The 72,089-nt window shown below is 40.5% G+C and overlaps 2 protein-coding genes across 2 annotated transcripts; one reads left to right on the top strand and one right to left on the bottom strand.

Moving 5' to 3' along the window:
* Positions 1 to 13,250: 13,250 nt before the first annotated feature.
* Positions 13,251 to 34,296, bottom strand: LOC143684470 (HLA class II histocompatibility antigen, DP beta 1 chain-like). Its single transcript, XM_077161462.1, has 7 exons — positions 34,260 to 34,296; positions 29,065 to 29,250; positions 16,456 to 16,719; positions 14,807 to 15,088; positions 14,167 to 14,277; positions 13,782 to 13,805; positions 13,251 to 13,476 (listed from the first exon to the last, which is right to left on the bottom strand). The coding sequence occupies exons 1-6, from the start codon at positions 34,279 to 34,281 to the stop codon at positions 13,786 to 13,788; spliced, it is 885 nt and encodes a 294-aa protein (XP_077017577.1). The 5' UTR covers positions 34,282 to 34,296; the 3' UTR covers positions 13,251 to 13,476; positions 13,782 to 13,785.
* Positions 31,952 to 36,165, top strand: LOC143684471 (HLA class II histocompatibility antigen, DP alpha 1 chain). The gene is made up of 4 exons (XM_077161463.1): positions 31,952 to 32,137; positions 34,939 to 35,184; positions 35,522 to 35,803; positions 36,011 to 36,165. The coding sequence occupies exons 1-4, from the start codon at positions 32,056 to 32,058 to the stop codon at positions 36,163 to 36,165; spliced, it is 765 nt and encodes a 254-aa protein (XP_077017578.1). The 5' UTR covers positions 31,952 to 32,055.
* Positions 36,166 to 72,089: the final 35,924 nt, after the last annotated feature.

Below are 72,089 nucleotides of genomic sequence, written 5' to 3'. Positions count from 1 at the left end.
CAGAAGAGACCAGGGCAGCCCCTCTGCTTTGGCACAGAGCTCTTCTCTAAACTCACTGTGAGGATACATCCTGAAGGAAAGTAATTGCACAGGTCAATCTGCAAAGACTGAGAAAGGTGTTGTTTATTTTTTCCTTTCTTTCTTTTTTGTTAAGTTTTGTTTTGATAGCTCCTGGCACTTGAGGAAAGCTCTGTCATAACTCTAGCTGGAGACAAGTTTAAGGACAGACATTGCAGAGTTTTAATTCCGGTGATTATGTTAAAAAATGAAAATATCCAGCTTTCAACAAAAGGCTGCAGAACATACAAAGAAACAGGGAGTGATGGCTCAGGCAAAGGAGAAGATTGAAGCATAAGAAACCATCAGTGAGGAGAATCAGACCTGGGACAACCAGGTAAGGACTTAGAGAAATGGTTCTAAATACGCTCAAAGAGCTAAAGGGAAACATGGACAAAGAACTAAAGGAAATAAGGAAAATGATAGGGGAACACAAAGAGACTATCACAGAGAGATGGAAATCATGAAAGGGAACCAAACAGAGCTGAAAAGATCACAGTAACAGAAATAAAAATTCCCTAGAGAGATTCAATAGCAAATTGAAGCTGGCAGATGAATCCGTGAACTTGAAAGGACAATTGAAATCACTCAGTCCGAGCAGCAGGAAAACCAAAGGACCACGAAGAAAAGTGAACAGAACCCGGGGAATTTGTGGGACACCATGTAGCATTCTAGTAAACACATTGTGGGAACCCCAGAAGGAGAAGAAAGCTGGTGAGGGTCCTGCAATATGGTGACTGTGATTACTCCCATTGAATGGTAGGTTTGGGAGAGGTTGGTTTTGAAAAGCTAAGTTGTAGATATGTTCCCACAATTAAAAAAAAATAAGAAAGCACACCTAAAGAGACAATGACAATTAAACACAATACATGATACTAGATAGGATCTAACAACGGAGGAGAAAAGGCTCAAAGAATGTTGTTGAGACTAAGTGAATATTCTTAGGATATGTACATGGCAATATTAATGGTTCAAGGAGCATGATGTATACCACATACACTCAATATTCAGAAAATGGATCAATAGATATATGAATGGATGGATGGTTAGAAGGATACTGTAGATGTGGCAAAAGCTAAATTTGGTGGAACTGGGTCTCTGGGAGGGGGGGTGGTAAGAGTATGCTGGAGTTCTCCATATGGAGTTTGTACTGTTGTTGTAATTGTCCTGTAAAATTGAAAGTAAATTTGAAAGTATTTCAAAATAAAAAAGGTAATAAAAATTAAATACTTCTGGCTTCAAAAGACACCATGAAGAAACTGAAAAGATGACCCACAGAATGGGATAAAATATTTGCAAATTGTATGGCTGGTAAGGGACTTACAATTAGCATATACATATATAAAAACTATTTTAATTCAACAATAAAAAGACAACCCAATTTTCAAAATGGACAAAAGCTCTGAATAGAGGTTTCTCCAAAGACAATACACAAAATGCCTACAATCACATGAAAGGATGCTCAACATCATTAGCCAACAGAGAAATGCAAACTTAAACCACAACATCATTAGCCAATAGAGAAATGCAAACTTTGCACCCATTAGGATGACTAAAATAAAAAAAGACAGATTGAAGAAACTAGAACCCTCATTCACTGCTGGTAGGAATGTAAAATGAGGCTGCCACTTTGGAAAACAGTCTGGTAGTTCCTCAGAAGGTTAAATATAGAGTTGCTACATGATTCAGAAATTCCACTCCCAGGTACATGCCCAAGAGAAATAACACATGTCCACACAAAAACTTGTATAAAATGTTCATAGCAGCATTATTCATAGCAGCCCAAATGTGGAAACAATGCAAATGTCCAACAACTAACTGATGAATGGATAAATAAAATGAGATATATCCATACAATGGAATATTATTCAACATTAAAAGGAATGAAGTTCCGATGGCCTTGAACACTTAATGCTAAGTGAAAGACGCCAGGCACAAAAGACCACATGTTATATGATTCCATTTACTTGAAATGTCCAGAATAAGCAAATCTGTAGGGACAAAAAGTAGATTAGTGGTTACCTAGGGTGGGGAGAGGTGGGAAGAGGGGTGGGAGCCGGTTGGGGGGAAATGAGGAGTGAGTGCCAGTGGATATGTGGTTTCTTTTGGGGGTGCCAAAAATGTTCTAAACCTGATTTTGGTGATTATACAACTTTGAACATACTAAAAAAAATACTTTAATTGTACAGTTTAAAAGGGTGAATCCTATAGTATGTGGATTATTTCTCAATAAAGCTGGCTATTAAAAATAAAGACCTAAGAATAGTTATTACCTCATAAGGTCATTGTGAGGATTAAATGAGATAAATATCGGTGGAGGAAATAAAGTGAGTGAGGACCTACATTAATCAGTCCTGGAGAGTGGGGTTGCCGCTGGTGGGGGAGGGTTGGGGACACTTCATCTTTCTACTTTAGTTTTTTAACCTAAGTTTAGAAATTTTTCTCTTACAATGGTTTAGTTTTATAACTCAAAATTTAAAAAATGAGTACTACTTTTATTCTTGTTTTTACTGAGTTTTCAGTACCGTAGTTTGCGTCCTCAGAAAAGTGCCTGCTCCTGAGGATTCCACGTCAACCTTCTATTCTCGGCCTGTCTTTGACCTTCTGAATTGGTTTACGTGCATCTCCTTCCAGACTCCCTGAGCTGTGCTTACCTTTCTCCCCCTCCACCCGCATCTGCATGTTTCTGTTAGTCACAGATCTTAAAGCTCCCAGGCGGATAGCAGATGCTTTCCGTCCAGCTCCGAGAACCACCCCCCACCCCCACCCCCCGCCCCAGACCCCAGAAGCAGTGTCTCCCTGCTCACCCTCGCCCGGTCTACTCTGAGCTCCCCTACCCCACTGTTTTCCTCCTTCCCTTTGGGGAAACCTTTCCTGAAACTGCTTTTCAGTCCCTGGCTTTTGGAAATTGAGCTCCCGCTCCTGCAGGAGGCCAGGGACCGCCCCGAGGCGGCCGGAACTCTGCATCCTGGGCGGCGGAAGGCTGGCAGGTCCTCAGGCCGCTGACGTCCCGGGGCCCGCCGGCGGAAGCCCTGAGCCAATCCCACAAAAGCGGTGCCAGCCTCGCGGTTCGCGGTGACTTTCTCGCTCAGTTGAGAAAAGTATTTTCCTAGACAGGAGGCAGCTCGGGGCGGGGGTGGGGGAAAGCGGAAAGCGCCCTGGCTTTTGAAGTCCGCAGCGTGCGGAGCGTGAGGCTGTCTGCAGGCTGACTAAGGCTGCGCCTGGGCTCACACGCCGAGGACGTCAGCCTGAGACGGATTGATTACTCTTTGGATACAGCTGTAAGTCTTCTTGGGCTCCACTGACCCCGGCACAGGCAGAAACAGGCTTGTTTGAGAGCGTCTCTGGAGCCTGTGCCTTCCCCAGGAGAGGGGCGGGGTCCAGCTCAGGTGGAATCACTCCCTTAAGGAAAGCAAAATATTTTCCCCACAGTTGTATCATTTTGCATCCCACCAGCAACGTATGGAGTTCCAGGTACTGTGCGTCCTTGTCAGCACTTGGCAGTGCTGCCAGTATTTTTTATTTTAGCCATTCTAATGGTTTTGTAATGATATCTTATGGTTTTAATTCATACTTTCTTAAATATTGAGTATATTTTCTTTTTAATGCATTTTTATTGAGATTTTCACACAGTATGCAATCCATCTAAATGATTTTATTTTTATGTGCTTATTTGCCTTCCTTACATCTTTGGTGAAGTTTCTATTTCGATCTTTTGCTCATTTTTAAATTGCATTGTTTGTTTTCTTGCTGTTGAGTTTTGAGAGTTCTTTATACATTCTGGATACGTATTCTTTTTTTGGATTTGCAAGTATTTTCTCCCGCTGTGTAGCCTGTCTATTCATTCTCTTAGTAGGATCTTTCCCATAGTAGACCTTTCAAATTTTGGTGAAGTTTTTTTTTTTTTCTTATTTATTTTAATTGTAATATGACTGATATAAAGCAAAGTGTACATCACTTAAGTGAATTTGCACACATGCATTCACCCATTGTTCTAGTTTGCTAGCTGCCAGAATGCAATATACCAGAAACAGAATGGCTTTTAACAAGGGGATTTAATAAGTTGCGAGTTCATAGTTCTAAGGCCGAGAAAATGTCCCAGTTAAAACAAGTCTATAGAAATGTCCAATCAAAGGTATCCAGGGAAAGATACCTTGGTTCAAGAAGGCCGATGAAGTCCAGGGTCTCTCTCTCATCCGAGAAGGCACATGGCGAACACAGTCATGGTTTCTGTCTCATATGGAAAGGCTCAAGGCGAGCACAGCGTCATCTGCTAGCTTTCTCTCCTGGCTTCCTGCTTCATAAAACTTCCTGAGAGGCATTTTCCTTCTTCATCTCCAAAGCGCTGGCTGATGGACTCTGCTTTGTGGTGCTGCAGCATTCTCTGCTCTCTCTGAATCACTCTCTTTCTCCAAAATATTTCCTCTTTTATAGGACTCTAGAAACTAATCAAGACCCACCCAAATGGGTGGAGACATGCCTCTACCTAATCCAGTTTAACAACCACTCTTGATTAAATCACATCTCCAGGAAGATGATCGAATTACAGTTTCAAACATACAATACTAAATAGGGGTTAGAAGAAATGGCAGCCTTTACAAAATGCGATTAGGATTAAAACATGGCTTTTCTAGGGTACATACATCATTTCAAACCAGCACACCCATTTAACCACCATCAAGATCAAGATAGCATCAACCCAGAAAGTTCCCTTGTGCCCTTTGCCAGTCGATACGCAGCAACTACCCTCACCTCTCCCGATAGCCACCATCCTGACTTCTATACTATAGATCATTTTTTCCTGCAAGGTTTCCAATGACTGTGCTTCAAGTTTGGTGACCTATCTGACTTTGTCTTGGGAACTGGAAGTCTCCTAAAATCCCACCTTGGGGAGAGAGCCCAGTGCTCCTCATCAGATGACATGCAGAGGTTGATGAACACAGCCAAGCTTCATGGGTACCACCAAGCCAAGCCTCACACTAGGGCACAAAATGTTGGTGGAAAATGGCAGCAAAGAGGCCAAGATACACTAAAGTCCAGTGAAGTGGGAAGGGTACAGTCCCGCAAATCAGAAAAAAGAAGAAGAAGAAGAAGAAGAAAAACCAGCATGTGCTTTGCCACATTCTCTCTTCCTTCTATTTTGGTGACTGGAAAGGTTCCAGATAGTGGCTGGCTGTCAGCCTGGGCCCTGAGGTGAAGACAAATGATGGCTTGAAGCAGAGTTTTGGCTGGCCCACTAGGGCAATAAACAAACCTATTGTCCTAGTTTACTAGCTGCTGGAATGCAATATACCAGAAATGGAATGGCTTTTAAAAATAGGAATTTATTAAATTGCAAGTTTACAGTTCTAATGTTGTGAAAATGTCCAAATTAAAGACAGTCTATAAAAATATCCAAATTAAGGCACCAACAAGAGGTTACCTTCACTCAAGAAAGGCCAGTGAAGTTCAGGGTTTCTCAACTGGAAAGGCACATGGTGAACATGGTGAGGTCTGCTAGCTTTCTCTCCCTGCTTCTTGTTTCATGACGCTTCCTCAGGGGCATATTCCTTCTTCACCTCCAAAGGTCTCTGGCTCCTTGGGCTCTTGTGGTTCTTGTGGCTTTCTTGCTCTCTAAAATGCTTCCTCTTTTTTTTTTTTTAAAGAGAGAGAGAGGAAGGGAAGGAAAGACAGAGAGAAGGAAGGAAGGATGGAAGGAAGGAAGGGAGGAAGAAAGGGAAACATCTTTAAACATTTTCTTGTTTTATTGTATTTTGTTTGTTTGTTTGTTTTTTACATGGGCTGGGGCCGGGAATCGAACCGAGGTCCTCCGGCATGGCAGGCAAGCACTTTGCCCGCTGAGCCACCGCGGCCCGCCCCTGCTTCCTCTTTTAAAGGATTCCAGTAAACTAATCAAGACCCACCTGGAAAGGGTGGAGTCACAACTCCACGGAAGCCGTCTAATCAAAAGTTACCATCTACAATTGGATGGGTCACATCTCCATGGGAACAATAAAAAAGCTCCCAGTCAGCAATACTGAATGAGGATTAAAGGACATGGCTTTTCTGGGATCCACCACAGATTCAAACTGGCACACCTATGTTGCATGAAGTCTTTGAGATCTGGGGTTGTTTGTTACCCTATTACCTACCCCTCCTGGCTTAATAGACTTATTGCCAGTATTATATGAAACACAATGTATGGAATTTCTTGTTACATAATGTTTGGTTTCCTTCTAATGTGTATTGAATTGTGCATCCTAGTTTGGACATGTTCTTGGTCTTGGTCTGTGTTCCAGTGGGAATGAACCATAAATAAGATCTCTTCAAGGTATTATGTTAGTTAAGGTGTGGTTCAACTAAATCAGGTTGGGCTTTCATCTGGATTGCTGGAGTCCTTTATAAACAGAGCTAAAATCTGATGAAGAGAGAAGCCATGGGGAGCAGCCAGAAGCTGGAAGTCAACGGAACCCAAAAGAGAGAAGGGAAGGTGCCACCATGTGCATTGCCAGGTAATGGAAAAGTCAAGGACCAAGGATCTCTGGCAGCCGGACCCAGAAAGACACAGCCTTCTGGGAGAAAGCACCACTTTGCTGATGCCTCAATTTTAGATATCTCCTGGCCTGGAAACCATGAGCCAATAAATTCTCATTGTTTAAGTCAACCCATTGCTTTAGCAGCTAGGAAACCAAACATCTTCCTTTAAAAATCTCCTTCTTGTGTATCAGATTCTGGCCTGAGAAGATTGGTGCTGTTTGTATGTCTGGGTAACATCTGTCCATCACCCATTGCAAAAGAAGTTTTCAGAAAACTTGTAACTGATCAACCTGTTACAAACTTGTGACTAAATATTTCATATAATGGGAGGATAGACAGTGCTGGGTTATCCACATATGAGATGGGAGACCTTCCTGATTGTTGAGGGCAAAGTTGCGTGAAGAAGCCTGATATCCCTATGAATCACATTGCCCAACAGGTCCAGAAGAAACTCTGCCAAATTTGATTATATACTACGTACAAATGAAAGCAATGAGAGGTAATCAAGTTGAAAACCGCAAAGCTAAAGTTGAACTACTTGGGAGCTGTGATCCACAAAAACAACGTATTTTTGAAGATCCCTATTATGGGAATGACTCCAAGTTTGAGACTGTTGGACCAGCGGTGTGCTAGGTGCTGGAAAGCATTTTTGAAGGAGTCAAAGTAAAGCTGCATCCATTCATTGCTGAAGGCCACCAATGATAAGCATCTTTACATTGATGTTCTAGGTTTTACAGTTGGTGTGTTAAAAGTAATGTTTCATAGCTCAAGGTGACAATTGATTTTTCAATTGATTTGCTGGTTTTTGCCTTAAAAAATAATTATAGATGGAAATCAATATTGTAATTGGCATAAGAATTGATAAAAATCCTTGATTCAGACAGTTTATGGGGGACATTAAATGTTCTTAAACAAATTGGACCTCTTATCTTGCCCCAGTGACAAAAATAGTGGAACAAACAAAATAGTAGAACCACAAAATGTTTTTTGTGCATCTTGTAAAGCAGTCATTTCTTTCCAAGAGTTTCCAGTTAGCATTAGAATATCCTTAATTATGATCTTAATAAATAATGAAATAAAATATCACTTTAAGGCCCAATCAATAACCGAACTCATTGAGACTGTTAAATAATCTTCCTCTTCAGTAAGTTGGTATGGATACTTGATGGACAAATGTCCTCTATTCACCTATATTATTGGTCATCTTTTTACCCCAGGGCTTTTTATTGAATTACATACCCCTAGTCACAATCTCAATTGGAAGCATTCTAATTTACAGCACCACTGGTGCACACTTGTATGTTAAAATGATAAGAGAGAATGATTTATGAAATTAATCACTAGCAGCTTTGATTATTCTTAATTTTTATTTATCTAGTTTATTTCATGTGAGCTTTTTTTACTCCCATTTGGGCTACTTTACCTCTGAAAATTTAATTATATCCAAAAGCACATTGTGTACAATTTTATCTTATGCTCACTTTAACAGATGTGTCTGTTTTCATATGCACATACAACCCAAATGTCAAATATATATTGCTTAGACAGAAAAACTTAGTTTAAAAAGCTGGAAGAAGAGAATTCTTTTATGTTGAAGCCCTTAAATAATTTGTTATGTGTTCTTTTATTGGTGTTTCATTTTTAGGAGAATATAGGTAATTTCTGAGTGCTTTGAGTAATCGTAATTTAAATTTATTTGGACATATATCAGAAAATATTATTTTCAAAATAAACAGGGGAGTATAAAAATATCACTAAGATATGTATCTATTTATATCTATTTATCTATCTCCTTATTTCTCTCTGAGAAGTAGAATGCTCTTACAGCCCCGAAACCTTGATGAAAGGTAAAAAACTAGAAAATCATCACATAAAAGAAAGACGGAGAGGAGAGGATACAAAGCAACAATAGGAATGGAAATATGACATAATAAGAGAAAAAAGTGACAGAGAAAGGAGGACAAAATACATGAACAGCAGGAAAAAGGGCCAGAGGATACTTGAGATACAGACAGAGAATATTCTAGGAAAAACCGAGTGCTGAGGAAATTGGAAACTGTATCTCTGTGAGGTGTTCACCGCAACCCCACTCAGAGATCATCAGTTAATCTCTTTGCTTTGTACATGTGCTATACTATACAATAAAAAAATAAAAAATAAAAAACTGTACTACCGTATTTTTAAAATGTTCTTTAATATACTTTATTTTTGTTCATTTTTCTAACATCTTATTTTCTATTTGCTAAACCAATTTCTGCTATTATAAAAGTTGTACATTCCAATTATATTCATAAACTGGCTTATCTTAACGCTCTTAATCATGTTTATGTACTCTATTGATTAAAAAAATAGATGGTTTCCCCCACATCCCCCCAAAATACAAATACTTTAGGCGTCTTATGTTCATTTGTTTTTTTCCCCATTATGACCACCCATTCATCTCTGTTATGTTGAAATCATCTATATTTTTAGATTTGTTTTTATACACTATTTTCATTAAAAAAATTTAATCCTTGCTTTTTAAGATAACAATGAACTGCTAAATTACTTGATCTTTTTTCTTTTCCATATATCTTGCAGTATTCTGTGTAGCATTGAAAGTATTTTCAAGTAGTTGTTTGCGTAGCAAAGCACTGGGCCTGAAATGCTTGAGAATATGTCGCACTTAATAGCCGTTTATGTGATACATGCATTTATAGATACATATACAGGTTTGGATTCAAGGTTATTTTCCTTCAATTTTATGAAAATAATATTCCATTTACTTGTGACATTAAGTGTTGTTGTTGACAAGAATGATTATCTTATTTTTGTTCTTCTTTAGGTCTGTTTCTTTCTTTTATAGGTGAAGTGTTCTTTCTGAAAGTGTTCAGAATTTTCTCTTTGTCTTTGAAATTGTTACTGTTTCTTTATAATATATTTAGGTGTGTGTGTTTAAAAACTGTCACTCTACATGCTATTTCAGCCTGAATTATTTCATCCTCCTTTAGATATTAGAAGCCTATTATTTTTTCAGACATTTCATCCCTCTCCACTGTTTGCCACACTTTCCTGGTCTCTAATCATTAGGTTATCAAGATTTCTATTTCTATGCATCTCTTAGCTTTTCTTTGATATTTTCTTTAATCTTCATACTACCCTTGGGAGAGTTCCTCAGTCTTCTTAGTTATTATTCTTCAATTGCAAAATTCTCACTAATTATCTCATCTATTATGTTTTTCATTTCAACCATTCTTAAAATTCAATATTTCTGCTTGATTCGTTCCTTGCTTTTGCTTCAAATTACCAATATTCTCATTTGCCTCTATTTTAAAACTCTTTCATTGTATAAAAGACCTATATACAATGCACAAAACAAAGAATTTACAGTCAATGACTTATCAACGACAAATGCCCATGGAACTACTGCCTAGTTTAAGAAATAGAAGCCAGCACTCCAGAAGCCCTCTTTAGTCTGGCAGCTGGTTTGTACAACTTTTAAGGGCTAGAAGTTCCCTTTATCCATAGGCCTAGCAGAGTTCTGGTAGATAGTATGTCCTCATCAAAATCTCTCTCTGGTAAGTGTTTTATTATTTATTCATATATATTTATTGGCTACTTTGCATATCCACGAATTCTACCTCATTTGAACAGGTACAAGGTGTGATTTGTTTTGACCAATGAAATGTGAGAAGTGACATGTGTTTTTCCAACAGGATCTTTAAGAGCCAGTGTAGATTGCCCCTCATTCAGCAGGGCAGATTATGGGAGCAGGAGTCAGACGATGCTTCGGGCATCTTGGTTCCTGAGTGGCTGTGATTTGCAGAACTCCCTCATGCAGCACAAACAAAATCTAAATTTGGGGGTTGTTACATCAGCATAGCTTACCCCATTCTTACTATAAAAAAGGCATAGAAAGAGAGGTGTTGAAAGAAACTTTCAAGAAGCAGAAGGAGAGGAGAATTCAGAGAATATTATAATAGAAGTCAAAGGAGCAGAAATTTCAGCAAGGAGGAAGTAGTTAACAGAGTCATATGTTCACCAGGTGTCAAGTAAGAGAAGTATCTACTGAGCCTGGAATTAAAAGGTTACTGGAGCCCTACTGGAGTGTGCTAAAGTTCTACCTCTTGGAACCTTCGTCATACATTGTTGGGCCTTACTATCTCAGAGGCCCAGAGCAGGTGGGAAGGTACAGAATTGGATGACATCCCGTAAGGTGTCCCTTGACTTCTCACTGCCTCTCATTGGGCAACAACATTTGCTGGGAAGACCACCTTCTTCCTAGATGACTACAAGGGACAGAAAATGAAGGGAACAGGTAAAGGGATGGAGGATGCAGTGCTAAAACTGGAGTTTAAGACCACCATGTTTGTCCTGTACGTGACAACTTTTCTGTGGCAGAAGAGGACATAGGGGACAACCCAGCTTCAGGTCTCTTTCAAAGCTCAAGTACTGGCTTTCCTTGGAAACTTTGTGCTCTTCAATGCCAATATCTGAAGAACCCAACCATCTCTTTAGTTCCTGCCTGTCTTTATGATCCTACCGCACCTAGCACCCAGAAAAAGGCCTGATGCATAGAAAGTACTCAATCAATACCCGAAAGCAACCCCACACTGGCTGGTCTCCATGCCCTGGTCTCTTCTTGGCTCCCCCTGTAAGTTCATCCTTCCTGAGAAATCCAGGAGACTAATCAATACCTGTGTATGTCAGATATGACATGTCTGATACCTTCATTCTTCAACTCTAAGGCCTATTCCAGATCTCCTTAGACCCTCAGTCCCCTAGCCTGTAAGCTCGGACATGTAATGTGGGCACAGGGACTGGAGTTTCTGACCCCACCGGGAGATAGGGCCTAGGGAATGTTCACTCTTCCCTGGGAATTTCCTTAGCCTGTCACAGAGGGAAGAGGGGGAGAAGCATGGTTGGAGAAGGCTTTGGTTGGATATGGTTTCAAATACTTGGTGCTTGGACTCTCTCAGAGAGGGATTTATCTATTCTGGATCTGGGGATTTAACATTGGTCTAGATTTAAAGGCTTTTCATAATGTCCATGATTCCTCTCCTTTGAATGGCTGGATTCTGATCATATTACTATGCCACTAAATAGGTTTCTCAAGGAAACAAGAAAGAGATCAAGAATCCTCATCTATTTGCTGTATACTGTCCAAGTCACCTCATTAACTGAAATTACTAAACAAAACAAGGTGGAATAATTTTCATTTATGTTTTTAGTGAAAACAAAGCTGATCAGGGCTAGCAGCGTCTTAACTTTATAAGAGTCATATTTCCCTAATCAGTTATCCCAGTTTGAGTCATGGGAAGAGCACGGATTTTAGAGTCAGTAAGATTTAAATTTTATTTGTGGCTCTGCCATGCGAGAACCACATGACCTCACAAAGGTTCAGTTTTCACATTTTGAAAAAGAAAATAAAATTGTGTCCTCATCTCTGAGTTATGAGAATTAGATGAGATATTGCATGTTCTGCATTTAACAGATTATATAGAGATGGTTGATTCTCCATTTCTGTGACTTCTCTTCCAGACTCCCTCACTGAATAAGTTCATCCTTTCTGCAGACCCAAGCAATACATCTGTGCCAGTGACACCCAACTTTGCACCTTTACCCCTCAACCTCTCTTTGAAATGGGAGAAACCAGTTTGCAGATGCAGGATATACTTTGGGAGGGGAGCTACGCAAGGAGCAGAGCAGCCCATGGGAACTGGCTGGGGGCAGGTGCCCAGGGCAGTCAAGACTCCGGACCTGCTTAGAAAAAGCTAGGGAGAGAGAAGTCACCAACTCAATATGCCAGAGAGCTGTGGAGTGCTCGGTATGTGATTTAGGAGATAATCTTCTCTATTATCAAAGAGGAATGCTTAGATTAAACAAGACCTCTATCTTGAATTTAAAGATAATTTAATATGATACAGAAAGCTCATAATCATTTTGGATTGTGAAAGCAAGCTGATGTTTGAGAAAGAGTGCTACATCAGTTGTTTTGAGTCTCTCTAAGTATTGGTAATGCATTTCTCACGGTGTGACTAACTAAAACAGGAGACCTGGTGTGGTCTGAAGAACAGATTTATAAGTCTGCATCTTCTATAACCTGATGCATTAAAAAGACTAAGCCAGGTTTGGTTAAGAACTATTTATCATGGTAGACAAAGAAAGAGTTTAAAGTTTATTACATTATATTTCTCATTTTTAATTCTGATTTAATTTGATTACTGGGAAAGCAGTATACCATGCCTTCAATTAAGGATATGTTGAATCTGCATATGTGAATATGAGTCTGTAATCTCAGATTACAGATCTCATCCATGAGTAACTAAGAACAGTGGTTCCAGACCTATATGGATGACAGTGCCAAACATGAACATGAGGCAGCAGAATGAAATACAACTAATTTGAAGGAGGTCCACTTCCAGCTGTTTTCCTTATCCAATAATTAGGTTATCACTATTTTTGTGATTTTCATCTTATCTAGGTATTAACAACAATGAGCTTCTTCATGAACTCCTACTGTTTACCAAAACCCTCAAGCAAAAAGCAATGGCAGGCGTGCACGGGTGGTTCAGTGGTACAGTGCTCGCTTGCCACACAGATGACCTTGGTTTGATTTCCGGACCAGGCACCCCCCGACCCCCCACAAATGGATGAGATGCCTTGGTACATATTCTCAAAAGAAGCAGACAATCATGTTGGATTTTGATTATTTATGGAGCTAAGGAGAAGGGAACTTGGTTAGCTGCTCCATAAGAGAAGCTGTGCACTAAATCAAAGAACAGAACTACAGAAAATGGTTTCAGAGTAGTTACTGGGCAGCTTCTAGCAAAGTTGAGGGTCTGACTCAAGCCTTCTGGCACTAAAGCAACAGAGAAATACTTGTTCCAAGGCACATACAGTCTTTCAGGTCAGATCAGGAATCTGTGGGGGAAAAGGAAAATGTTATGCCAGTTTGTTGGCATTTCTTCCTCTAAGTCCCAGGAGAGTAAATATATGGTGAGAGACTGTCTTGGCCCTGATGAAAAGAAGTTTTTCTAGACTTCCTTCATAAATGGAGCCAAGAATTGCTCCTTCCCTACACTCACTCAAAGGCTGAGGTTGAAAGAGAAGTTTAGATCCAAAGATTTTCTTCCTAGTAGTTGTCTCAGAGTTATAGTGCCATGAAAAGAGAGACATCTGTCTGCTACCCCCCCCCCCCACCAAGGAAAATGAGGCAGGAATATTACCTGTTTATAGAGATCCTCGTTGAACTAAAACAAAAAGAGGGGAGGAGATATATTCAGTCATTAAAAACACCTTAGAGGCTCAGATAAATATTCCCATCCCATTTGGCCATTGTCCTGATGCTGTCATTGAGAATTAAGGTAGGGGCTGGTTGTAGACGGACCCATCAGTACCAGAACCCCCTGTGTTAACCTGAGCTATTGGACAGCTTATGTTCCAAGTGGCATAAGATCCCAGCCTGGGGATTCCTTGTCCTGTACTGGCCAGCCTAGCTGTTCAACCATCTGATTTATTTGTTCTCCAGATCTCTCTACGGTTACTCTTCCAGCTGAGACCCTTATCATGGGGGAAAGGCAAGTCTCAGCTGCCCCCACCTCCATTTCTCACCTTTCTTGCTCCTCTTATGCATGAAGATGCCCACTCCAAGGGTGATGAGCCCCAGCACAAAACCCCCGACTCCAGTCAGCATCTTGTTTTGGGCAGAATCAGACTGTGCCTCTGAAAAAAAAGACCCCAGGGTCAGTCTCACCCCACCTGCCACAGCCCCTCAGGTCCTGGCTGGGACCCTGAAGGAGCCTGATGTAGAATGCTAGAGGGAGGAGAGTGGGAGGGATACACTTTGAATAAGGGGTGCATTTGGAAAGGACTCCCCAAGTTCTGGAGCTTTGGGTAGTGATGTATCAGAGAGACGGTTACTGGTTCTGGTTACTGCCTCTCACAATAACTGCAGATAGGTCAAAATACTGAAGGAAGAGAACTATTTCCATGTCTGAGGGCCATTCAGGAAGGTGTCTTAGTTCCCTCCGGGCCCTAGATTTTCTGACAAGGGCAAAAAACTGTGAGTCCTAAGGGTCCTCTAGGCCAGGTAGGAATAGATAAGTCTCTGTTGTCAGGGGTCTGTATAGGAGGAAGATGGGGTAGGTATGACCCAAGCTTATAGACCCAGAAGTCAGAGTGAAGGTGCCCGGAGTCAGTGTCCTTTCCTCTCAGAATGTGGGGTCTAACAGGGTCGTGGGGGGTAACTCACTCCACTCCACGGTGACAGGCCTGTCCAGGCTGGGGTGCTGCACTTGGCAGGTGTAGACGTCTCCCTGCTGGGGGGTCATCTCCAGCATCACCAGGATCTGGAAGGTCCAGTCTCCATTAAGGATCAGGTTGGTGGCCACAACCCCAGTGGTTTCCTCCTGTCCATTGCGGAACCACTGGATTTCTATGCTGCCTGGATAGAAATCTGTCACGTGGCAGACAAGTGTGTTGCGGTGCTGCAGGGGCCCCTTCTTAGAGGGGGAGACGTGCACTTTCGGCTGGACTAGGAGCGGGAAAGAAAACAGGTAACGGCATTTGGGGTGATTATTTCTTAGACGCTTGGAGTCTGGAATGGATTTCTGGATGTTTAAAATATAAATAACATAATTAGGCTAGTGGATGAGGGTAGTACCAAAAAAAGACAAATACATCTTCAGTTACATAATAAAGATCGAGAAGAATGGGAGAGAGATAAAGGCAGCATTCTGTAGCACATTTAGCAGAAATTTATATTATAATCTATATTATAAACTGTAATTCATATTATAAATCATTAACTAATAGTTTTGGGCAAAGAATATTTAACCAACTGTCTATCTCTTCAACGCTCTATCTTAAGGAAAAGGATGCCAAATTAGCTTGAATAACTTCTTTAAACTAAGATATACTAAGACAATGTATTCTTTTCTCTATTAATTTAATAACTATTTCAAGAAAAGTAAAAAGGAAATGAAGTAAGTTGGACAGGGTTTATTCTTCAAATAACCTGTGCATCTTCTGGCCTCCCCTTCAAAAAAACTAAAATTTTTATATTTATAATAATATCTCCAAATCCAATCTTCAGAGCCCCCACATGCTTGATATGTGGGAATTTCAAGTTCCTCTGCAACTATGTCTTAGGTCCTTTGAGAAATCTCACAAATGATCGGGTTGTCGGAACCACCTGGGTGATGTCCCCTCCTCTCCTGGCCGTCTTCTCTGCTGCTCCCACTTCAGTTTCCACACTGCTGCCTACTTCCCGTGACTCCCCAGCACCCAGCACGTTTTTTGAGCCTCTGCCACCAGTGCCCTCTCCCCTCCGGAGGGCAGAAGAGATCCACGTGCTCCTAGGGAGGAGCCCATTCTAGGTAATTTACCACATCACAGCCTCTAGCTCCTTAGTCACTTAATTCTTCCCCTCCTACCTTCTCCTTGGAGTACTGGAGCACCCTGAGGTGGGCTGGGCCAGGGAAGAGCACAGACTTGAACTACACGTTGTACCTCAACTTGTCCAAACTGCCATCGCCCGTGTCCACGTTCCTGCGTCCTCTTCTCTCTTCTCCGGGAATCCCATCTCCTTAGACAACCTCATCTAGCCCAGGTCCTTCTCCCAGCTCTGAGCCCCTTACTATGGGTGCCCACCTGGGTGTCCCTCGAGCATCCCAAACCCAGCGGCCTCAAACGGAGCCCAAGGCCTCTTTCCTGACCCCCGGGACTGCCTGGCGCAGAGGGGCCTGCGGCCTCCGGACAATCTATCCTTTCCCGGGTCTCGGCTCACCGCACTTCGGCCCAGTCACTGCCCCTCACCCCTGGGCTGGTTCCCTCCCTGACAGAGGCCCCCTTCCTGTCTCCAGGGCAGCCCGAGACCCCTGCCCGGGCCGCGCGGCTCACCTCGGCGCTTCAGCGTGACTCTCTCTAACACCTTGCAGTTGTGTCTGCACACCGTGTCCACCTCCGCCCGCTTCTGCTCCAGAAAGTCCTTCTGACTGTTCCAGTACTCGGCGGTCGTCTGCCCCAGCGGCGTCACGGCCACGAACTCCCTCACGTGGCTGTCGAAGCGCACGAACTCCTCCCGGTTGTAGGCATATCTCTCCACGAAGCTGTATGTCCCGTTATGGTCGAAGCAGTCGTTTCGTCTCTGGTACAGGTAATGCTCTGCGGCGGGGGTGGGGTGCGCTGAGCCCACGGCCATGGACCCCCGCGCCCGCCCCGCGGCGCCCCCAATCGGGCTACGGGCCCAGCCCCTCGCGGTCTCTCAGACCTTCGCGGAGAGACGTATACATTCCCCTGGAGGGGCAAGCTACCGAGTGTCCTCCCCGAACTTCCCCACCTCGGGGCTGGGATTGCGAGATTCTAACAGCGAGTTGGGGGTTACGGAGCTTTTCTAGGCCTCGCTTTTTCTCATCCATAAAATGAGAAGATTCAACGTGATTATTTCTGAAGTCCCTTCCAGCATTAAGTGATAGAAAGGCCCTCCCCAGGGGAAGGTATACATAAGTCATTCAATAACCGGGTGATTCAAGGCTCTTTAGAGAGTGTGGGGCATAATGAGGAGGAACTAATCAGCTCTGTGGGCAGCTAGAGGAGTCCAGGGAGAGAAGAGCGTGGGAGGGAGATGATTTTCATCTGGGGTCACAGGGGCACAGCATCTCCCCAGGGACAGAGGTGGGGGGAGGCCGGCAGCAGGAGCAGCTGGGGACAGGAGAGCAGTGCTGCACTATCTGAACCCCCTTCCTGATGCCGCTATCTGGAGACGATCTGGGCTCAAATGCCGCCTCTTCCAGGACGCCCTATGTTGTTTCTTGCTGTGTTTCACAGTTAGACGCTCTTTTTTGTGTGTCTCTGTTATCTTGAATTACCTCAATTTTGTTCTGGTTGTGTGTGTCCTGGAAATCTAGAAATAAATTTCTTAAAGCTTGATGTAAGAAAGACTTCTTACTCTCAATGTTCACATATCTTTTCACTTTTCAAATGTGGCGGGAGGGAGACTTTGTCTTACAATGTGTGGACTGTGCCTTCATCTATAATAATAATCACAATATCCAGGACCTTGGAGTGAATGCCATTGTTCCAGAGTTACTGATGATGTAATTTATAATATGAAGAAATGCAGCAGATTTTCCCAGATGTGCCTAAACAACTGGGAAAACCTGCTGGCAGGTGGAAATATGCACAAGAAATAACCATGATCAGGCACATTTGTGTTTGCTTCTGCCCCAGTATCTGTGGGCCTGGTCTGTTATGGGACATGTTGGTGAAACTAAGGTGGTGTAATTTTTTTTCATATCTATTGTGTTCTGAGCATTAACTTCTTACATTAACTACTCTTATTCTTCTTCATATTCCAGTATGTAATGCATGGTTCAGTAAATATTTGTGTATCAGTGCAATGAATGAACAAAGAAATAAAATGAACTATCTGCCTGGAACATAAGAGGGAACTCTTAAAAAGTTTATTAAGGTGGGGAAGGTGCCAAGATGGCGGCTTAACCATGTGTGGGATTTAGTTCGTCCTCCAGAACAGCTACTAAATAACCAGGAACAGTACAGAACAACTCCTGGAGCCTTGTCAGTAACTGGACACACGGAGTCCACCGGTCTGGACCAGCTGGACTGACTGTGAGGCCCCCCAGAACCATGAGTTCCCCAAGCCGCTGTGGCTGGTGCCCCTCCCCCACAGGCTGCTTCCCAGAGGGGAAAGGAAAGAGACTGTAACAGCAGCAGGGGCTGAGCCCAACCAAACGCCAATTGTGGCATTAATTAACAAATTCTGACTACTAAAAATAGGCCCCAGCTCAGGTGGACCTGGTCAAAGCAGAGGTTGCTGATTTTTGCACCGGTGCCAAGGGGACAGGGCTGATGGAAAAAGAAAAAAAAGAAACAGAGGTTTTTGTGGCTGTGTTTCTACAAAGGCTTGACTGCCTTTGGATACAGCAGCAGGACTTCTCAGGCTGCAACTGTGCAGGCATAGGCAGAAACAAGCTTGTTTGAGGGCTTGTCTGGAGCCTGTGCCTTCCCCAGGGGAGGGGTGAGGCCCAACTCAGGTGGAATCCCTCCCTCAAGGAATTCAGACCCCAGGACTTGGTAATTTGAAGCCATTAAAACCAGCCAACAACCTCTCCTCTGTCTCCACCACGCCCACACTAAGCCACCATCTTTGCATCTCCCCCACCTTAATAAGCTTTTTAAGAGTTCCCTCTTATGTTCCGGGCAGATAGTTCATTTTATTTCTTTGTTCATTCATTGCACTGAAACACAAGTATTTACTGAGCAGTGCATTAGATGCTGGAATATGAAGAAGAGTAACAGTAGTTAATGTAAGAAGTTAATGCACAGAGGGTGAAACAGATATGAAAAAAATTGTAGGGAGAGTCTGCCAAAGTTAAAGGGACCACATCATCTTACACTGGTGGGACCTGCAGGCAGACAAGCGCCACATACTGGGCAGGATAAGAAAAACAGAGTCCAGAGACTTCACAGGAATGTCTTTCAACCTGCTGGGTCTCACCCTCAGGGAAAACTGATGCAGGTCACTCTTTCCTCCTGACAGGAGGCCAGTTTGGTCTGGGAAAATCTGGCTGGGGTCTATAATACCTAAGTTGACCCTCCTAAGGGTGGTGGGAAAAAGGTACCATACAGGCAGGGCAAGAAACAAGAAAACAAGAACTGAAAAATTCTCCTCTATTAAAAAAAACTTATGAACAAATATGAGGAAATATGTCATCACTACAGAGAAATCTACTATTGACAAAATAAGACATGTTATTAGAGTTATCATTGTTGTGATTTAAACACTAAACATCATGAAGATACCAATGCTCCTCAAATTAAACTACTAAGTGAATGCAAGTCTCATTAAAAATCTCTACATGTTCATTCATGAAATTTGATAAGCTTCTCTAAGATTCATTTGGAAGAACAAAGGGACAAGCCTGGCTTAGATAAATGTGAAAATAAGAGTTATATAAGAAAAACGTAAATATCCGTATTTCTAGACTAAATGTAAATATAGTACTATAGTAATTTAAATGATATGGGTTTGAGTAGAGCTTGAGATAAAAGCTAATATGTACGTATAAATATATACATATATAAACTATATATGCATATATAAAAAAAAACCGCTAAGCTACTGGTCCAGAAAAAGCTGAACTGAATGTTAAAGAACAGACAGATAACAAATTCACCCTAGGTAAAAGAAGTGAAAACAATCTTCAGAATAAACTAAATAAGGTAATTAAATGCCTAGATGCCAGCAAAAAATAACAAAACACATTAAGAAAATTGAAGATATGGTTCAGTCAAAGGAACAAGCCAACAATTCAAGTGAGATAGAGGAGTTGAAACAATTCAGAATGTACAAACAGATATGGAAAACCTCATCAAAAAATCAAATCAGTGAATTGAGGGAGGATATAAAGAAGGCAAGGAATGAACAAAAAGAAGAAATCAAAAGTCTGAAAAAACAACTCACAGAACTTATGGGAATGAAAGGCACAATAGAAGAGATGAAAAAAACAATGAAAGTCTACAATGTTAGATTTCGAGAGGCAGAACATAGGATTAGTGAACTAGAGGATGGAACATCCAAAATCCAAAAAGCAAAAGAAAATATAGGGAAAAAATGGAAAAATATGAGCAGGGATTCAGGGAATTGGATAACAATATGAAGCACACAAATATATGTGTTGTGGGTGTCCCAGAAGGAGAAGAGAAGGGAAAGGAGGAGAAAAACTAATGGAGGAAATTATCACTGAAAAATTCCCAACTCTTTTGAAAGACTTAAAATTACAGATCCAAGAGGTGCAGCATACCCCAAAGAGAATAGATCCAAATAGATATACTCCAAGACACTTACTCATCAGAACGTCAGAGGTCAAAGAGAAAGAGAGAATCTTGAAAGCAGCAAGAGAAAAGCAATACATCACATAAAAGGGAAGCCCAATAAAACTATGCATAGATTTCTCAGCACAAACCATGGAGGCAAGAAGATAGTGGGACGATATGTTTAAATTACTAAAAGAGAAAAACTGCCAACCAAGAATTCTATATCCAGAAAAATTGTCCTTCAAAAATGAGGGAAAAATTAAAACATTTCAGACAAAAAATCATGGAGAGAATTTGTGACCAAGAGACCAGCTCTGCAAGAAATACTAAAGGGAGCACTGGTGGCAGATACAAAAAGACAGGAGAGAGAGGTGTGGAGAAATGTGTAGAAAGGAAGACTATCAGTAAAGGTAAAAAGAAGGAAAATTAGATATGACATATAAAATCCAAAAGGCAAAAGGGTAGAAGAAATTATTACCTGTAGGGTAATAACTCTAAATGTTAATGGATTAAATTCCCCAATCAAAAGACATAGACTGGCAGAATGGATTACAAAACAGGACACATCTATATGCTGTCTACAGGAAACACATCTTAGACCCAAGGGTAAACATAGGTTGAAAGTGAAAGGTTGGGAAAAGATGTTTCATGCAAATAACAATCAGAAAAGAGAAGGAGTAGCTATACTAATATCCAACAAATTAGACTTCAAATGTAAAACAGTTAAAAGAAACAAAGAAGGACATTATGTATTAATAAAAGGAACAATTCAACAAGAAGACATAAGAATCATAGATATTTATGCACCTAGCCAGAATGCTCCAAAATACATGAGGCAAACACTGAAGAGAGAAATAGACACATCTACCATAATAGTTGGAGAGTCAATTCCCCACTCTCATCAATGTACAGAATGTCTAGACAGAGGATCAATAAAGAAAGAGAATTTGAATAATACAATAAATGAGCTAGACTTTACAGACATTTATAGAACATTACACCCCACAACAGCAGGATACACCTATTTCTCAAGTGCTCATAGATCATTCTCAAGGATAGACCATATGCTGGGTCACAAAGCAAGTCTCAATAAATTTAAAAAAAAATGAAATTATGCTAAAACACTTCCTCAGATCATAAAAGAATTAAGTTGGAAATCAATAATAGGCAGAGTGCCAGAAAATTCATAAATATCTGGAGGCTGAACAACACACCCTTAAACAACACAGTGTGTCAAGGAAGAAATTACAAGAGAAATCAGTAAATATCTCAAGGCAAATGAAAATGAAAACACAACTTATCAAAACTTATGGGATGCAGCAAAGGCAGTGCTAAGAGGGAAATTTATTGCCCTAAATGCTTATATCAAAAAAGAAGAAAGGGCAAAAATTGAGGAATTAACTGTCCACTTGGAAGAAGTAGAGAAAGAACAGCAAACTAACACCAAAGCAAGCAGAAGGAAAGAAATAATGAAGATTAGAGCAGAAATAAATGAAATTGAGTACATGAAAATAATTGAGAAAATCAAGAAAACCAGAAGCTGGTTCTATGAGAAAATCAATAAGGTTGATGGACCCTTAGCAAGATTGACAAAAAGAAGAAAAGAGAGGATGCAAATAAATAAATCAGAAATGGAAGAGGAGACATAACCACTGACCCCACAGAAATAAAGGAAGTAATGACAGGATACTATGAACAACCTTATTCTAATAAACTAGACAATATAGATGAAATGGACAACTTTCTAGAAAAGCATGAACAACCAACTTTGACTCAAGAAGAAATAGACGACCTCAATAAACCAATCACAAGTAAAGAAATTGAATCGGTTTTATGAAGTGCCCCCCAAAGAAAAGTCCAGAACCAGGTGGCTTCACATGTGAATTCTACCAAACATTCCAGAAAGAATTAGTACCAATCCTGCTCAAACTCTTCAAAAAAATTGAAGAGGAGAGAAAGCTAACTAATTGTATGAAGCCAACATCACCCTCATACCAAAGCCAGACAAAGATATTACAAGAAGAGAAAACTACAGACAAGTCTCTCTAATGAATATAGATGCAAAAATCCTCAACAAAATTCTAGCAAATCGAATCCAGCAACACATTAAAAGAATTATGCATCATGACCAAGTAGGATTCCTCCCAGATATGCAAGGATGGTTCAACATAAGAAAATCAATTAATATGATATACCATATCAACAAATCAAAGCAGAAAAATCACATGATCATCTCAATTGATGCAGGATAGGCATTTGACAAAATTCAACATCCTCTCCTGTTGAAAACACTTCAAAGAATAGGAATAGAAAGGAACTTCTTCAAAATGATAAAGGGAATATATGAAAAACCACAGCTAACATCATCCTCAATGGGGAAAAACTGAAAGCTTTCCCCCTGAGATCAGAAACAAGACAAGGATGTCCACTATCACCACTGTTATTCAGCATTGTGTTGGAAGTTCTAGCCAGAGCAGTTAGACAAGAAAAACAAATACAGGGCATCAAAATTGGAAAGGCAGAAGTAAAACTCTCAATAGCAAAACTACTAGAGCTAATAAATGAGTACAGCTATGTGGCAGGTTACAAGATCAACACTCAAAAATCTGTAGTGTTTCTATACACTAGTAAGGAACAATCTGAGGGGGAAATCAAGAAACGAATTCCATTTACAATTGCAACCAAAAGAATAAAATATTTAGGAATAAATTTAACTAAAGATACAAAAGATCTATTCAAAGAAAACTACAAGAAATTGTTAAAAGAAATCACAGAAGACCTAAATAGATGGAAGGGCATACCGTGTTCATGGATTGGAAGACTAAATATAGTTAAGATGTCAATTCTACCTAAATTGATTTACACATTCAATGCAAAACCAATTAAAATCCCAAAAATTTACTCTTCAGAAATAGAAAAACCAATAACCAATTTATCTGGAAGGGCAGGGTGCCCTGAATAGCTAAAAGTATCCTGAGGGGAAAAAAAATGAAGTTGGGGGTCTCATGCTACCTGACTTTAAGGTGTATTATGAAGCTACAGTGGTCAAAACAGCATGGTACTGGCATAAAGATAGATATACTGACCAATGGAATAGAATAGAGTGTTCAGATATAGACCCTCTCGTCTATGAACAATTGATCTTTGATAAGGCAGTCAAGCCAACTCACCTGGGACAGAACAGTCTCTTCAATAAATGGTGCCTAGAGAACTGGATATCCATATGCAAAAGAATGAAAGAGGACCCATATCTCACACCCAGTACAAAAATTAACTCAAAATGGATCAAAGACCTAAACATTAGATCTAAGACCATAATACTGTTAGAAGAAAATATAAGGAAATATCTTATACATCTTATACATCTAGGAGGTGGTCTCCTAGACCTTACACCCAAAGCAAGAGTATTGAAGAAAGAAAGAAATAAATGGGAACTCCTCATAATTAAATACTTTTGTGCATCAAAGAACTTTGTCAATAAAGTAAAAAGATAGCCTGCACAATGGGAAACAATATTTGGAAATGATATATCAGATAAAAGTCTAGTATCCAGAATATATAAAGAGATTGTTCAACTCAACAACAAAAAGACAGCCAACCTAATTACAAAATGGACAAAAGACTTGAACAGACACTTCTCAGAAGAGGAAATACAAATGGCCAAAAGGCACATGAAGAGATGCTCAACTTCCCTGGCTATTAGGGAAATGCAAATCAAAACCACAATGAGCTATCATCTCACACCCACCAGAATGGCCATTATCAACAAAACAGAAAATGACAAGTGCTGGAGAGGATGTGGAGAAAGAGGCACAGTTATCCACTGTTGGTGGGAATGTCAAATGGTACAACCGCTGTGGAAGGCAGTTTGGCGGTTCATCAAAAAGCTAAATATAGAATTGCTATATGACCCAGCAGTTCCATTGCTAGGTATCTATTCAGAGGACATGAGGGCAAGGACACATACGGACATTTGCACACCAATGTTTATAGCGGCATTATTTAGAATTGTGAAGAGATGGAAACAGCCCAAAGGTCCATCATCAGATGAGTGGCTAAACAAACTTTGGTATATATATATGATGGAATATTATGCAGCTGTAAGACAGAATAAAGTTATGAAGTATGTAACACCATGGATGGACCTTAAGGGCATTATGCTGAGTGAGATTAGCCAGAAACAAAAGGACAAATACTGTATGGTCTCACTGATATGAACTGACATTAGGGAATAAACTTGGAGAATGTCATTGGTAACAGAGACCATCAGGAGACAGAAATAGGGTAAGATATTGGGTAAGTGGAGCCAAAGAGATACATATTGTGCAACAGGACTAAATGTAAAAACTCAGAAATGGACAACACAATAGTCCCTAACTGTAATACAATTATGTTAAAACACTGAATGTGAGAATGATAGAGGGAGGAAGCCTGGGGACACAAATGAAATCAGAAGGAAAGATAGATGATAAAGACTTAGATGGTATAATCTAGGAATTCCTAGAGTGTATAATGATAGTGACTAAATGTACAAATTTTAAAAATGTTTTTGCATGAGGAAGAACAAAGGAATGTCGTTACTGCAGGGTGCTGAAAATAGATGATAATTAATATTTTTAAATTTTACCTTATGTGTGAGACTAAAGCAAAAAATATTTATTTGGTACAAAATTTATATTTTGACTAGTGCATTTCCTAATATAACTTATGTGGACAGCTTAATTGAACACCATATGTACATGGAACCTTGAGTAGGGCATAAGATTTTGTTGGTTTGTCCAGAGTGATGCCCTGATCAATCCTAGAGTGATTTGAACAGTGAATAAGAAAGTATTTGCAAAGTCCCCTTCGGGGAATGATGAGAAAGCGGGAAATTCAACTTCCCCAGGTTGAATTCTTGATATTCTTACAAGCAGTGGGGACAACCAGAGCAATAGGCTGAGCCCCCAATCTTGGGGTTTGTTCATATGAAACTTAACTCCACAAAGGATAGGTCAAGCCTACTTAAAATTAGGCCTAAGAGTCACCCCCAAGAGAACCTCTTTTGTTGCTCAGATGTGGCCTCTCTCTCCAGCCAACACAACAAGCAAACTCACCGCCCTCCCCCTGGCTACGTGGGACATGACTCCCAGGGGTGTGGACCTTCCTGGCAACGTGGGACAGAAATCCTGGAATGAGCTGAGACTCAGCATCAAGGGATTGAGAAAACCCCTAGAATGAGCTGAGACTCAGCATCAAGGGATTGAGAAAACCTTCTCGACCAAAAGGGGGAAGAGAGAAATGAGACAAAATACAGAAGATAGGTTTAACAAATGACTATGATTGCTAAATCATAATATTGATATTTCTTTTAGTCTCCAGTGTTTTGGAGCACTAGCAGGAAAAACTTAAAATTATGGAACTGTACCTCATACCAAACTCTGAAACCTGTTCTATAACTACTTGTTACAATGTAATTTAAAATTTATTTATATATATAGTAACAATGTACATAAAAAATTTTTTAGTATATATAGAAAAATGTTTTTAAAGAAATATGTGTTTTAAATAGCAAGCTCCATTATTTCATTAAAGAAGAATATCACAAATTTAAATGCAGATTCAATTTATGAATCATCCAATGCCACCTTTAATGTAGCAGAGTGGTGGGGCTGCAAATGTCTTTTTATATCGTTTGCTCACCTGTTTTTCTCCTTGTCAGGGAAGCTCTAAATAAGAGGAAGTAGGAATGGTTACATCAAATCATGATTGGTCCAAAGCCTCAGATGAAGCTCTGCTGCTAGTGCTTGCCCTAATTTATGGGGACCCTTCCTAAGGATAGAAAGAAAGTAAGTCTGGAGTTTCTAGGAGCAGGAAGTGGACAGATGTGGGGGTGATCTGGCTGCTACCTCTGTCATTGGAGTGTTGGCCAGAATAACTTTGGTTCATCTGGTGAGTTCAGCCCTGCCTCAGTGCTCACCAGAAGCTGTACGACCTGTGGGAGAGGACAGAGGAGAAGGGGTGGGGCTGCGCTCAGGGCCACAGAGGAATCTTTGCAGTGCTAAGGCAAGATCCCAGTTCTTGGCTCAGATACGCTGACCTCCCTCCTCTTCTACTGCCTCACACTGGCTGCCCAAACCGAAAGCCCTCTTGACAATAGCAGTCTTTCTGCTTCTGCCAAACACCTACCAGTCTCCACCTAACCACCCAGCTCTGAATGTGCTTCCTGTAGTTATAACAGATACATCCATGTCCCTGCCTCGCCTCCACCCACCCACCCCCACCACTTATCAATCAGGGAACATTTCTGTCAGTATAGAAAAGCAATTTTGAAACTGTTTTTCTTTTTTTTTTTTTTTGCAACATTCGCTTTTTTTTGGTTTTCAAATGCAAGTTCTTTGGGGATTTAAAAACTTTCATTTTGTGTGTGTGAGAGAAACTTTATGCTGTTTGTGGAAATCTTGCAGCAACTCTGAGTTCCCTAGAACATAGTTTGAAAAATTCTGATCTAAGTGAAATCATCTCTCATCCAGAAACTGGATATATTAAAAAAAATAATAAGTAAAATAAATGGAGACCATATGGTGTGAGAAAAAGAACATGTTACAGATATGGTTCCAATCCCAGCTCAACTCTTATTAGCTAAGTGATTTTGGGCAATAATGTAAGACTCTGATTCTTGAAATGTAAAATAATAATAATACTGTTTACCCTGAAGAACTGCTGTGGGAATTAAAGAAATTAACATGTGTAAAACATGTAGCATTGTTTCTTGCACTGCTCAATATATGTTAGTTCCCTTTCCCTTTCCAATGGACGATGTTTCAATAATGTAGAAAATTCTAAAGATACACGTAGGAAGGAGGAACCAGTTCAGCCCATGGACTACTGAAAAATTTCAAGTGAAGTTGCTATTTGGACAAGATCTGAATGGTTGAAGGCTTTTGTTGACTCTTTATATCTTCCCACCTCTCTTTTTCTCAGTCATTTTACTTGGGAATAAAGATGATGAAAGAGTAAGATTAAGATTCAAATCTACATTCAGCTTCTGCACAGGGCTCCCACAGGGAGGACTGGGGAGTGTGGCCTTAAAACCCTGGGATGGCATGTATGGTGGGGAGGGACTCAGTCATAAAACCTTGGGACAAGGTGTGTGGGGAGTAGGGAGCCCCATTTTTGAAGGCTGTCAGGTCAAAGGATGTTGTCTCCCTCAGTTTGGCTTCTCCCAGCCCCATTTGCTGCCTCCCCTCATGCTCTCTAGGAGTCACCTCAACTGGGGGTGGGCTTCCCCTGCCCCCAGAACCCTTCAAACCAAAGCCTGCCCTCCCCTCCTTTCCTCTTCCACCCCGTTTGAAGCGGGGAATCTGGGTGAAGTGAAAGAGTGTGCAGGGAATTGTAACCCGCTCTACACTCTACACTAACTCACTCTACATTCCCGATTCCAGCTCCTCCTCCAGTAGTTTTTACTGAGCATTTGTTCTGTGCAGGGCTCCCTGGTTACCTACCCTCTTGCCTTTCACATGCCGACGCATTCTCATCTCATTCTTCCTACAAATCTCAACCCACCCTTTCCTTCCCTCTTCCCCTCCCCACATCACACAGACCTCTCTGCCCTCTTTTCACCCCACATCTGGGGTTGCCTGGATGACTCCCATCATTGCCCATCATCCCACAGAACAGCTTTCCTACGAGATCCTGGCATGACCTCCCATGGCCTCTTGCTGGACATTACTCAGTATCATCCAAAGACTTCTTTCCCAGCCCTACAGTTTTCCAAATTCCAGGATTCTGAAGGCACGGGCTGACCAGCGCTCCTCTGGGACAAACACCTGTAGGTTTCCCTCCCAGCTCAACAAATGTGCTCAGGGGAAGAGGAGAGGGGCCTAGGATTTGAGGGGCTGTACTCAGAAGGTTCAAGCTATTATCCCTGAAAATTGGGGAAGCAAAATGAAGGTGGTACATTCTAGGGAAAGTGTGAAGGGAGCTAAAGGAGGAAGTCTCTAGGAAAGGAAAGATGAGCGTTAGTGAAAGATCTAGATGACTTCCTTTCAGCCCTCCTCTCATGGTGGTGGTGTAAATATGGACTGGAAAGTTAAGAAGCGTTGGACACAGCACCCGAGGAGCCATAATACTGAACTGGCCACAGGGAGGCAGCACGAGGAAGGAGTCTCTCCTTTAACCACGGCTTCCTTGGAGCTACCTAAAGGATTCTTTGATCAAGTTCCATCGCTGTCTGGGGTGCAGGCTCCTGCTCTACCCTAGAAAAATGGAAGGCCTTCTCCTGAGTGCTGAACCGGCAGGGTGATCCACCCTGGCACCCCAACCAAGGGCGCCCCCAGGAGTCCTCTCCAGACTCTGGGCAGGAGGCTGAGCTTGCTGGACCCTCTCTGGAAATCTTGTCCCTCTAAAGCCATCCTAGGCCTCTGGGCCCCATTTTTCACATCAGACAAGCATGATGCCCCTTGGCCACATGTCCTCCTCCCTGCTCATTCTGCTTTTGACCCCGGGAGAGAGGAGAGTGCTGCTGGATGACAAGGAGGGGTAACACTGTTTCTCTAGTTGGGGAGGAAGGGCCCTGGGCTGTGGCAGAACCCCCCATGGACCATCGCAGGGTCAGGATCTTTAAAGGAAAAGGCTCTGGGAATGTTTCCCTGAACCTGGCAGGCCCTCCAGGAGAAACTGTCCTGCACTCACCTGGAGTGGTCTCGCCCTGGGCCATGGGATTGTTCAGGACCATCAGTAACACTGCCAGAGCCGCTGTCCAGGGGGCTTCAGGGACCTGCAGGACCATCATGGAGGTGGAAGAGGATGGCGAGGCAGAGAGAGTTGCAGGCAGAGAAGGACTCTCTAAATGGGGCTCCCCTCTGAAAAAATCAGAACCTACAAACCAAAATAATCTCCTGTGTCCCCTGGGATTGGACAGATTATGAGAAAGGAACCAATGAGCACTGAGCTTCATATGACTCATCACTCACTGGGCAGAAGCTTAGTGTGAAAGGTCTGACAATTGATAGATGGAAGTCAGTGACACATTTTAAGTAATTGGATAAGGCCGGAGGTTTGGGGAGATTACGTGTTTTCTTTGCTCTGAAGAAGATCTCAAATATTCTGGTGGCCCATCTCGGGGAATTATCATTCTGTCTTCCCAAACTGCCACCACACTCTTAAAATCCATTGCCACACATATTCCCCTGATTTCTGTCTATATAAATTGGAAAACTCACACAGTTCTTTTGGAGTATAACGTACCTCCTCATGTGTGATACTTTGTACCTCACCTTTAGGGGCCTGTTGGGACTTTAGTCTAGTTATAGGTCTAGAAGAAATGAGGGGTGGTGGGGGTGGGTCATGAAAAGAATTAGAAATATCTTCCAAGCCATTTGCTTCAGGGCTTTCATTTGCAGTTTCATCTGGTGAAACAGGATTAATAACTCTAGGGCTAATCCCTTCAGGAGGAGGTTGGGTGGCCAATTCCTCAAGGCAGGCTGGAGGTGGGGCGGCTATGTCCTCAGGGCAGACTGTTACAGGGTTATCTAAAGAAGGCTCAGCCTGGTCTAGGGTTTCAACCTCACCCCCAACATCATTATCAATCCATATGTCACCATCCCATTTTTCAGGGTCCCACTCCTTTCCAATCAATGCCCTCACTTTAACGGCAGACACCATGCAAGACTGAGATTTCAGTTTACATTGTAAAGTTGCTACTCTAACAATAAGATTCTGAGTCTGATTTTCAGAGATCTCAAGTCTATGGCTACAGGAAATAAAATTTTCCTTCAGGATACTCATAGAAACCTCTACATCTTTCAGACGGCACTTAAGCTTCTTGTTTGAAGCCTTAAGCCCATCCCTTTCACCCTTTAATGTAGACAGTGTATCTAACAACAACCAACCAACTCTCTATAACTCTTGTTTCTACAAAACTCTGTAAAGGTGTCAAAAACATTATCCCCCAGAGTCTGGCTTCGTACAAGCGAAGCATTAGGAGAATCGAATGATGATATTTTGACTATCTCCTTTGCCAACTCAGTCCATGGATTGGGAGTGTCATTCTGATTATGGGAATCAGAGTCCTTAGTGTCTCTGAGCCCAGTCAGAGTAGAAAACCATTCATAAAAACCTATTTTTAAGATTCTGTTCCTTAAGAACCACTCCTGGTACCAAGATGTATTAGTTAGGGTTCTCTAGAGAAACAGAATCAACAGGGAACACTTGCAAACATAAAATTTATGAAAGTGTCTCACGTGACCGCAGGAACGCAGAGTCCAAAATCCACAGGGCAGGCTGCGAAGCCGATGACTCCAATGGATGGCCTGGACGAACTCCACAGGAGAGGCTCACCAGCCAAAGCAGGAATGGAACCTGTCTCCTCTGAGTCCTCCTTAAAAGGCTTCCCATGATTGGATTTAGCATCACTAATTGCAGAAGACACTCCCCTTTGGCTGATTACAAATGGAATCAGCTGTGGATGTAGCTGACGTGATCATGACCTAATCCTATGAAATGTCCTCATTGCAACAGACAGGCCAGCACTTGCCCAATCAGATGAACAGGTACCATAACTTGGCCAAGTTGACACCTGTCCCTAACCATGACAGTACTTTAGTATTATTAATGCAAGGTTACCACAAAATAAGAAAAATATATTGATAGGATATACTTTTATCATTACATTAAGTACTAATTGTTCTGTGATCTTACCTATGAATACCAAAGAAATGCTCCAAAATAAAAATATTTGAAATAAGAATAGAAAAGTAATCCCTTAAATATGGTAAGGAGAATATAAAACAAAAATGAGCATTACATGTAATAGAAAAACATTTGAGAAATCTCTCTTAAGAACAAGATGAAAAGAAAGGTGCCCATTCTTTTATGAAAATGAAATAAAATGAAAAGTAATTTAAAATGAAAATAACATTACTTTCAGACATCTTATTTATCAAATTCAAATAATAGTATGAATAAATAAGAATCACCTAGAAATTTCATTAACAAAAGTAACCAAGAATAGAAAGATACTTAAAAATCAACTTCATTCAGGTTCATTAAAACTTTAAATGAAATGATAAAATTTTTACATCAATATTTAAACAAAAAAGAGGACTATTTCAGGCAGGTGAGAAGAAAGACTAATTAAATTTTTTATTAGGTAATTCATCTACACCTATATACTAATAGAATATTTTTGTAAACTTAGTGAAATAATTTTAAAAATTATTTGGAAAAAATTTAGAAGAAGCCATCAAAGATAACTTGAATGTTGAAGGTGGGGGTGGGAAATGAAGGAAGAAAGACTAAACTCATCCTGCCTCAGGACATAATATTAATCAATCGCCATCAAAATATGCTAGTGTGACTTATCTTTTCAAGTTTCTTTCTGTAACCCTGAAAATGTACTATAAATTTGAGTTCTCAACCATGCTGCATTTCTGAAAATTCTCCCATCTCCTCCCCAGCCCTTCCAGAATCCTCTTTACCCAGCAACAGACAATGTCAGCTCAGTTAGTTCCCTGACTGGTTGAGCCTTGCTAGCCAGGCCATTTCCTCCCTACCTATTTTGGCCAATGTGCAAGCCCACAAGTTCAGAGCTTTTGTCTGCCTCCACACAGCTGTAGTTCCTCACCACTGCTCCTGTGCTCTCGGGGGTCACGTAGACCCCACAACGTGAACCCCGAAGAAAGAATGTTCTGGACCAAAGCTCTGATCTTGAGAGCCCTCTCTTTGGCTTTCCTGCTGAGTCTCCAAGGAGCTGGGGCCATCAAGGGTGAGTGCCCAGGAGGACTGGAAAGGGTGAGGGTGAGGGTGAGGGATGGGACAGGGCACCAATAGTTGCTGCTTTAAGAACTAGAGATCTCCTTATAGCTTTTCCTCCCTGTCCTCTTCTCTCTTCTTCACTCCCTTGATGAGGGTCTCCTTTGTACCCTCTTGCTCTAATCATAACAATAATAGCAGCCACTATTTACCAGATGCCCACTTAGTATCTTTCTTCATTTTCTCCTCACATGAACTTTCAAGGAAGATATTATTACCCTTATTTTAGTAATGAGAAAACTGAAACTCAAAAACATTAATACCTGTCATGCTGGACCTTTTGAACATTCTTCTCCATGTATGAGGACTGGCTTTTTACCCTGCTTTCTGACTGTCTAAATTCAAGCAATACGTTCTCCAGGAAACCTTCCCTAATGCTTTGTTTGATGTATATATATATATATATTTTGGGGAATAGGCAGGCTCCGGGAATCGAACCTAGGTTTCTGGCATGGGAGGTGAGAACTCTTCTGCTGAGCCACTATCACACCACCCATGCCTTATTTAATTTTAATATCCTTTCTCTTTCTCTGTGTTCCCAACGTACCTGGTGCATACCAGTGTTTCCGCACTTACCATAGTATCCCTGCAGTCATCTTTTTACTTGTCTGTCTCCATCGAGGGATTCAGGACAAGAACCATGCCTTGTTTTTATTTGAATTTCTAGTATCTAAAAATGTTTGATATATAGTAAACATATACAAAATTTTTGTCTGAGTGAAAATAATATCTGAAGGAAAATCATTTCTTGATCTGGCAGAACTTTAGACACCAGAATTTGTGAAGATGTAAAACATAAAGCATCAAAAGAAGTACAAACTATATTCATGTAGGCAATTTTTTTTTCTCAAGAATTCTTAGAGGTTTTTGTCTCTTTCTATTTTACCCTCTTTTCTGAAAGTGCATCCTCTATACCTTTAATAATGAGGAAGGCATTAGCTACCCTTGTGAGGAAATTATCTCCCTTTTACTGTAAATGTCCAGGCCCAGAATGAGTTACTGTACGTTAGAGCTGCTATAGGGAAATCTTTGAAATTGACGGTTAAATAAAATAAACTCAAGTCCCTTTTCACTCTTATCCATCTATTATTCTAAATTCAAAAAGTCTCATATTTTCATTGCTTTATTTGATGATGACAGTTTCTCTTGTTCTTTTATTTGTTACTACTTCTTATGAACTGATAAATACTAAGAAGTTATATTTATGGTGGTTTTATCTATAAAGATATGTTTAAATTTTGGGATCCCAATAGCAAATAAGCATGTAACATGGGAGAAGTCTCGATATAGAAGGGAAAAATGCAGAATTTAATGGTTTCTCTCTCTTGTGGAATTGCAAAAGAAAAAGAAAAGGGGAATGAAAGAACTTAAATTCTATAGATATTTCAAACTTAGCAATAGCTTGTAATTCTTTTAAAACAAAAATGAAAAAACATAGATATAAAGAAAGTTTGTAACCATTACCAAAACAATTGCACTGAACTTTTGAATTACATATACTTAAAATGTAAATTATTATGCAGAAAGCTATGTATCCTGCAATTTAATGTTCATAAACGAAATAGAAAATTAAAGAGCACTAAAACTTGAAAGATGTTTCCTTCTCCCCCTCAATTTTCTATATTTCCATTTTTTTTCTCCATAAATAGGAAAAACAAAATTCTCCCATGACTCTAAAAATAATTTTACATCTTTGGACCTAAAAGAATTCTGAGATCTTATGGAGAGAGAAAAACTCTACTAGTTCCACCAATAGCTGTGTGGACTTGAGCAAATTATTCAATCCCTTTCCTTTTCCTCATCCATTACATAGTATGCCTGTGTTTGCTTCAGAGGGTTACTGTGACAGTTAACTGAATAAATATGTGTATAGTACTTAGAACAGTATGTGCTCAGTGAATGCTACCTGTTAGTATTATCAATCTTTCTTGAGAGCCAGGAGGCCTAGAATTCAAAGATCTAGAAAGCATATTTTTAAAAAACTATTTTTCCTGATAAATCTTAATGCACAAACATTCCATACATGGTGTACAATCAATTGCTCACAATATTATCATGTAGTTGGGTATTCTCACCATGATCATTCGTAGAAAGCATCTTAACACCTCAATGATCCTCTTCTCCCATTTTGTTCCTCTCTCATTTCCTTTCATATCTGCTCTTGTCTATTCTGCATTATCTTCGTTTGGTGTTAATCCTTCTTCCTCCTTATGTTCTTCGTTGACCTTTTTCCTTCTGCATGTGTATTAGTTAGGGTTTTCTAGAGAAACAGAATCAACAGGGAACACTCGCAAATATAAAATTTATTAAAGCATCTCACGTGACCATCGGAATGCAGACTGTGAAGCTGACAATCCAATGGAGGGTCTGGATGAACTCCACAGAAGAGGCTCGCCGGCTGGAGCAGGAAGAGAGCCTGTCTCTTCTGAATCCTGCTTAAAAGGCTTCCCGTGATTAGATTAAGCATCACTCATTGCAGAAGACACTCCCGTTTGGCTGATTACAAATGGAATCAGCTGTGCACGCAGCTGACATGATCATGATCTAATTCTCTGAAATGTCCTCATTGTAACAGACAGGCCAGCACTTGCCCAACCGGACAAACAGGTACCACCACTTGGCCAAGTTGACACATGAACCTGACCATGACAGCGTGTTTATATTAATAAATCATTGTTCATTTCTGACCCCTGCCACTTACATATTCATACTTGCATTTTTCATCATCTTTGTCAACTTTTTTTCTTTGTGTAGCTGACCATGTGTTAACTTTCGAAGAATTTGCACAGACACATAGACCTTATGGAGAGTTCATGCTTGAGATTGACGAGGATGAGATGTTCTACGTGGATGTGGATAAGAAGGAGACTGTCTGGCGTCTCCCGGAGTTTGGCCAAACCTTTTTCTTTGACTCTCAGTTCGGGCTGGCCAACATGGCCACATGGAAGTACAACTTGAATATCATGATCAAGCATTCCAACTACACCCGGGCCACCAGTGGTATCTCTATCTTTCTCTGTAGCCCAACAGCGAAGGGATGGGAGGTTTCTCTGCCCTACATAGGGTTGGGAGGGGGACTTAGGTGCCCATGGCTGAGTGATCTTCTTTTCCTGAGTGATCATGGACTTAGTCCAGGCCAGCTGAGGGTTCAAATCATCTTTATTTAAGAGAATAGTTGAGCCAAGTGAGGTTGGTGAGTAGCATGAGATTCTTGTTCTGATTCAGAAACCCACAGACAACCTAAAGTCTGAGCCTGAGATGTATGGGAACCCCAAATTGGAGCCTTCCTTTGTGATTCAGCCCAGACAGGGACTCACTAGGCCCCGTCCTCTCTCAGAGTCCCCGGAGGTGATGGTGTTTCCCAAGGAGCCTGTGGAGCTGGGTCAGCCCAACACCCTCATCTGCCACCTCGACAGCTTCTTCCCGCCGGTGCTCAACGTCACGTGGCTGCGCAATGGGCAGCCGGTCACGGAGGGTGTCTCCGAAAGCATCTTCCTGCCCAGGACAGATTTCAAGTTCCACAAATTCCACTACCTGACCTTCGTACCCTCAGCCGAGGACTTCTATGACTGCAAAGCGGAGCACTGGGGCCTGGCCAAGCCGCTTCTCAGGCACTGGGGTAAGGAGCCCCCTTCCCTCGCCATACCCTCCCTGGGACCCTCTGCTCTCCGGTGCTGTCTGCACCGACTTTCTCCACTCTCCCGGTCTTAGTCGACTCCTCAACCTAACATGCCATCAAACGGCCTAGAAACTTCAACATCCACACCCCCCCAGACCACACCCCCTAACTCCTGCACCTTCTGATCTCATCCGTCTCTCTCCCCAGAGGCCCAGGAGCCCATCCAGATGCCTGAGACGAAGGAGACCGTGATCTGCGCTCTGGGCCTGGCCGTGGGCCTGGCGGGCATCGTCACTGGCTCTGTCCTCATCATAAGGGCTCTGCGTGCCGGTGGTGACCCTCGGTCCCAGGGGCCCCTGTGAGTTATTCTGTGGGTGGGGATCTTAGGATGATGTCAGAGAAAAGAGGTGGAGGTGTGGGATGGGTAGTATAGAAGGAAGTGAAGGAGAATTCAATATGATCCGTGTACACTGATCTCATAAAGGATTAAAAGCATTGACCTGCATAATTATGAAATAATCAATACTGATGATTTATCAAGTGATGACCGTATTAGGCACTATTCTGAGTACTTTACGTTTATTAACTCAGTGTTCTCCACAAGTACTCTGTGAGGTAGGTACTATTACTGTCATAATTTTACACAGGTGAGGTAGCAGGCACAGAGACACTGAGCAACTTGACCAAGATCACACAGCTAGGAGGTAGAGTGTAAGCTAGTGTTCAGACGCAAAACTGCTTGCTTAACCTCTACCCTATAGGTCCTCTTCAGTTTATGAAAGAAAAGCCTAAATCCAAACTTTCAAGGTGCCCATAGTATAGTTGTGAACCCAGAGATATATCTCTGTACATACTTAGAGTACAGTGTGACAAATGGTTTGCTTGCCATCTCCACTGCAAACTTCTGGGGTTCACTGAGTATTAAGCTCACACGCAAATTCCCCCCATCCCTGATGTTCTATAGTTTCTTACTTATCATGGCACTTGCCACGTTTTATTTAGCTACTTTTGTAATTTTCTAACCATTAGTGGTTTTTCCATGGTCATGAGCACATCTTTTTTTTTAATGTTTATTTATTAAAAATATTTTTATAATAAAGCAACATACAAACACACAGACATTCTTAACATACAAATATACAAATATTCCATACATGGTGTACAATCGGTGGCTCACAATAGCATCACATAGCTGTGTATTCATCACTACAATCACCTCTTTGAACATTTGCATCACCCCAGAAAAAGAAACAAAAAAGAAAACAACTCATACACACCATACCCCTCACCCCTCCCTCTCCTTGACCACTAGTATTTCCATCTACCCAACTTATTTTAACCTTTGCTCCCCCTATTATTTGTTTATTTTTTAGCCATATTTTTTACTCATTTGTCCATACCCTAGTTAAAAGGAGCATCAGATACAAGGTTTTCACAATACACGGTCACGTTGTGAAGACTATATCATAATACAATCATCTGTAAGAAACAAAGCTACTAGAACACAGCTCTACAAATCAGGTGCTTCCCTCCAGCCACTCCAATACACCATAAACTAAAAAGGGGTTATCTATATAATGCTTAAGAATAACCTCCAGGATAACCTCTCGACTCTGAAATCTCTCAGCCACTGACACTTTATTTTGTCTCATTTCTCTCTTCCCCCTTTTGGTCAATTAGGTTTTCTCAATCCCTTGATACCAGGTCCCGTCTCATCCTAGGATTTCTGTCCCACGTTGCCAGGGAGGTTCACACCCCTGGGAGTCATGTCCCACATGAGGGGGAGGGCAGTGAGTTCACTTGCTGTGTTGGCTTAGAAGAAGAGGCCACATCTGAGCAACAAACGAGGTTCTCTGGGGGTGACTCTTAGCCCTAATTTTAAGTAGGATTAGTCTATTCTTTGCAGGAGTAAGATTCATAGGGGCAACCCCCAAGATGAATATATGGATCCTAGAAAGGGATTGCAGGGTTATCGGAATGCAACTCCTTAATTTGACAAAACCCTGCTTAGTTGCCCACCAGAATAGCTGCACTGATCTGTATTTCCTCCAGCAGTACCTGAAATTTTCTGCAGCTTCCTAAATCCACATCAACACTGGACATTATCCAGTTCTCTAATTTCATACACATAAGAGGATATATTATTGCATTTCTTTAATTACTTGAAATTGAACTATCTTTTTGTTTTTTAGCCAGTGGCGTTCCTGTTCTGCACATTTCCAATTCATAATCTTTGCCCATTTTCCTACTTTGGGCTCCTGTCTTTTCCTTATTGATTTGTAGGAGTTCTCCATGTAGCATTGCTACTAGTCCCTTGTCAGTTTTAAGCATTGCAAATGTTTTCTCCTAATTTGATTTCTGGCAACTTCCTCCTTGGTATCCTTTGTTAAACAGAAGTCCTTAATAGTTTCATAATCAAACCCATCAGTATTTTATTTTATGCTTTTGTTTTTGAGATTTGATATTAGGGAATTTTCCCACACTGATGTCTCACGGTTACTCCCTTGCAGTATCTTCTCTAGTTTTAAATTTCATATTTAGTTCTTATATATCTGGGAGACACCTTTGTGTTTGATGTTCAATGGATATCAAGTTTTATTTTTCTCCATATAGTCGGTCATTTTTTCCAAAAATTAGTAAATAGCTTACCTTTTCCATAGCCTCTTGGAGCCCCTTTATTATATATGAAGTTCCATTACAAATGGATCTGTCTGAGCTCTGCTTTGTTCATTGCTCTATTTCCCTCTTCTTGTGCCAGTATCTCAGTGTTTTGATTACTATGACTTTGCAGTATGACTTAACAGCTAGCACAAATTTCTTTAGTTACCATTAATTTGATTCATATTGTTTATCTCTTTTGAGTTTTTTTCAACTAACCAATATCCTTCATCTCTCTACCTCTTCAAAAAAAATAGCATAAGCTTTACGTGCTGTCATGTTTCTTTGATCTCAACCACATACACCTGTCCTGCTTTTGGTCCACCATGTAGATATTGACTAGATACAGACTCTAGTCAGTTTATTTCTGGATTGCTATGGATACCAATAAATAATAAGATTTATTAAGTTTTTAAATATCTCTTACTTTCCATATACTTTTACAGCTTCTTCTGAAGTAACTTCTGTTCTTATTTGAACATTTCTTGCCTGCTGTGCTCTAGACCTGGGTTTGAGTCCCAGAGCCTGCTCATGCAAAAAAAAGAATGTGAATCTTTAGGTAACAAGCTTTCCTTGCATGCCTGAAAATATCTTTTATTTGAACCTTCACATTTAAACAAAAGCTTTCCAGAATATAAAATACAGGTTCAAATTTCTTTTCCTTCAGTGCTTTGAAAATATTACTCCATAATTTTCTTTCATCTACTGTTGTTGTTGAGAGGTCCGCTGTCAGTCTAATTCTTGTATTCATTAGTTGATGATTTATTCTTTCTCTTGGGAAGTTTCCAGAACTTTCTCTTTGTCTTTTAAGTATAATGAGTCTATGTAAGGTGTTTTCCTTATTTCTACTCTTTGAAACTTTATGAACCCTTTTATTATGTGGTCTTACTTTTTCAATTTTGGTAATTTATAATTATTTCTTCAAATGTCTCCACCCCTCCATTTATTTTTTCTATCTTTGCACCTCCTATTTTCTGAAAATTGGCACATCTACTTCTTCATGATTTTTAGTTTGTTGTGTTTTTTTTTTGTTTTTGTATATTTTATCTTTGTCATTTTTTTTTTTTACTGCTTTTTTGGGAGAGTCCTTCCATGTGGTTATTCTACACACCAGTTCATTCTTCAGTTTTTTCAACTGCTATTTATTTTACCTATTTTTTTTTTTTTAATTTGAGATGCTGAATTTCCTATACATACTATTTCAAGCTTGGTCATTTTTAAACTTTGGGTTCCTGTTTCATATTAACAATATCTTCCCCTTTTTCAGATGTTATGCTTATTTTTAAATCTTGATCAGTTCCTATCTATGTCATATAGGTTTTCTATTTTTTGGTCTTTTTTTGTTGTGTGTGTTCTACTCACATGTTTAATCATTGTGCCCTCCAAGCTCTAGGTATCAGCTACCCTGTCTTGCAATATATTTGGAAGGAGAGACTATAGCCTTTAGTGTGCCTCTTCTTAGTGAATTTAAGGAGACTGGTGGTAATGAATCCCAGAGTGGAGGAGGCTCAGGCATCAGAGAGCCACCACTGACCACTCACTCACATGAGTAGCCTGTACCTCATGCCTGCAGTGCTCTACTGGTGTCCTGATATTGTTCTGCCAACAACATGAAGCTTGATCTGCTGCTATTTGTGCCCCACAAGGGCACAGAAGCAGGCAGTGATTCTCAAGGCAAGGTGGGAGAGAGGCAAGAGCAAAATTTAGAAGCTCTTCACCAGCAAATTTCACCACTGCTATAACTTGCCTTGAGCCAAATCAGGTTCCTGCCCCTGCCCACTGCCTACTAGTTCACAATGACTTTTGATCTCTTCAGATGTTTCTTGTAGTTTTATATTGGTTCTTTGAAGTGAAACTTCTTTTGCTCTTTTATGATTTTCCCATGGAGAATTATGTGGGGAAGAAATGAGGAATTCTTGTGAGTTTGCCATCTTGCCATGAATCGGAAATCCCCTCATATTCATCTATGTACCTGTAAAGTCTAGCACATGTCCTGGCATATTGACAATGTCTGTTGAATTATTGAGCATATTATTCATTTATCTTGAGTATTTGTTTTGTCCAGGGCTCTTTGCAGATTATATAATGATAAACAAAAACTTCCTGTGATCACAAAGTACAAGAAAAGAATACAATTATTAGAATATAGTATGGCAAATGTTATAATAAGGGAGTGAATTTGAGCCATGGTAGCACAAAGAAAATGTGCAACCAACAGAGCTTGGGAAAGGTTAAGGAAAGACCTCCAAGATGAGTAAATACATGAATCTTGGTGAATAAGTAAAGAACAGTCAGGGAAAAAAAAAAACCGAAAAGAAAGACATACCAAAAGAAACAGAAGTTAAAGAACATGATCCATTCAAGGAGTTTATCATGGCTATAAAATATGATTTATATTGGAGCATGACAGAAAGCTGGCGAGGTTGGCAGGGAACCTTTTATAAGGTCTTTATGTGCTGTGTATGCTCAGCTTTGAACTTTATATGGAAATTGACTGTGATGCCACTGAAGGATTCTAAGTAGTGGAATGACATGATAGTTACAAATATTTATTGAGCGTTTATTATGGATGGTGCCACACTCTTTACAGATGCAAGGTCATTTAATCTTCTCAACAATTCTTTTAGAGTCTACTATTATTTCAAATTCATAAAGAAAGACAGTGATTTTAAAACAATAACTTTTCCTTAATCATAGATCTAGTGGTCGATGGAATTGGAATTGGAATTTGAAAGCTTGGCAGGCAATGAAAGAATAACTGGACATTTTGATCAGGCATGATTAGATTTACATATTAAATGATAACATTGGTGGTAACATAAAGACTAATTCTTGTGAAAATAATAAGATGTAAATTTCAGCAATGACAGAGTATGTATAAAGGAGAAGACACATTTGAGAGATACATCAGAGTTGGAATCTACAGGATTTTTCATTGACTGAATACAGGTCCCCATCCTAAGTATACATGAATGATCGTACCGTTTACTGTGATATTTAATAGAAGACCACAGTTAGGTTTGAGGAAAAAACAAAGAGCTTAGATTTTGACATGTTGGATTGGAACTGTCTGTAAGGCAACTGAATGGGGGCGGCGGGGGGATTCAGTACGTATTGGAAATGCATTTCTGCAGCTAAGTAGAGGGGTTTGGGATTGAGATATATAACTTTGGCAGTAATCCACATATAGGTAGGTCATTGTTGAAGGTATGGCTAAGGATGAAATTATGCAAAGAAATTGTTTAGAATGAGAGAAACAGAATGAGAATAGCCCTGGTTAGTGCCAGGCTTTAAGAGGAATTATAGAAATTATAGAGCTGGGATGGGGGTGAGGTAAATAAGGCATTACTTTGTGTGAAAAATTTCAGGGGGCAACAAAAACCCGGTAAGCAAGATAAATGGTATATTAATGCATTATTTTAAAAAATCCAATTTAAGCAAAAATCCATGATTAACAAAATATCGAAAGAGAAGTACTCAAAGGAAACAGTAAAAAGATAAGAAGAATTAGGAGAATGTGCTACATATAAGCCGAGGGAGTACAGACTTTCAGGAATGAGAAAGTACTGAGCTGTATCAAATGTTCCATAAAAGTCAGCTGAGAACATATACATTGGCTTATGGAATCTCTTCAAAGAGCAGTTTTACACAGTGTGACCATTTATCCTCCATACACTGTCGTCATCCCAGAAGTGAGCTATTTACGTGGCCTCAGTAATGTGGTCCCTACACTTTACAGGATATTTTGGAGACTTGAAACAATTGGGCTTCCCCCAAAGTCAGTCCCTATCACTTAGGGTGTTCCTTACTTCTGCATACCTGAAGGACAATGGCACATGCAGGGATGACCACTTTCTCTCTAGGGCCTGGGCAGGGCAAGAAAATGGGAAAGCATAAAGGAAATTGGGAAGGTAGACCTGAGCCTTGGGTCTTAAACCCAAGAATAACAGTAACTGTGTGTGTCTTGTTGCAGGTAAAAAGAATTCTGTAAAGAAGAAGACTTAGGAGAGATCTGAAATCCAGCTGCCCTGTGTACTTCAGCCTGTTTCCCTTCTCACTCCCTGTGTTCTCTACCATGACTTACTTGCCTATCCCTTCAAGTCTAAAGTCTTTTTTTTTTTTACCTTAAAGCACCCATTACTTATAAAAATTCCTGACACATAGAAGGTATTCAATATTGGAGTTTTTGTAACACTGGTGAGGAGATGATCCCCTGACTGGACTCCCCATCCCCTCATCTCCTTTGAAGAACTTTCCCCTTCCCTCTTCTTGAGATTCCCCAAGACCAATAAATTCTTCCCTATTTCAGAACTATATGACTGAGTTCTTCTTGCTGGAAGCCTTGGACCAGGCCACATATGCTAATATTTTATGAAGATGTGACTTCAAACTGAATTGTGGGTGTGGATATTGAAGATTCTGACCCAAATTAGATGGGAGGATCTAAGAATATTGATTCAGCCCTAGGTTCTTCCCTAACTATGGGATAGGGTGGGGTGGGGGTGAAGGTATTGGAGGAAATTTGATTTGGATGAAGCTGTGGTGGATTTAGTTTATAGAATATGGGGTATGGTGTTATCACCAAAATGATGGAGTGTGAAGTTCCAGGGTTTTGCCCTCCTACAGAATCATGAAACAACTAGCAAAAACTGGCAGAACCATCATTCTCAGAGTTTTGCAGCACAGTAAACTCTATGCACATATTGTGGTACGTATATATCTCAAACAATCAGTCTGGTGGCAGCCTAAAGGACTGAACCAGGATACTCATCTCTGACTCACAATCCTAGAACTTGCCTTGCATGCAGAAAGGGCTTGTGGGCAGCTAAATCAGTGTAAGAAACAATCAGATCACAGAGGGTCAGATCTATGCAAATTAGGGAATTCCTAAGATCATGACTGCATGTCCAGGACAAGACACCCTGAATATAAAAGACTGGTGCTGCCCTATGCTTTCACCTTGGACTGATCTCAGTTCATGGTTAGGATGGTTAAGCTCTGAAGAAAAGCACTAGCCAATATGGAGCCAATCTGAAAAGACTGTAAATGGTGTGTGTGTATGTGATTGTTTGTGTGTGTGTGTGTTAATTTTTGGTTTGGTTCACTGGTTTTGTTAATTCCTGGCTTTCAAGGACATCTCTGTCATAACATTATCTGGATATAAACTTAAGGAAAAGACACCTCAAGGATGAAATTCCACACAGTTAACACATTAAAACATTGAAATATCCACTGGGCAACAAAAGTTTAGAAGGCACACACAAAAAACAAACAAACTAGGAAATGATGGCCCATCCAAAGGAGCTAGATAAAACATCAGAAACCGTCAACAAAGTGACATTTGACATACCAGACAAAGACTCCTTAAAAACTAATCTTAAACATGCTCAAGAAGTTAAAGGAAAAATATGGACAAAGAACAGAAAAATGATATATGAACAAAATCAGAATTTCAATGAAGAGATATAAATTATAAAAAACAAAGATAAAAGCTGGAGGTGAAGGCCACAATAATTGAAATTAAGAATTACCTAGAGGGGTTCAGCAACATATTGGAGCTGGCAGAAGGAAGAATTAATGAACTTGAAGATAAGACAGTTGAAATTGATCAGTCTGAGGAACAGTCAGAGAAAAATTAAGAGCAGAGCCTAAGAGATCTGTGGGACACTCTCAAGCATACAAATATACAGATTATAGGATTCTCAGTAGGAGGAGAAAGGGCAGAAAGAATATTTGAATTAATAATGAATGAAAATTTCTCTAATTTAATGAAAGGCACACACACACACACACACACACACGCACACACACACACATACACTCAACAAACACCAAAGGATAAACTCAAGGAAAATCCACATCAAGACACATTAGAATCAAATTGTCAAAAGTCAAAAACAAAGAGAGAATCCAGAAAGCTGCAAGAGAGAAGAAACACATCATATCAAAATGAGCATTAATAAGATTAAGGGCCAATGTCTAATCAGAAGCTATGGAGGCAAGAAAGCAATGAGATAACATCTTTAAAGTGCCAAAAGAAAATAATTGCCAACCAAGAATTTTACGTGTAGTGAGACTATTCTTTGAAGATAAGGGAGAGATTAAGACATTCCCATATAAATAAAAGTTGAGGAAGTTTGTCACCACTAGACCTGCCATACTAACAATGCTAAAAGGAGTTCTTCAGATTTTTAAAAAAGGACACTGACAGTATACTGAAGTAGGATAAAAAATAAAGCTCTCCAGTAAACGTAGAACTACATGTGTAATTTCAAATGCAAGTAAAATAGTATTTTTGGTTTGTAACTCCACTTTTTACTTTTTACAGGATATAAAATGCAAATGTATAAAAAGCTATGATGATGAGGGGGGTACATGGGTAGTTCAGTGGTAGAATTCTCACCTGCCATGCAGGATACCTGGGTTCAATTCCTGGCTCATGCACTTCCTAAAAACAAACAAACAAGCAAACAAAAGGAAGAAAAAAAATTCAGCAAATAATAACGGGATATTCACATGGAAACACAATGAAATGTGGCCCCCACCATACTGCCTAAAAAAAAAGAAGGGATGAAACCACGTTGGGTAGCCTAAGATAAAGTTGGGGACTATAGAGTTTTATTTACATAATAATTGATCCCATGGAGGTGAGTGAGATCTGCAGGAGTATGAGTACAGAGAGTAAAGCAGAGGGTTAAAGGTTAGGGCTTAGGTATATGTGCTGGTTTGAAAGGATGTATTTCCCCTAGAAAAGCCATGTTTTAATCTAAATCCCATTTCATAAAGGCAGAATAATCCCTATTCAATACTGTATGTTTGAATCTGTAATTAGATCATCTCCCTGGATACGTAACCTAATCAAGAGTGGTTGTTAAGATGGATTAGGGGAGAAGTAGTCAGCGACCCTTGGAGATGAAGAGGGAAAATTCCTCCCGGGAAGCTTCGTGAAACAGGAAGCCAGGAGAGAAAGCTGGCAGATGATGCCTTGCTTGGCATGTGGCCTTCCAGCCAAGAGAGAAACCCTGACTGTGTTCATCATGTGCCTTCCACTTGAGAAAGAAGCCCTGAACTTCATCAGCCTTCTTGAACCAAGGTATCTTTCCCTGGATGCCTTAGATTGGACATTTCTATAGACTTGCTTTAATTGGGACATTTTCTAGGCCTTAGAACTGTAAACTAGCAACTTATTAAATTCCACTTTTTAAAAGCCATTCTGTTTCTGGTATATTACATTCCAGCAGCTAGCAAACTAGTACAAATTTTGGTACCAGGAGTGGGGTGCTGCTGCAGTTTGCCAATACCAAACATGTTGGAAAGGTTTTTTAAATGGACATGGGGAAGATTCTAGAAGAGTTGTGAGAAGCTTGATAGAGAAGGCCTAGACTGTTTTGAAGAGACTGTTGGTAGAAATGTAGACTCTAACGATACCTCTGATGAGGTCTTAGATAGAAATGAGGCATGTGCTATTGCAAATTGGAAGGAAAGTGAGCCTTGTTTTAAAATAGCAGAGAATCTGGCAAAATTGACTAGTGGTTTGGCTGGAAGGCAGATTTTAAAAGCTATGAACTTGGATATATAGCAGAAGAGATCTCCACATTAAATGTGGAAAATGCAGCCTGGTTTCTCCTCGCAGCTCATAGTGAAATGTGACAGGAAAGAGGTAAGCTGAAAACTGAACTCTTGGATACAAAGAAACCAGAAATTGAAGTTCCGGAAAATTCTGGGCCTCCAGAAAGGGAGACCCCAGAGAACAGTGCCCTATGTGAGGATTTAACCAAATGTGGCAACAGCCAGCTATTTCAAAGAAAGCCAGGATCAGACATGGAGTTCTCCAGGATTTGTGGAAACTCCTTATGTTTGATGGGAATGATCCAAGGCTACTGCATAGAAAGCAAATGAGAGTGCTGTGGGGCCTGTATAAACAGAGCTGCTACCAGTCTAGACTGGGGGGTTCAGAGAAGTGTCATACTGGAAGAAAAAATAACTTCAGAGGCAAAGGCATTGAGGCTGGGGTCTGGAGTCAAGAAGCCTCGGGTCAGAATAGCAGACTCACCCAAGCATGTGGAGAGGGTGAGTTTGCCCTGAAAGCAGAGGATGGGCCTTCCACCTCATTGCAGTGGAAGAGTTATTATGCCACCTCAGGCCTTGGAGAGAGTGAAGCACATTCCTTGGGGTTGTGGAGAGCCTGGATGCCACCAGATGGAGGGGTTGAGTGTGTGCCCTGGAGGAGGCAGAGAGCCCATGTGTGGCCCCAATGCATGGAGAGGATGGAGTCAAGAAAAAGGTGGTCTCCCCAATGTCCCCAAGGTTGCATTCCAAGCAAGCCTCTGCATAGGCCTTGGAAAGGGTGGGACTACTGCTTTCAGAAGCCCTGAAGGTAAATGACTCTCAGACTTTGAAATCTTACTGACTTTCCTGCAGGTATTCAAAACTGTAGGGGACCAGTGACCGCTGTGTTCCTTCCTCCCTATAGGAATGGGTATATGTATCCTATGACTGTTACTGCATTGTATGTTGGCAGCAAATAACTTGTTTTGAGTTTCATAGGTCCAGAGACAGAAGGTAATTTTGCCTTAGAACAGACTATGCCTGCAACTAACTTTGATAGGAGTTTGTACATTTCTAACTTTGTATTTCATGTGCATTGCTACTGAAATGGTTTGAGGATATCTGATATTGTTATGAAATTAATGTATTTTGTATATGGGGAAAACATGTCTTTTTTAGGGTCCAGAGGTGGAATGTGCTGGTTTGAAAGGATGTATGTCCCCTAGAAAAACCATATTTTAATCCCATTTTGTTAAATGCAGAATAATCCCTCTTCAATACTTTATGTTTGAATCTAATTAGATCATTTCCCTAGAGGCAGTAACCCAATCAAGAGTGGTTGTTAAGATGGATTAGGGGAGATGTGTCTTCACCCATTTGGGTGGGTTTTGAGTGGTTTACTGGAGTCCTATAAAAGAGGAAACATTTTGGAGAAGGAGAGAGATTCAGAGAAGAGCAGAGAAGAACAACATAGCCATAAGAAGCAGAGAGCCCAGTAGCCAGTGACCGTTGGAGATGAAGAGGGAAAACCCCTCCTGGGGAGCTTCATTAAACAGAAAGCCAGGAGAGAAAGCTAGCAGATGATGCCTTGCTCACTATGTGCCCTTCCAGCCAAGAGAGAAACTGTGACTGTGTTCGCCACATGCCTTCTCACTTGAGAGAGAAACCCTGGACTTCATTGGACTTCTTGAACCAAGGTATCTTTCCATGGATGCCTTAGATTGGACATTTCTATAGACTTGCTTGAACTGGGACATTTTCTCAGCCTTAGAACTGTAAACTAGCAATTTATTAAATTCCCCCTTTTAAAAGCCATTCTGTTTCTGGTATATTGCATCCCAGCGCTAAAACTAGTACAGTATATGTTAGGGATTGAACCATGTATTTCACAAATGATGTTCAAGTCTTAATCTGCATTCCTGTGCATGTGAATCCATTTGTAATTAGGGCCTTTTCAAAATTTTATTATTAATTAAGGTGTAGTCAAACTGAATCAAGGTGACTATTAATCCATATGACTGAAAGCCTTATAAAGGGAAGAAATTTGGACATTTTCACAGAAACCATGTGAAGTCATTGAGGAGACATTATGATGTGATGGAGGACTGGAGAAAGCATGGCCTTGCCAACATACTGATTTTGGAATTCTAGCCTCCAAACTGTAAGCCAATGCATTCTTATTTACGCCAACCAATTGTGTAGCATTTGTCATGGCACATCTGTCATACTAAGACAGAATTGCACACTAAGATAGTATGCCTCCATTTATGAGATAGAAAAAGGAAGAAGAGTGCAAATTTATCTGTCTCACTGGCAAATGTCTGATTGGCTATCAATTGGATGAGACAATAGTTTGATCTGACTATCAAATAACCTAATAGGACACTAGGCTGCATTACTACAAGCATTAAATCTGCAAGAAGGAAGGTGCTAGACCAACCCTCTGCCCTGATGGGACCTTAACTAAAGCATCATGTTACTTTCTGGCAATTAGATCTAAAGGAAAGTGATAAAACGAGTGCAGAATAGCTCAAGGGCTTCTGATTTGAGGAAATATTAAAGAATCTGAATTTGGGCAAGTGTGGTCTGGAGAGAAAGGCAAAAGCCAGTGGTTATCTTAGGTCTCTGACTCCAAATACATACAGTACCTCAATTATAGAGATCCCAGGAAGACAGGCAAGGAATTTAGTTCATTTATGGGCAAAGTGTCTTTACATGTAATAGAATACATAAATCACACCATTGATTGCCTTTTTTCCCCTTTTTAATAACGTATATAAAAAAAAGCAATAATTTCAAAGCACAGCATAACAATTAGTTGTAGATCAGATTTTAGAGTTGGGTATGGGTTACAATTCCACAATTTTAGATTTTTACTTCTAGCTGCTCTAAGATACTGGAGACTAAAAGAAACATCAGGTTAATGATTCAGTAATCCTATTTGTTTGTTAAACCCTACCTTCTCTGTATAACTCAGCCATCATCTTTGATCTTTCTATCCCACTCTTTAGGGTTATTTGGGCTATGGCCATTCTAACTTTTCCATGTTGGAAGGGGCTGTCAGTAATATGGGGTAGGGAAATGGAATTAGCTGATACTTAAATACATAAAACACACCAATGATTGCCTTTTTGCTTTTCTCTTAAACAGGATTATCCGCTCCTAGTAAAATATAGATAGGGTTAATGTAAGCCCAAAGCACTTGTATTTGGGAGAAGAGCAAAGGTACTTTCTTTCTCAGGTGAGTGAACTTTGAGCAAGAAGATTATTCAGCTTCTTGTGCCTCTCCTTTCTATGAGCTTTCAGAGAAAAACTTTTTTTCTTTTCTTTTGGCGTATAAGCTCAGTTGCTTCTGTTATGGGACAATCAGAGACATCACATGAATTTTCTGCTTCTTTCCTCTACTTCCTCTCTGAAAAGACAGCACAGCAGCCACTTCCCTTTCTGTAAGCCAGATGCTCAGGGTTGGTATATAAGTCAACTGAAAAACCTGCCCCAAGAAGGAGCTGTTGAACACTCAATTTCTGTATTGCATGAGGCAATAAGAGTGGGAAGGAGAGCAGCTGATGGAACAGGTTTGGGGAAACCTGCAATTCTGCATAGTGACCTTTTCCTCCAGCCAATGAGAAGTGTTGTGAAACTTTGTCATTTGTGTCCAGCTGACAGAGGCACTGTGATTGTCCTGGTCCTGAACTGAGTTAGTGAGAAGGCAAAGGTGTTATAATGGAGAAGTTATATACTTGGATCCTGAAAAGAGCAGGCATAAGGTCAGAGAATAGTTTCTTTGATTATTGGGAAATGTATGCAGAGGTGTCATGTAGAACATAGAGATGAGAAGAACTGAAGACCTAAGTGAGTTCTTGGGAAGGGTGTGTTCTCCATGGTTGAGAAAATCTCAAGTATATGCAAACAAGGCTTAGATCTACTGCCTCACAGGAAAGAGCAGCCAATGTAGCTACCAGTAAGAGCTACTTAAGGGAGTAGTGAAAGACAAGAGAAACAAGAGGTTCAGAGGTGGTAACGTCAAATGCAGAGGTCATGGGTGGGGAAATCCCAGCCACAAATGCCTGGCTGGCTTCCAAAGCATAGGATATGGTTGGACTCTGGAGTATGTTATTAGAATAATGGAAAATTCATGTTCAGACTTGTCAGATAAGAGAAGAAGGAAAGGAAGAGAATTTGAGGCTAATCTCATGACTCTTGTCTCCCCTCAATTTCTATTTGGGGGGAAGGGTAGGATTATGCATCTCTGTATTCTTTCTTACTTGATAGTGTTGGGAAGAGGTGGAGGGAGGAAGGGAAAAATGAAAAGAGGGAGAGACAGAGTGACAGAGGGAAGGAGGGAGGGAGAGAAGGAAAGAATTAACATGAATTGATTTGTGAAGTCTGGTTGGCCAGGTTTTGAATTATTTCAGACACTAAAATTTATAAGTGATGGTAAGCAGGTCTGGATGCAGAGTGGACTTCAAGAGATAATGGCACTTGCATGGGACATTTAAGACTGCTGGGCAGTTCCTAGCTGGCCACCTCTTACTGCCTCCTCATGGAACAAGCCTCCACCACTCCTCCCTCTGTGTTATCACCACTGCCCTTACTATCACAATGTGGAGGATTGTGAACAGCAGTGGAGAAGAAAAAGGAAGCTCATAGTTTTCATCAGAAATTCCCTATAACTGCTACTCCTCCCACTCATTTATGTTGGCTGTCTGACTTCTAAACCACTCTATCAACTGGGTTGCACCAGCCCTTGATCATTCTTAAACCTCCTACCTTTAGTTTCCAGAGGGCACACATATATCCTAGAGCAGATATAAAAGTTGTCAGGGGAATGTTTGATAGAGAGATGGTCCCATATTGCCCTTTCAATTGGAACTAGATTCTCCATAAGGAATAAAACGACTATGAGGAGGAAATAGTAACAGAGACATTATTATCTCCCTATTTCTCAGATCAATGGCAGAATCTAGGGAAGAGATGGATGCTTTGAAGGAAGTGTCTGAGCTTCATAAAGCAGACATTTCCAGTGATGAATTGTAAAGTGTGTTTGAGTTAAGAAGGAAATATAGTGAAGCAGTCAGAGTCCTGGAAGAATCAATATTTGACATAAGAAAAGGAAGAGAGAGACAAGATAATGAGATGATATGATAGCTATTGATGTAGAAAGTCAACATCAGAGCTTAGGGGTGAGGATGTAATATGGCTGATATCACCCTGCTGTCCTGGGGACAGCATTTTTAGTTAGGGAGATGAGAAGAGAAAGAAAAACCCATGCTTAAAGGTATCACATGTCAAAAAGAATGGAATGAATAAAGCATGCCAGACAGATTTAGGTATGGGGAGAAAGTTTATCATATCATTTTTAGGACTTAGTGAAGTCCCTAATTTTTCAGCCACTTTCACTGTATTACTGTGTCTTAAATTTGTCCATTAGAAATTCATTGCTTTGGGTGAGTGTAATTTGTTTACTGTTATAGCCTCTTAAAATGCAATATGCCTTGTCTGGATTCAAGACATACATATCTGAGTCTTAGACAAATACAAGCAGCATGGGGTCAGTAAATGCGCAAAACATATAGAAGAGTTACAGGAGTTAAGATGAAGCATGAATCATTAAAAACTAGTAAATTTGAAAGGACTAAAGTCCTACAGAAGGGTCTTTGTTTCCAGTACTTAGAACAGTCCTGTTACTAGTTAATGATCAACAAAATTTTGTTAAATAAATGAATAAATGAATGAGTATGGATTTAAAATTTGAAAGCTAGAAAGGACTGGAAGAGGCAGGAGTCATTAGGTATGAGACAGGATAATTCTAAGTATCCGTTCTCTCTGAGAATCCTAGAGGTCTTTTTTACTTATTTATACAATGAATGTTAGTTGATAACTATTATATCCTATGCACTCTAAGAAGCACTAGGGATACAGAGTTGAAAGAAGAGCTGGGCTTTGATCTCTCTCTCCCTCCCACTTGGTGCAATCTAACCATCTTAGCTAGGTATCTTTCTCTTGGATCTCTGTTGCATTGAGTCAAGTTTACAGTTTCTCCTTATCTTTTCCAGTATTTAAGCAAATACACAATTTTTGTAAGATTTTTAAGGATTTTTCATTTCATGATTTCATGTTAAGATATAGGAGAACTAGAAAAATGCAAGAGGTTCACGAAATTGTAAGAGATTTCCAAGATTATTAGATTACCACTTCTGGTCATACCATCAAACATCTGGAAAACTGGACAAAATGTCTGAATTAACAGTCTTCAGATGGACTATGTAATGCACAATAGAACACTATTACCTGAAAGAAGGTAAACAAATGAAATGAGCTCTATGATCTCTCAGCTTTCTCTCTGGAAGGACTCTAGATGGCAGAGTAGAGAGAGGATCCCAAGCAGAGCAAGACAGTTTGACTTGTTAAGACAGGGGAACTCTTCAGGGAAGTCAAGGCAGCTGTAAACTATAGGACAGAGTTCCAGAGAGGAGGTAGATAGACAGAAAACACTCTGGGTGTTAGCATAGAAAACCTTCTTTATGGATACTAAGGTATGTATATATACATAGCTCTAGGAGTTTAGTCAAAGAGTCCCACTCTTTAAAGGAAGAAAGAAACAGGCCAGATACCCAAAAATGTAAAGTCAATAGTGATCACGATGGGATTTAAAATTACAGGATATTTTGGTATAAAAATGTCAGAAAATAGGACTCATAACCATGAGAAAAATCATTCAATAGAAACAGACCAATAAGTGACAAAGATAACAGAATTAGTAGGGAAAAAAGTTTAAACAGCTATTACAACTCTGCACAAGTAACTAAACCAAACATGAACAAAATGATGAGAGATCTGTGTGCTGTGCCTCTGAATTCTTCCTAATGGTGCAGTCAAGATCCTAGAAACCCAAAATCTGGCAACATATTTTGGTGAGTCTTAGCCAGAAGCTATTTTTCTCTGACCATCTGGTCTGGACAAGAAGGAGGAGGAGACAAAGAGACTTAAAATCCAGAGAACAGGCTCAATTTAGTACAGTCACTGTAACAGCACCCTGTCGTCTTGAAGTCACTCAAATTTTGGTGCTAAGCCTCAAGGAATTTGTTTCAACTGTGGATCAGAGGGCCATTGGCAGAGAAGATGCAAGAAACTGACACAACCCTCAACCTCAGAACCCATGGGGGCCTTGTCCCAAGTTCCACCAACATGGGCTTTGCTTCCAGGGATTGCACTGTGTCCTGAGGTGGGGAGTCGGAAGGGAGGTCAGGACAGCCCCTTGTGCCCTGCCTGCACCAAAGGAAGAAGGTTGAAGGTGTCTGGGCTATGTATGGCTCTGCTGACTTCACATCTGACCAGTTTAAAGGAGCTCTGAGTAACACTCAATGGGACAGTCATCTCTAAATATACAAGTGGTCAGCTATAAGTCAGAACTTCATCCTCAACAAAAAGAAATTTAAAGGAGAAGTAAGGCAGGTACACAAATTATGTCTTACATGTTAATTAACCTCACCTAGTAAGTATGTAAAGGTAAAATAAGACAAAACTTCTGCTATAGTTTGTAGTAAATGACCCCAATATAAAACAACTGTCAAATGTTTTTATTTCTGAAAGTAAATTCATTAAAATGCTTGCATTAAATTTTAATCTAAAAATTAAAGCTTGGCCCCTCAGGGATGAGTCTGGCCCTGGCACCATGGGATCAACAGTGCCATCCTGACCAAAAGTGGGAAAAGAAGTGTAACAAATAAGGTATCAGTGGCTGAGAGAGTTCAAATAGAGTCAAGAGGCTACTCTGGTGGTTACTTTTATGTACACTTCAGTTAGACATTGCTACATATCATAGCTTGCCAACCCCCACCCAAAACCATTCCAGCCAATCCTAAAGAATACCTGGGGCAATATATAAAATTCTACAAATGTTCAACAAGTAGTTACAGGACATATCCAAGAGTTTGTCATGGGCTACCATATGATCCTCTCAAATTTTTCCTTCTAGCTGCTCCAGAATATAGGAGGCTAGAAAGCTTAAATATTTTTTTGTCACAGCAAATGACCTTTTTTTCTCTTTTCTTGTGAAAAATAGCATATATAGAAAAAAGCAATAAATTTCAAAGCACTGCTCACAATTATTTGTAGAAAATATTTCAGACTTTGACATGGGTTACAATCCCACAATTTTAAGTTTTTACTTCAAGCTGCTCTAAGATACTGGAGACTAAAAGAGATATCAATTTAATAATTCAGCATTTGTTAAATCCTCTCTTCTCTGTGTAATTCCACCATCACCTTTGATCTTTCTATCCCTGTCTTTAGGGGTGTCTGGGCGATGGCCATTCTAACTTTTTCATGTTGGAAGGGGCTGTCAGTAATATGGAGTAAGGACAGGAACTGAGAGATTGGGTCCTCTAGGTTTCAGAATTTATCTGGACCAGGGATCCATCTAGAGGTTGTAGGTTTCTGGAAAGTTACTCTAGTGCATGGAAACCTTGTGGAATCTTATATATTGCCCTAGATGTTCTTTAGGATTGGTTGGAATGGTCCTAGCTGGGATTTGGCAGGTTATGATAGGAGCAATGTCTAACTGAAGCTTGTGTAAGAGCTACCTCCAGAGTAGCCTCTTGACTCTATTTGAACTCTCTGCCACTGATACTTAATTAGTTACACTTCTTTTCCCCCTTTTGGGGAAAAAAAAAGGATGGAATTGTTGATCCCACAGTACCAGGTCTGGATTCATCCCTGGGAGTCATCTCCCACACTGCCAGGGAGATTTTCACCCCTGGATGTCATGTCCCACATAGATGGGAGGGCAATGATTTCACTTGCAGAGTTGGGCTTAGAGAGAGTGAGGCCACATCTGAGCAACAAAAGAGGTCCTCCAGAAGTAACTCTTAGGCACACCTACAGGTAGTCTAAGCTTTTCTGCTACCTACCTAAGCTTCACAAGAGTAAGTATCAAGATCAAGGGCATGGCCTATTGATCTGAGTGTCTCCTGTCTTATCTGAAATGAGATAGTTAGAAAGTTCTATACCCCATCAGGCAGGGCCAACACCCTCTGACAAGCCAGAAGCAGCTACAGAACATGGACCATCATCCTTCAGCACTAGCTAAGATTAAAAGGCAAGAACTCTCTGAGGGGGGATTTGAGGCAGGCTAACACAGGGAGAGAGGAAAGAGAAAACCAGGAAGGAGCCCTTGAACAAAGTCAGTTAATCAAGGTCAGCAGACCCTCTATCTGGCACAGACACCCTACCCGGAGACTACTCATTTACAGGAAACACCCAACAGCAGCAAACCCTTCTGAAGCCAAACAATCCTCACCTAAGAGAGTCATCGATGGAAAAGGGTGAAACCAACAGACCCACCCAGTGCACTGTCTAGCACCGGGCACTGCCCCGGGGAGAGGGTAAGGTAGGAGAAAGAGCCCCAAATGAGAAAGGGGGAGGGGGAATAAGGAAAGACGAGCTATAAAAGCAAATGGCGGTGTGATGCAATGGTGGCTCAGTGACAGAATTTTTGCTTCCCATGCCAGGATTCTGGAGTCTACCCATGTAGAAAAAAAAAAGTTCCTGGGGAAAAGAAGTGTAACAAATAAGGTATCAGTGGCTGAGAGAGTTCAAATAGAGTCAAGAAGCTACTCTGGAGTTCACTCTTATGCATGCTTCAGTTAGACATTGCTACCTATCAAACTTGCCAAACCCCAACCAAAACCACTCCAGCCAATCCCAAAGAACACCTAGGGCATTATATAAGATTCTTCTAAAGTTCCATGCACTAGGGTAACTTTCCAGAAACCTACAACCTCCAGATGAGTCCCTGAACCAGGTAAGTCCTGAAACGTAGAGGGAACAACCTCTCCTGAACATCAGCTAGATCCATTTCCCTACCCCAAATTATTGACAGCTCCTTCCAACATGAAAAAATTAGAATGGGCATAGCACAAATACCCTTAAAAAGTGTGGGAAAAGCATTAAAGGTGATGGTTGATAACAGAAGGTAGGGTTTACCAAATGAGTATGATTGCTGAATTATTATATTGATATTTCTTTTAGTCTCCAGTACTTTAGAGCAGCTAGAAGTAAAAACCTAAAATTGTGGAATTACAACCCATACCAAAACTCTGAAATCTGTTCTACAATTGATTGTTGCAATGTGCTTTGAAATGTTTTGCTTTTTTGTATATGTTATTTTTCACACACACACACACACACACACACACACACACACACACACACAGAAGTTAATTGTGATGATAAAACAAATTCCTGGACAGAACAGTCTCTTAAATAAATGGTGCTTGGAGAACTAACTGGATATCCACATGCAAAAGAATGAAATAGGATCCATATCTCACACCCTATACAAAAATTAACTCAAAATAGATCAAAACCTAAACATTACCTCTAAGACCATAAAACTTTTAAAGAAAATGTGGGAAATATCTTATAAATCTTATAATAGGAGATGGTTTCCTAGATCTTACACCCAAAGCATGAGCATTGAAGAAACAAATAGATAAATGGGAACTCCTCAAAATTAAACAATTTTGTGCATCAAAGAATTCTGTCAAGAAAGTAAAAAGACAGCCTACACAATGAGACGCAATATTTGGATACAATATATCAGATACGGGTCTAGTATCCAGAATATATAAAGAGATTGTTCAACTCAACAACAAAAAGACAACCCAATTACAAAATGGGCAAAAGTCATGAGCAGACACTTCACAGAAGAGGAAATACAAATGCCTAAAAGGCACATGAAAAGATGCTCAACTTCCCTGGCTATTAAGGAAATGCAAATCAAAGCCACAATAAGATATCTTCTTACATCCACCAGAATGGCCATTATCAATAAAACAGAAACAACAAGTGCTGGAGAGAATGTGGAGAAAGAGGCACACTTATCCACTGTTGGTGGGAATGTCAAATGGTACAACTGCTGTGGGAGGCAGTTTGGTGGTTCCTCAGGAAGCTAAGTATAGAATTGCCATGTGATCCAACAATTCCATTGCTAGGTATCTACTCAGAGGACATGAGGGCAAGGACACAAATGTACATTTGAACACCAATGTTTATAGCAGGATTATTTATAATTGCCAAGATGGAAACAGCCCAAATGTCCATCAATAAATAAGTGGCTAAACAAGCTGTGATATATACATATGATGGAATATTATGCAGCTGTAAGACAGAATAAAGTTATGAAGTATGTAACAACATGAATGGACCTTAAGGACATTATGCTGAGTGTGATTAGTCAGAAACAAAAGGGCAAATACTGTATGGTCTCACTGATATGAACTGACATTAATGAATGAACTTGGAGAATTTCAGTTTAGAACAGAGGCTATCAGGAGATAGAAATAGGGTAGATATTGGATAATTGGAGCTGAAGAGTTATCGATTGTGCAAAAGGACTGATTGTAAAAATTCAGAAATAGATAGCACAATACTACCTGATTGTAACACAGTAATGTAAGTACACTAAATCAAGCTGAATGTGAGAATGACAGAGGGAAGAGGGCTGGGGGCATAAATGAAACCAGAAGGAAAGATAGACATTAAAGACTGAGATGGTATAATCTAGGAATGCCTGGAGTGTACAATGATAGTGACTAAATGTACAAATTAAAAAATGTTTTTGTATGAGGAAGAACAAAGGAATGTTGATATTGCAGGGTATTGAAAATAGATGGTCATTAAAAACTTTAACTTTTGCGTAAGACTAAAGTGAAAAATGTTTATTTGGTACAAAATTTATATTTTGACTAGTGCATTTCCTAATATAACTTACATGGACAGTTTAACTGAACACCATAAGTACATGGAACCTTGAACAGGGCATGAGATTGTGTAGATTTGCCCATAGTTATGCCCTAATAAATCCCAGAGTGATTTGAACAGTGAATAAAAAAGTATTTGCAAAGTCCCCTTCAGGAAATGGTGAGAAAGGGGGAAAATTCAACTTCCCCATTTGGAGAATTCCTGATATTCTTGCAAGCAGTGGGGACAACCAAATCAATATATCACATCCTCAATCTTGGGGTTTGTTCATATGAAACTTATCCCTGCAAAGGATAGGCTAAACCTACTTAAAATTAGGCCTGAGAGTCAACCCCAGAGAACCTCTTCTACTGCTCAGATGTGGCCAATCTCTCTCTCAGCCAACATAGCAAGCAAACTCACTGCCCTCCCCCTCTCTACGTGGGACATGACTCCCAGGAGTGTAAACCTCCCTGGCAATGTGGGAGAAGAATCCTAGAATGAGCTGGGACTCAGCATCAAGGGATTGATAAAACCTTCTCAACTGAAAGGGGTAAGAGAGAAATGAGACAAAATAAAGTGTCAGTGGGTGAGAGATTTCAGTCAGGAGGTTATCCTGGAGGTTATTCTCATGTATTATACAGATATTCCCTTTTTAGTTTAAGGTGTATTAGAGAAACTAGAGGGAAGTGTCTGAAACTGTAGAGCTGTGTTCCAGTAGCCATGTTTCTTGAAGGTGATTGTATGATGATACAGCTTTCACAATGTGACTGCGTGATTGTGAAAACCTTGTGTCTGATGCTTCTTTTAACTAGGGTATGGACAGAGGAGTAAAAAATATGGATTAAAAATAAATAAATAATAGGGGGAACAAATGTTAAAATTAAAAAAATGTATATTGGGTAGATTGAAATACTAGTGGTCAATGAGTGGGAGGGGTCAGGGGTATGGTATGTGTGCTGATTTGAAATGATGTATGGACCCTAGAAAAGACATGTTTTAATCCTAATCCCATTTTATAAAGGCAGCCACTTCTAATCCCTAATTCAGTGTTGCATGTTTGAAATTGTAATCAAATCATCTCCCTGGAGATGTGACTTAATCAAGAGTGGTTGTTAAACTGAATTTAGGTGACGACATGTGTGCTGGTTTGAAAGGATATATGCCTCCTAAGAAAAGCCATGTTTTAATATAAATCCCATTTCTTAAAGGTAGAATAATCCCTACTCAGTACTGTATATTTGAAACTGTAATGAGATCATCTCCCTAGTTGATGAGATTTAGTTAAGAACGGTTGTTAAACTGGATTAGGGGATGACATGTCTCCACCTATCTGAGTGGGTCTTGATTAGTTTCTGAAGTCCTATAAAAGAGGAAACATTTTGGAGAATGAGAGACTCAGAGAGAGCAGAGAATGCTGCAGCACCATGAAGCAGAGAGTCCACCAGCCAGCGACCTTTGGAGATGAAGAAGGAAAACGCCTCCCGGAGAGCTTCATGAAACAGGAAGCCAGGAGACAAAGCTAGCAGATGATACCGTATTCGCCATGTGCCTGTCCAGCCGAGAGAGGAGCCCTGACTGCGTTCACCATGTGCCTTTCCAGATAAGAGAGAAACCCTGAACTTCATCGGCCTTCTTGATCCAAGGTATCTTTCCCCGGATGCCTTTGATTGGACATTTCTATAGACTTGTTTTAATTGGGACATTTTCTCGGCCTTAGAGCTGTAAACCAGCAACTCATTAAATTCCCCTTGTTAAAAGCCATTCCGTTTCTGGTATATTGCATTCCAGCAGCTAGCAAACTAGAACAGATTTTGGTACCGGAGAGTGGGGTGCTGCTGCTGCAGTTTGCAAATACCAAACATGTTGGAACGGCTTTTTAATTGGATAAGGGGAAGATTCTGGAGGAGTTGTGAGAAGCTTGATAGAGAAGGCCTAGAATGCTTTGGAGAGACTGTTGGGAGAAATGTGGACTCTAAAGATACCTCTGATGAGGCCCTAGACAGAAATGAGGCACATGTTATTGTAGACTGGAAGGAAAGTGAGCCTTGTTTTAAAATGGCAGATAATCTGGCAAAATTGACTCGTGGCTTTGGCTGGAAGGCAGATTGTAAAAGCCATGAACTTGTATATTTAGCAGAAGAGATCTCCAAATTAAGTGTTGAAAGTGCAGCCTGGTTTCTCCTCACAGCTTATAGTGAAATGCGAAAGGAAAGAGATAAGCTGAGAACTGAACTCTTGAGTACAAAGAAACCAGAAATTGAAGTTCTGGAAAATGCTGGGCCTCCAGAAAGGGAGACCCCAGAGAACAGTGCTCCATGTGAGGATTTGACCAGATGTGGAACCAGTCAGCCATTTCAGAGAAAGTCAGGATCGGACATGGAGTTATCCAGGAAAGATTTGTGGAAACTCCTTATGTCTGATGGGCATGATCCAAGGCTACTGCATAGAAAGCCAACAAGAGTGCTGTGGGACCTGTATAAACAGAGCCGCTGCCAGTCTGGACTGAGGGGTTCAGAGAAGGGACACATTGGAGGAAAAATAACTGCAGAGGCAAAACTGTGGAGGCTGAGGTCTGAAGTCAAGAAGCCTCAGGCCAGGAGAGTGGACCCACCCAAGCCCGTGGAGAGGGTGAGTTTGCCCCAAAGGCAGAGAATGGGCCTTCCACCTCATTGCAGTGGAAGAGTCATGCCACCTCAGGCCTTGGAGAAGGTGAAGCACATTCCTTGGGGTTTGGAGGGAGCCTGGCTGCCACCACATGGAGGGGTTGAGCGTGTGCCCCGTAGATGGCAGAGAATCCGGGTGTAGACCCAATGCTTGGAGAGGGTGGAGCCGAGAGAAAGGTGGTCTCCCCAATATCCCCCAAGGTTGCATTCAGAGAGAGGTAGGTGTAGGCATTTGGATAGGGTGGGACTGCCACTTTCTAAAGCCCTGAGGATAAATGACTCTCAGATTTTGAAATCTAATGGACTTTGCCCTGTAGGTTTTCGAAACCGTATGGGTCCAGTGACCCCTGTGTTCCTTCCTCCCTATGGAAATGCATATACATATCTTATGAATGTTCCTCCTTTGTATGTTGGCAGCAAATAACTTGTGAGTTTTCAAAGGTCCAGAGCAAATGGAGAGAATTTTGCCTTAGGACAGACCATGCCTGTAACTGACTTGATGAGATTTTATACTGTCTCTAATTTTTTACTTCATTGTATTGCTACTGAAAGGTTTAAGGATATCTGATATTGTTATGAAATTAATGTATTTTGTATATGGGAAAAACATGTCTTTTTTAGGAGCCAGAGGGTGGAATGTGCTGGTTTGAAAGGATATATGCCTCCTAAGAAAAGCCATGTTTTAATATAAATCCCATTTCTTAAAGGTAGAATAATCCCTACTCAGTACTGTATATTTGAAACTGTAATGAGATCATCTCCCTAGTTGATGAGATTTAGTTAAGAACGGTTGTTAAACTGGATTAGGGGATGACATGTCTCCACCTATCTGAGTGGGTCTTGATTAGTTTCTGAAGTCCTATAAAAGAGGAAACATTTTGGAGAATGAGAGACTCAGAGAGAGCAGAGAATGCTGCAGCACCATGAAGCAGAGAGTCCACCAGCCAGCGACCTTTGGAGATGAAGAAGGAAAATGCCTCCCGGGGAGCTTCACGAAATAGGAAGCCAGGAGAGAAAGCTAGCGGATGATGCCGTATTTGCCATGCGCCCTTCCAGCCGAGAGAGAAGCCCTGACTGTGTTCACCATGTGCCGTCTCACTTGAGAGAGAGAGACCCTGAACTTCATCAGCCTTCTTGAACCAAGGTATCTTTCCCTAGATGCCTTTGATTGGACATTTCTTTAGACTTGTTTTAATCGGGACATTTTCTAGGCCTTAGAACTGTAAACTAGCAACTCATTAAATTTCCCCTTTTAAAAGCCATTCCGTTTCTGGTATATTGCATTCCGGCAGCTAGCAAACTAGAACAACATGTCTCCACCCATTTGGGTGGGTCTTGATAAGTTTCTGGAGTTCTATAAAAGAGGAAACATTTTGGAGAATGAAGGAGATTCAGAGAGAGCAGAGAATGCTGCAGCACTATGAAGCAGAGAGTCCACGAGCCAGAGACCTTTAGAGATGAGAAGGAAAATGCCTCCCAGGGACCTTCATGAAACCAGAGTCAGGAGAGAAAGCTAGCAGATGACACACTGTTTGCCATGTGCCCTTCCAGCTGAGACAGAAGCCCTGACTGTGTTTGCCATGTGCCTTCTCACTTGATAGAGAGAGACCTTGAACTTCATCAGCCTTCCTGAGCCAATGTATCTTTCCCTGGATGGATGCCTTTGATTGGACATTTCTATAAACTTGTTTTAACTGGGACATTTTCTGGGCCTTAGAACTATAAACTAGCAACTCATTAAATTCCTCTTTTTAAAAGCCATTCTGTTTCTGGTATATTGCATTCCGGCAGCTAGCAAACTAGAACAGTATGTATGAGTTTTTCTTTTTATTTCTTTTTCTGGAGTGATGCAGATGTTCTGAAAAATGACCATGGTGATGAATATATAACTATGTGATGACATTGTGAGCCAATGATTGTACACCATATATAGAATGTTTTTATGTTAAGAATGTATGTGTTTGTAAGTTGTTTTGTCAATAAAAAATTTTTTAAAAACCCAAAAAACAAATTCCATCTAGCCTCCAATGTTCTAGAGCAGCTAAAAAGGAAAAATCTGAGATGATGGTATGGTAGCCCAAGACAAACTCTGGGATCTTTCCTGTAACTATTCGTTGAAGAGTGCTTTGAAATTTATTGTTTTCTTTCTTTGCTTTGTATATATGTTATAGTATACAATTAAAACGTTAAAAAAAAATCCACAAAAACAAATGGCCCCATATTGCCTATTGCCTCTAACCTTTCTCTTTCTTTGTGAGAGTGCCCACATGTCCTCATACATGTATTCTTGATACATTTTCTGTTTATTTAATCTTAAAAAATGATGAGAGAGGGCAGTGCAATGGCAGCTCAGTGGAAGAATTCTTGCTTGTCATGCCAGAGGCCCAGGTTCAATTCCTGGAGCCTGCCCATGCCAAAAAAGGAAAAGCAGAGCAAAGCACATTAAAATCAAAATTCAATATCACTTTTCTAGATTCAAGAAGTACATATTGAGTCTTAAACAAATACAAAACACCATGGTATAGTAAATGTACAAAACATTTGCTGAAAATCACTGAATGTTAAAACTCTTAAAGTAGCCAGGTATAAAAAGCACATTACATACAAAAGAACAGAGATTATGTTTTAAGAAATTATGCAAGTGAAAAGAAAAGGAAACACCTGTAATGGGAAGAAAGTAAAAATTCTCAATGTAAAATTCTATATCCAAGGTGGTGCAATATTGACTGAGTGGTAGAATTCTCACCTACCATGCTGGAGACCTGGGTTCAATTCCCAGAGCCTGCCCATGCCCCCCCCCCCACAAAAGAATTTCTATATCCAGCATAAATACACTTCAAATCTAATAGCAGAATAAGGAATTTTTCAGACAAACAATGTTGACCACCAGACCTATACAGCAAGAAATGATGAAAAAATTTATTCATGCTGAAGAAAAACTGCATTAATGTAAACCTGGATCTATACAAAGAAATGGACAGTACTAAGGATAGTAAATATATGGGTAAATACATAAAATAAACATGTTTCAATTTTTTCCACTTACATATATTTAAAAGATAATTGAATGTTTAAAAAGAAAAGTAATAATAATATAATTTGGAGTTTATAACATAGTTAAAAGTAAAATGTATGACACAATAGTCATACATAATGTAATGTGTTTATTTCAATAATAAAAGGCACACCCCGATTCTAGGTTCCATTATGTATGTTGTTTAAATAAACTGACCATACAGATTAAATTAGATAGTGTGCTACAGAAAACATAAATTTTGTACCAAATAAAGATCTCTTCCTTTGGTCTCACACAGAAGTTGAAGTTTTAAATTACAGTCAATATCATCCATTACTCTGTATTCTGATTTACCTTAGTCCTAACCAAGTCCATTTCACTCATAACTCTAATTGAAGTCTGATCTATTTTACAGCTTCTTTAACAGTTAGTTTATGGATTAAAGCAGACTCTCAGAGCTGCAGAACTCTAAGCTTCAGTCTCAGGTGTCACACAGATACCCAAAGTTCCAAGGAACTACCAGTTTATACACAAAGAGTGCAACATCTCAGAATTTAGAAATAACAGTTAAAAATTGGGAATAAGGATGGCTGCTATAAGAGTTTACAATCTAAGAATCTTTACAATAAGTCTTATTGAATATTCTGTATTTCTTAATCATCAATTGCCCAATCTCTGCCCATGTTCTAGCCTCCTGATAACCTATGCTCTCAAATTCTATGATCAGTGCTTCTTATTATAGTAAACTTATATTAGTGAGGACTTACAATATTTGTCCTTTCATTGCTGGCTTATTTCTCTCAACATAATGTCCTCAAGGCTCATTCATCTAGTTGCATGCCTAACTATTTCATTCCTTTTTGCAGCTGCTCAGTATTCCTTTATATGTTCACCACAGTTCACCCTCCCATTCATCCATTGATGTACCCTTATGCCACCTCCATCCACTGCAAATCATGAATAATGCTGCCATAAAGACCAATGTGCAAATGTCTACATGTGTCCCTGCTTTCAGTTTTTACAAGCATATACCAAATAGTGGGTGTTCTAGTTTGCTAGCTGCTGGAATGCAACACACCAGAGATGGATTGGCTTTTAATAAAAGGGGATTTATTTGTTAGTTCTTCAGAGGAAAGGCAGTTAACTTTCCACTGAGGTTCTTTCTTACATGGGAAAGCACAGGATGGTCTCTACTGGCCTTCTCTCCAGGCCTTTGGGTTCTAACAACTTTCCCTGTGGTGATTCCTTTCTGCATATCCAAAGGCCTGGGCTGAGCTGCAAGTGCTGAGATGAGGTATGCTGAGCTGCTTGGGCCGTGCTACGTTGCACTCTCTCATTTAAGCACCAGCCAATTAAGTCAAGCGTCATTCATTGCAGCAGGCACTCCTCCTAGCTGACTGCAGACGTAAATCAGCAACAGATGAGGTTCATGTACCATTGGCTCATGTCCACAGCAACAGAACTAGGTGCCTTCACCTAGCCAAGTTGACAACTGAATGTAACTATCACAGTTGGGTTGCAGAATCATATGGCAACCCTATACTTAGCATTCTGTGGAGCCAACAAACTGCCCTCTGGAGGGACTGCACCATTCTACTTCCCTACCACCAGTGAATAGCTAAATCTCTCTCTCCACATTTTCTACAGCACTTGCTTATTTATTTATTTATTTATTTTAGCATGGGCAGGCACTGGGAAATGAACCCGGGTCTCTGGCATGGTAGGCAAGAATTGTGCCAGAAATCCTAGAATAAGCTGGGACTCAGCATCAAGGGATTGAGAAAACCTTGACTGAAAGGGGAAAGAGAGAAGTGAGACAAAATAAGTGTCAGTGGCTGAGAGATTTCAAACAGAGTTGATTGGTTATCCTGGGGATTCTTATGCATTATATAGATATCCCCTTTTCAGTTTAAGGTGTATTAGAGAGGCTAGAGGAAAATGCCTAAAACTGTAGAGCTGTGTTTCAGTAGTCATGTTCCTTGAAGATGATTGTATAATGATATAGTTTTCACGGTGTGACTGCGTGATTGTGAAAACCTTGTGTCTGATGCTCCTTTTAACCAGGGTATGGACAGATTAACAAAAAATATGGATTAAAAATAAATAAATGAAAGGGGAACAAATATTAAAATAAATTGAGTAGATTGAAATACTAATGATCAATAAAAAAGTGATAAGGGGTATAGAAAAAAATAAGGCGAACAAAGGTTAAAATATATTGGGTAGATGGAAATCCTAGTGGTCAATGAGAGGGAGGGGTAAGGGGTATGGTATGTACAAGTTTTTTCTTTTTTCTTTTTATTTCTTTTTCTGGAGTGATGCAAATGTTCTAAGAAATGATTATGATGATGAATATACAATTATGTTATGATATTGTAAGTCATTGATTATACACCAAGAATGGAATGCTCATATAATAAGAATATTCATGCTTGTACATTGTTTTGTTTTGTCAATAAAAGCATTTTTAAAAATGCCACATGAATTTACCAGAGAAAAACAGAATTGGACCCTGTGCTGGCTGAAAGGATCATGTATCCTAGAAAAGCCATGTTTTAATCTTGATCTATCTTGCGGAGGCAACTCTTTCTTTTAATCCTTATTCAGTACTGTAGGTTGGAAACTTGATTAGGCTATCTCCATGGAAATGTGGCTAACCACTCATACCTATTGTTGATTAGTCTACTTAAATCTTTCAAAAGAGGAAACATTTTGGAAAAAGCTTCAAAGCCACAGATCGACGAGAACCCACACAGTCAGAGACCTTTGGAGATGAAGAAGAAAAATGCTCCTGGTGGAGTTAATGAAACAAGAAGTCTGAAGAGAAAGCTAGTTAACCTTCCCATGTTTGCCACTGCCTTTCCAGTTGAGAGAGGAACCCTGAAATCATGGTCCTTTCTTGAATGAACGTAACCTCTTATTGGTGCCTTAATTTGGACATTTTATAGACTTGCTTCAATTGGGACATTTTCACAGCCTTAGAACTGTAAATTTGCAACTTAATAAATTCCCCCTTCAAAAAAAAATGGATTCTGTCACTGAACCACTACTGCACCACCCCTATATTTATTTTTAAATGTTTTATTCACACACCATACAATCCATCCTAAGTGAACAGTCAACGTCTTTCCGTAAAATCACATAGTTATGCATTCACCACCACAATCTATATAACATTTCCATTTCTTCCATAAAGAAAGAAGAAGGGGAAAAAATTAAAATAATAAAAAATTAAAAAGAAAATAATAAAAGTTTAAAAACGAAAAAGGAGATGGAGGAATATTTGGAAAACATATGTCAGATAAAAGCTTGATATCCTATGTACATAAATAAATTATACAACTCTAGAAAAAAGAGCAAGCAACCCAATTATAAAATGAGTAAAGGATATGAATAGACATTTTCTGAAGAGCAAACACAAATGGCTAAAAAGCACATAAAGAGAAACTAATTTTCATTAGCTATAAGGGAAATGCAGATCAAAACTACAATGAGATATCACTTCACACTTATAAGAACAGCTGCTATTAAAGAAACAGAAAACTACAAATGTTGGAGAGGATGTGGAGAAATTGGAACACTTACACACTGTTGGTGGGGATGTGTTATGGTGCAGTAGCTGTGAAAGACAGTTTGGCAGTTCCTCAGAAAACTAAATATCGAGTTCCCCTATGACCAATATTTGGTATATACTCAGAAGAGCTGAAAGAAGTGACACAAACAGACATTTGTACACTGATGTTCATATCTATTCAAAATTGCTAAAAGATAGAAACAATCCAAGTGGTCTTGATGCATGACAATATGGATGAACCTTGAGAACATAATACTGAGTGAAATTAGCCAGACACCAAAGGACAGATACTGTATGATCTTGCTATTATGATTCTGGTAAAGGTAAACTCAGAGGCTTATAATGTAGAATATAGGGGACCAGGAGTTACACAGAAGCTAGAGATGGGTGAATGGTTATGCAATGTGGTTGAACCTAAATGTAAGAGAATGAATAGAAGTGATGGTAGCTTATTAGTGAGTGTCATGGTCAGGTTCATGTGTCAACTTGGCCAAGTGGTGGTACCTGTTTGGTTGGGCAAGTGCTGGCCTGTCTGTTGTGATGAGGACATTTTATAGAATTAAATCATGATCATGTCACTGCATCCGCAGTTGATTCCATTTGTAATCAGCCAAGGGGAGTGTCTTCTGCAATGAGTGATGCTTAATCGAATCACTGGAAGCCTTTTAAGGAGGATTCATAAGAGACAGGCTCTCTTCCTGCTTCCACTGGCGAGCCTCTCCTGTGAAGTTCGTTCAGACCCTCCATTGGAATCGTTGGCTTCACAGCCTGCCCTGCGGATTTTGGACTCTACATTCTCATGGTTATGTGAGACACTTTAATAAATTTTATATTTGTTAGTGTTTCCTGTTGATTCTCTTTCTCTAGAGAACCCTAACTAATACAACTTGGTACCAGGAGTGGTTCTTAGGAAACAGAATCTTAAAAATGAGTTTTTATGAATGGTTTTCTACTCTGACTGGACTCAAAGGCACTAAGGACTCTGATTCCCATAATCAGAATGACACTACCAATCCATGGAGTGAGTTGGCAAAAGAGATAGTCAAAATATCACCATTTGAGTCTCCTAATGCTTCACTTGTATAAGCCAGGCTCTGGGGGATAATGTTTTAACACCTTTACAGAGTTTTGTGGAAATAAGAGGTATAGAGATGCTCGTTGGTTGTTGTTAGATATATTGGATACATTAAGAAGTGAAAGGGATGGGCTTAAAAGCTTCAAACAAGAAGCTTAATTGCCATCTGACAGATGTAGAAGTTTCTATGAGTATCCTGAAGGAAAATTTTATTTCCTGTAGCCATAGACTTGAGATCTCTGAAAATCAGACTCAGAATCTTATTGTTAGAGTAGCAACTTTACAATGTAAACTGAAATCTCAGTCTTGCATGGTGTCTGCCGTTAAAGTGAGGGCATTGATTGGAAAGGAGTGGGACCCTTAAAAATGGGATGGTGACATATGGATTGATAATGATGTCGTGGGTGAGGTTGAAACCATAGATCATGCTGAGTCTTCTCTAGATAACCCTGTAATAGTTTGCCCTGAGGACATAACTGCCCCACCTCCAGTCTGCCTTGAGGAGTTGGCCACCCAACCTTCTCCTGAAGGGATTAGCCCTAGAGTGATTAATCCTGTTTCACCAGATGAAACTGCAAATGAATGGCCTGAAGCAAATGACCTGGAAGATATTTCTAATTCTTTTCATGACCCATCCCCATTACCCCTAGTTTCTTCCAGACCTATAACTAGACTAAAGTACCAACAGGCCCCTAAAGGTGAGGTACAAAGTATCACATGAGGAGGTACATTACACAAAAGAACTGTGTGTGTTTTCCAACTTATATAGACAGAAATCAGGGAAATATGTGTGGCAATGAATTTTAAGGGTGTGGGATAGTGGTGGGAGGAATATAAGGCTGGATAAGGCTGATTTTATTGATATGGGCTCACTAAGCAGAGATTCTGCATTCAATGATACAGCTCAAGGGGTCAGAAAAGGTATTAACAGTTTGTTTGGATGGTTGGTTGAAACATGGATCAAAAGGTGGCTGACGTAATCTGAGGTTGAAATGTCAGAACTGCCCTGGTATAATGTAGATGAGGGGATCCAGAGGCTTAAAGAGATTGGAATGTCAGAGTGGATTTATCATGCAAAGTCTGCTCTTACACCTCAGGAATGTCCGGAGGATGCACCTTTTACCAGAACAGTGAGAAATAAATTTGTGAGACTAGTGCCATCATCCCTGAAGAGCTCTGTAGTTGAACTTCTCTGTAGGTCAGAGATTACTGTAGGAACTGCTGTTACTGAGCTGGAACCCTTAAACACAATGGGGATGACCAGATCCTGAGTTGGCAAAAGCCAGGTGGCCGTACTTAATCAACAAAGACAGGGTAGACATGGCTATTATAATGGACAGCAAACTCAAAGAAGTAGTCAAAATAATCTGACTCGCAGAGATTTGTGGCATTGGCTAATAAATCATGGGGTACCTAGAAATGCAGTAGATGGGCAACCTACTAAACTCTTGTTCGAGTTGTATAAACAAAAGAGTTCTAGGTCAAGTGAATAGATGTCTAACCTGAATTACAAAAGCACAGAGCTATGGCCCCTTAATCAATTTCCAAACTTGAGACAGTTTACAGACCCAGAGCCCCTTGAATGAAGGGGAGCCATGTCCCTTTGGGGGAGAACCCTGCTACACTGCCTATGGTAGTTAGATTCAGTTGTCGACTTGGCCAGGTGAAGGTAACTAGTGTGGCTGCAGACATGAGCCAATGGCACATGAACCTCATCTGTTGCTCATTACATCTGCCACCAGCTAGGAGGCATGCTTGCTGCAATGAATGATGTTTGACTTAATTGGCTGGTGCTTAAATGAGGAGTTCAACATAGCACAGCCCAAGCAGCTCAGCACACCTCACCTTAGCACTTGCAGCTCAGCCCAGGCCTTTGGAGATGCAGAAAGAAATCACCCCAGGGAAAATTTTTGGAACCCAGGGGCCTGGAGAGAAGGCCAGCAGAGATCATCCTGTGCCTTCTCACATAAGAAAGAACCTCAGTTCAAAGTTAGCTGCCTTTCCTCTGAAGAACTAATGAAATAAATCCCCTTTTATTGAAAGTCAATCCGTCTCTGGTGTGTTGCATTCTGGCAGCTAGCAAACCAGAACACTGCCACAAATTTATACTGTTAATCTTCCTCCAAGCCTTCCCCAAGGAGACTGATGGCCTTTTACCAGGGTAACTGTGCACTGGGGAAAAGTATATGATCAGATATCTCAGGGATTATTAGACACTGGTTCAGAAGTGACATTAATTCCAGGGACTCAAAACATCACTTGGTCCACCAGTCAGAGTGGGGGCTTATGGAGGCCAGGTGATCAGTGGCGTTTTAGCTCAGGTCCACCTCACAGTGGGTCCAGTGGGCCCCCAGACCATTCTGTAGTTATATCCCCAAATTCCAGAATATATAATTGGTATAGACATAATAAGCAACTGGCAGAATCCCCACATTGGCTCTCTAACTTGTGCAGTGAGGGATATTATGGTGGGAAAGGCCAAGTGGAAGCCACTAGAACTGCCTCCTACCTAGCAAAATAGTGAATCAGAAGCAATACTGGATTCCTGAAGAGATTGCAGAGACTACTGGCACTCTTAAGATGCCAGTAGGGAAGGATGCAGGGGTGGTGATTCCCACCATGTCCCCATTCATCTCTCCTATTCGGCCATGCAGAAAACAGATGGGTCTTGGAGGATGACAGCAGATTATTGTAAACTCAACCAGGTGGTAACTCCAATTGCGGCTGCTGTTCCAGATGTGGTATCATTGCTTGAGCAAATCAATATAACCCTTGGTACCTGGTATGCAGCTATTGATCTGGCAGATGCTTTTTTCTCAATAGCTGCTAGTAAGGACCACCAGAAACAGTTTGCTTTCAGCTGGCAAGGTCAATATACTATCACTGTCCTACCTCAGGGTAGGACATATGTCATAATATCCAGTCCTATGTCATAATCTTGTCTGCAGGAGACTTGGTCATTTCTCCCTTCCACAAGACAACACACTGGTGCATTATATTGATGATATTATGTTGATTGAACCTAGTGAGCAAAAAGTAGCAACTACTCTAGACTTACTGGTAAGGCATTTGCATGTCAGAGGATGGGAGCTAAATCTAAAAAAAATACAGGGGACTTCCATCTCAGTGAAATTTCTAGGTGTCCAGTGGTGTGAGGCATGTTGAGATATCCCTTCTAAGGTGAAGGATAAGTTGCTGCATCTGGCCCCTCCTACAATGAAAAAAGAGGCACAATGCCCAGTTAGTCTCTTTGGATTTTGGCGACAACATATTCCTCATTTGGGTGTGCTACTCCAGACCATTTATTGAGTGACCAGAAAAGCTGCTAATTTTGAGTGGGGACCTGAACAAGAGGAGGCTCTGAGACAGGTCCAGGCAGCTGTACAAGCTGCTCTGCCTCTTGGGCCATATGATCCAGCAGATCCAATGGTGCTGGAAGTGTCAGTGACAAATAGAGATGCTGTCTGGAGCCTTTATCAGTCCCCTATAGGAGAATCACAACACAGACTCTTAGGATTTTGGAGCAAATCCTTACCATCTGCTGCAGATAACTACTCTCCTTTTGAGAAACAGCTTTTGGCCTGCTACTGGGCCTTAGTAGAGACTGAATGCTTAACCATGGGCCACCAAGTTACCATGAGACCTGAGTTGCCTATCATGAGCTGGGTGTTGTCTGAACCAACAAACCATAAAGTTGGGCATGCACAGCAGCACTCTGTTGTAAAGGAAATGGTATATATGAGATAGGGCCAGAGCAGGTACTGAAGGAACAAGTAAGTTACACGAGGAAGTGACACAAATGCCCATGGTCTCACTCCAGCCACGTTGCTTTCTCTTTCCCAGACCAAAGCTATGGCCTCTTGGGGAGTTCCTTACAGTGAGTTCCTCAGTGACTGAGGAAGAGAAAACTTGGGCCTGATTTGCAGATGGTTCAGCACGATATGCAAGTACCACCCAAAAGTGGACAGCTGTAGCATTACAACCCCTTTCTGGCTACAGCTACT

Source organism: Tamandua tetradactyla, chromosome 5 (assembly GCF_023851605.1).
Source record: "Tamandua tetradactyla isolate mTamTet1 chromosome 5, mTamTet1.pri, whole genome shotgun sequence".
Taxonomy (NCBI): domain Eukaryota; kingdom Metazoa; phylum Chordata; class Mammalia; order Pilosa; family Myrmecophagidae; genus Tamandua; species Tamandua tetradactyla.
The sequence above is the reverse complement of the archived record's forward strand: the minus strand, read 5'-3'. Positions and strand labels throughout refer to the sequence as shown.

Excerpts from the sequence above, each read along its gene's own strand:
- LOC143684471 (XM_077161463.1), top strand. The coding sequence starts at position 32,056 with ATGTTCTGGACCAAAGCTCTGATCTTGAGAGCCCTCTCTTTGGCTTTC. Across the intron at positions 35,185-35,521 it reads CTACACCCGGGCCACCAGTG|AGTCCCCGGAGGTGATGGTG; the intron begins GTATCTCTATCT and ends GTCCTCTCTCAG. Across the intron at positions 35,804-36,010 it reads GCCGCTTCTCAGGCACTGGG|AGGCCCAGGAGCCCATCCAG; the intron begins GTAAGGAGCCCC and ends CTCTCTCCCCAG.
- LOC143684470 (XM_077161462.1), bottom strand. The coding sequence starts at position 34,281 with ATGCTTTCTACGAATGATCATG. Across the intron at positions 15,089-16,455 it reads AGTCACGCTGAAGCGCCGAG|TCCAGCCGAAAGTGCACGTC; the intron begins GTGAGCCGCGCG and ends TCCCGCTCCTAG. Across the intron at positions 13,806-14,166 it reads GCATAAGAGGAGCAAGAAAG|TTCAACGAGGATCTCTATAA; the intron begins GTGAGAAATGGA and ends TTTTTGTTTTAG.